At 36.7% G+C, this 72,089-nt stretch overlaps 2 protein-coding genes across 2 annotated transcripts; both read left to right on the top strand.

Annotated features, from left to right (window-relative positions):
* The first annotated feature begins 10,990 nt into the window (after window positions 1–10,990).
* LOC132558150 (A disintegrin and metalloproteinase with thrombospondin motifs 20-like) lies at window positions 10,991–20,011 on the top strand. The gene is made up of 10 exons (XM_060222683.1): window positions 10,991–11,198; window positions 11,969–12,019; window positions 12,468–12,557; window positions 13,781–13,822; window positions 14,887–15,024; window positions 15,443–15,574; window positions 16,901–17,092; window positions 18,156–18,334; window positions 19,219–19,359; window positions 19,892–20,011. Exons 1-10 carry the CDS (start codon window positions 10,991–10,993, stop codon window positions 20,009–20,011), a joined length of 1,293 nt encoding a protein of 430 aa, XP_060078666.1.
* Window positions 20,012–21,745: 1,734 nt separating this feature from the next.
* On the top strand, window positions 21,746–41,942 carry LOC132558140 (A disintegrin and metalloproteinase with thrombospondin motifs adt-1-like). The gene is made up of 10 exons (XM_060222670.1): window positions 21,746–21,961; window positions 23,198–23,257; window positions 23,621–23,627; window positions 23,836–23,961; window positions 24,334–24,462; window positions 25,763–25,891; window positions 35,126–35,254; window positions 38,885–39,066; window positions 40,617–40,757; window positions 41,817–41,942. Exons 1-10 carry the CDS (start codon window positions 21,746–21,748, stop codon window positions 41,940–41,942), a joined length of 1,245 nt encoding a protein of 414 aa, XP_060078653.1.
* Window positions 41,943–72,089: the final 30,147 nt, after the last annotated feature.

A 72,089-nucleotide genomic window follows, 5' to 3' on the forward strand; every position in this document is an offset into this window, starting at 1 on the left:
TTGTGTAATAATGTAATCATTTGTGTAATAATGTAATCATTTGTGTAATAATGTAATCATTTGTGTAATTATGTAAGCATTTGTATAATAATGTAAGCATTTGTGTAATTATGTAATCATTTGTGTAATTATGTAATCATTTGTGTAATAATGTAATCATTTGTGTAATAATGTAATCATTTGTGTAATTATGTAATCATTTGTGTTATTATGTAATCATTTGTGTAATAATGTAATCATTTGTTTAATAATGTAATCATTTGTTAATGTAATAATTTGTGTAGTAATGTAATCATTTGTGTAATAATGTAATCATTTGTGTAATTATGTAATCATTTGTGTAATAATGTAAGCATTTTGTAATAATGTAATCATTTGTGTAATAATGTAATCATTTTGTAATAATGTAATCATTTGCGTAATAATGTTATCATTTGTGTAATTATGTAAGCATTTTGTAATAATGTAATCATTTGTGTAATTATGTAATCATTTGTGTAATAATGTAATCATTTCTGTAATTTGTTATTGTAAATAAAAACAAATAAATGTTATTATTGTAAATACAGACAACCCGAGTTCATGGAGTGACTGTTCATTATTTCAATTTTTTGTTTTATTTAATTTTTACCTTATGTTTTCAACGACTCACACACACAGGGAAATTATTAAAATAAAGAGATGCTGAATTAAACAAGTCTAATAGAAAACGCAAAACAAACGAAAAATGTTCAAAGATCTGAAAAAATAATTAGATTATCAGTTTGAAATGTTACGTTTTACACTACACTATTGTCTATGTGTACATCATAGTTAGAGGTCTTTGTCCGAAATATGTTGCGCTTTGTTTCTACATACTGTAGATACATGGAGATGCATATCAAGCGCGTACGATAAGGACAACGAATGAAACAATTTAGCTAATAAACCAATCAAGTTATCAGTGTATAGTTAATGCAGCGTGTAAGTTTATTATCGTATACATGGAGTTCTTAACGTAGGTGTGTAACCGGAACCGGAACCGGAAGAGCTCATTTTAATCTCGCAAGCGGCAGCGCGAGACTCGAGGGTTTTTATTTTCTTCTGCTGGCTGTGTCTATATTTGTGTTACGTTGATCACACATTACAATTATACAGGTACTGTTATCACAGAAAACGGTTTTGTAGTTTTATATAAACAAGGACAATCAGTATGTAGTTTATGGTTGTAGCCTGGACTTGTTATCATACCAATTGTAGCCTGGACTTGTTATCATACCAATTGTAGCCTGGACTTGTTATCATACCAATTGTAGCCTGGACTTGTTATCATACCAATTGTAGCCTGGACTTGTTATCATACCAATTGTAGCCTGGACTTGTTATCATACCAATTGTAGCCTGGACTTGTTATCATACCAATTGTAGCCTGGACTTGTTATCATACCAATTGTAGCCTGGACTTGTTATCATACCAATTGTAGCCTGGACTTGTTATCATACCAATTGTAGCCTGGACTTGTTATCATACCAATTGTAGCCTGGACTTGTTATCATACCATTTGTAGCCTGGACTTGTTATCATACCAATTGTAGCCTGGACTTGTTATCATACCAATGTTAAGGTTTGCGTGTATAAGTTGAGCTTGATTTCTTGTACGTTGTAAGTACAAGTGCTGTCATCAATAAACATGGAGTATACATGTACTTGTATCTATACATGACCATCATAACACAAAGATCAGATTATTTTCTCTCTCGTTAGTTCTATAATAAGAATATTAATACAAGCGATAAGCAAACCAATCTACATCTAACACCTAAAGGCTGATTTTGTAATTTTTATTTTTCTAAAATTTATTTAATTTTAAGAAAGTAGTCCTTCATCAGTCTCACTTTGGAGCTTTAGATATTGGGTGAGATACCTTTTCCTCAGACGCTTTCAAAACTTTTTTTCAAAATTTAGTTTAATTATTTAATTCTCGATGTTTGCCTGTAAAAGCTTAGATAAAAATAATATTCTGAACGAAGAGACTGATCGAGAAATAGTTCTTTTCTTGTCGATGTTTCTCTTCTGTATACCAACAAATCGATAGTCCCACCGCTCTTCGACCACCATCTTGGACAACACATACCGTAAATTACTTTATTTTAGCGAATATCTGATTTCGCGAAAGGTAAGAAATGATTTCGCGAGTACAACAATAAGTTTTTTTAACTGATGACAACATAGCAAGGATATTAGCAAGGGATTTGAATCGCGAATGTTGCTGCCCGCGAATAAACGCGAAATGTAACCCATCGCGAAAAATGAGTGATTCACAGGACTTTTAGAATTCTTTTACAGCGAAGGAAAACAGAGTTTCAAAGCATGGGTTTCACAAGGTGATAACATAAGGTATTTTGGCGGTGACATTAGTATCTTTCGAGTGTCGAGGGCTGTTTCGCGGCCGACAGTAAGGGCTTTTTTGAAATAAAGATTTGATAACTATAAAGAATATTTCCATTCCCACACCACATATCCACAAAACATCTCTGAACGTAACGATTTAACACTCTGCATATACTTAATAATTTCAAAAGAACGCCTAGTTCATAAGTATATTTTGATTCTTGTCACTTATCGAATAAACTCAAACATGACATCCGGGTTACAGCAGACAGCAACTATAACTCCACCAGCAGGTGCACCGTCTCAAATCGTGCAAACTGTACAGTAGCCCCTGTCAGAGACTTAGACACAGTAGAACCAAATAATGAATTGAGCTGCATCATACAGCTGTTTGCCTTGTAGGATTTGTCAGTGATGCTACATCATACAGCTGTCTCGTCCTTGTAGGACTGGTCAGTGATGCTACATCATACAGCTGTCTCGTGCTTCAGACAATAGCCATTAATGCGAAGGGCCTGAATTTCGGAAACCGAAGAAGTGACTGAAGAAAATAAAAATTCATTGTAAGAAGTGTGAAATGCTGGCTGATGATGTACACTCGCCACTCAGTTCCATACATCTTCTATAGTTAGGGTTGATAACAGAAGAATCTGCTAAAGGAACATTTGATATTGGATCTTTGTTCACTGAAATACCCCAATCCTAACTGAAAGAACATTGTTATTTTGTTATTGTGAGAACTGTCTGTTTCAAGTTCTGGTTAAAGGGAAGCAATCACTCTATCCGATATGGTATACTTCACGAGAAAATGGCGACAAAAGGATCTGCACGCCGACACTATCAGGCAGGGTAGCTAAGTTTACCAGTTGACCGTGGTTTTGTAAAGTCGTAAATCATCTCTGTGGCGGACTACCCTTAGTTGTGCAATCTCGCGTCTGGAAATCGTAGCGGGAAGCACGAAGGTTCCGATCGATGATGCTGAGGTCGAGTATGGTTCCTGGATCGAACTGCATCTCCTGATAAATCCTCTTTTGATAATTATACTACATATACTTCATAGTGAAATAATACTTTAACAAATTATCTTGTTAGAAAAAGTACTATATATCATTGAGATTTAATATAATCATGCACGATGGTTTCATATGAAATTTTTGATGGATGAATTAATTATGGTATGATTCATTGTTATAATTGTAACTGAGAATGTTTGAATTTGTTTCCATGTTTAATTCAGTGAGTCTTTTGTAAACATTGAAATTAAATGATTTAGTACAATACACACAATCATCGAACGCTGTAATAATGCATTTGTCCTTATTCTAAGAAACATTTTAATGTCCCGAATTTTTGTTTTCATGGACAATTTGCCACATTAACTTCTAATATTGATACAGAGAGTTAATGACATGTAATAAACGTTGCGATTGAACAACACATCATAGATCTGTCCTGTCGTCACGTTCTTTTGGTGCAACATCCATAAAGGAAAGGAAGCCAAACTCTTCTTTGATGGGGAGGGGTGGAATATTGAGGGGTGGAATATTGAGGGGTGGAATATTGAGGGGTGGAATATTGAGGGGTGGAATATTGAGGGGTGGAATAGGGGAGGGTGGAATAGGGGCGGGGTGGAATAGGGGAGGGGTGGAATAGGGGCGGGGTGGAAAAGAGGAGGGTGGAATAGGGGCGGGGTGGAATAGGGAGGGATGGAATAGGGAGGGGTGGAATAGAGGAGGGGTGGAATAGGGAGAGATGGAATAGGGAGGGTTTAATAGGCTGGGATGGAATAGGTGAGGGGTGTAATAGGAACTGGTGGAATGGAAGGAGGGAGGGTGGAATGGGGAGAAAGAGGAGGGGTGGAATAGGGAGAGATGGAATAGGGAAGGTTTAATAGGCTGGGATGGAATAGGTGAGGGGTGTAATAGGAACTGGTGGAATAGGAAGGGTGGAATAGGGAGGGATGGAATGGGGAGGGGTTAGGGAGGGATGGAATAGGGAGGCGGGGTGGAATAGGGAGGTATGGAATAGGGAGGGTTTAATAGGCTGGGATGGAATAGGTGAGGGGTGTAATAGGGACTGGTGGAATAGGAAGGGTGGAATAGGGAGGGATGGAATGGGGAGGGGTTTTATAGGCGGCGGATGGAATTAGGAGGCTGGTGGAATAGGGGCGCGTTGGAATTGGGTGGGTTGGAATAGGGAGGGTGGAATAGGGAGGGTGGAATAGGGAGGGATGGAATAGGGAGGGGTGGAATAAGGTGGGATGGAATAGGGAAGGATGGAATAGGGAGGGATGTAATAGGAATGGGTGGAATAGGGAAGGGGATAGGGGATGGAATAGGGGAGGGACGGAATAGGGAGGGGTGGAATAGGGTGGAATGGAATAGGGAGGGATGGAATAGGGAGGGTTGGATAGGGTGGAATGGAATAGGGGAGGGATGGAATATGGAGGGGTGGAATAGGGGCGGGTGGAAAAGGGTGGGATGGAATAGGGAGAGATGGAATAGGGAGAGATGGATTAGGGAGGGGTGGAATAGAGGAGGGGTGGAATAGGGAGGGATGGAATAGGGAGGGTTTAATAGGCTGGCATGGAATAGGTGACGGGTGTAATAGGGACTGGTGGAATAGGAAGGGTGGAATAGGGAGGGATGGAATGGGGAGGGGTTTTATAAGCGGCGGATGGAATAGGAGGCAAGTGGAATAGGGGCGCGATGGAATAGGGAGGGTTGGAATAGGGAGGGTGGAATAGGGAGGGATGGAATAGGGAGGGGTGGAATAAGGTGGGATGGAATAGGGAAGGATGGAATAGGGAGGGATGTAATAGGAATGGGTGGAATAGGGAAGGATGGAATAGGGAAGGATGGAATAGGGGAGGGACGGAAAAGGGAGGGGTGGAATAGGGTGGAATGGAATAGGGGAGGGGCGGAAAAGGGAAGGGTGGAATAGGGTGGAATGGAATAGGGGAGGGATGGAATATGGAGGGGTGGAATAGGGGCGGGTGGAATAGGGGTGGGATGGAATAGGGAGAGATGGAATAGGGAGAGATGGAATAGGGGAGGGGTGGTATAGGAAGGGGTGGTAATAGGGAGGGGCGGAATAGGGAGAGATGGAATAGGGGAGGGGCGGAATATTGAGGGGTGGAACATCCATAAAGGAAAGGAAGCCAAACTCTTCTTTGATGGGGAGGGGTGGAATATTGAGGGGTGAAATATTGAGGGGGTGGAATAGGGGAGGGGTGGAATAGGGCGGGGTGGAATAGGGAGGGATGGAATAGGGAGGGGTGGAATAGAGGAGGGGTAGAATAGGGAGGGATGGAATAGGGAGGGTTCAATAGGCTGGCATGGAATAGGTGACGGGTGTAATAGGGACTGGTGGAATAGGAAGGGTGGAATAGGGAGGGATGGAATGGGGAGGGGTTTTATAAGCGGCGGAGGGAATAGGAGGCTGGTGGAATAGGGGCGCGATGGAATAGGGATGGTTGGAATAGGGAGGGTGGAATGGGGAGGGATGGAATAGGGAGGGGTGGAATAAGGTGGGATGGAATAGGGAAGGATGGAATAGGGAGGGATGTAATAGGAATGGGTGGAATAGGGAAGGATGGAATAGGGAAGGATGGAATAGGGGAGGGACGGAAAAGGGAGGGGTGGAATAGGGTGGAATGGAATAGGGGAGGGGCGGAATAGGGAGGGGTGGAATAGGGTGGAATGGAATAGGGGAGGGATGGAATATGGAGGGGTGGAATAGGGGCGGGTAGATTAGGGGAGGGGTGGAATAGGGGCGGGTGGAATAGGGTGGGATGGAATAGGGAGAGATGGAATAGGGAGAGATGGAATAGGGGAGGGGTGGTATAGGAAGGGGTGGTAATAGGGAGGGGCGGAATAGGGAGAGATGGAATAGGGGAGGGGCGGAATATTGAGTGGTGGAACATCCATAAAGGAAAGGAAGCCAAACTCTTCTTTGATGGGGAGGGGTGGAATATTGAGGGGTAAAATATTGAGGGGGTGGAATAGGGGAGGGGTGGAATAGGGGCGGGGTGGAATAGGGAGGGATGGAATAGGGAGGGGTGGAATAGAGGAGGGGTAGAATAGGGAGGGATGGAATAGGGAGGGTTCAATAGGCTGGCATGGAATAGGTGAGGGTTGTAATAGGAACTGGTGGAATAGGAAGGGTGGAATAGGGAGGGATGGAATGGGGAGGGGTTTAAAAGGCGGCGGATGGAATAGGAGGCTGGTGGAATAGGGGCGCGATGGAATAGGGAGGGTTGGAATAGGGAGGGGTGGAATAGGGAGGGTGGAATAGGGAGGGGTGGAATAGGGAGGGATGGAATAGGGAACGGGGTGGAATAGAGGAGGGGTGGAATAGGGAGGGATGGAATAGGGAGGGTTTAATAGGCTGGGATGGAATAGGTGAGGGGTGTAATAGGGACTGGTGGAATAGGAAGGGTGGAATAGGGAGGGATGGAATGGGGAGGGGTTTTATAGGCGGCGGATGGAATAGGAGGCTGGTGGAATAGGGGCGCGATGGAATAGGGAGGGTTGGAATAGGGAGGGGTGGAATAGGGAGGGTGGAATAGGGAGGGATGGAATAGGGAGGGGTGGAATAAGGTGGGATGGAATAGGGAAGGATGGAATAGGGAGGGATGTAATAGGAATGGGTGGAATAGGGAAGGATGGAATAGGGGAGGGACGGAAAAGGGAGGGGTGGAATAGGGTGGAATGGAATAGGGGAGGGGCGGAAAAGGGAGGGTGGAATAGGGTGGAATGGAATAGGGGAGGGATGGAATATGGAGGGGTGGAATAGGGGCGGGTGGATTAGGGAAGGAGTGGAATAGGGGTGGGTGGAATAGGGTGGGATGGAATAGGGAGAGATGGAATAGGGAGAGATGGAATAGGGGAGGGGTGGTATAGGAAGGGGTGGTAATAGGGAGGGGCGGAATAGGGAGAGATGGAATAGGGGAGGGGCGGAATATTGAGGGGTGGAATAGGGGAGGGGTGGAATAGGGAGAGATGGAATAGGGGAGTGGTGGAATAGGAAGGGATGGAATAGGGAGGGGCGGAATAGGGATGGGATTGCATAGGGAGGAGTCGAATAGGGGCGGGGTGGAATAATTTTCAGTCATCAGTTATCAACAATGGTGATGATTATCTTTTCTCCATGTTCATGAAGCTGGAAATAGCGACGGGCCATGCTAACAACTGAGTTAGCTTTCGTCCCTCTGCCAGAGGTTTTGTTCTCGTCAACCAAATAGAAAAGTTGTTTTCCTATCAAATAAAAAATAATGGGCTGTAGAAAGTAAGAAGACATTTATCATGAACGACAAGTGAAACAAATATCAGACTCTATAACAATCTTTTAAAAATGTATCATACTATTACTGATTGCTTCATAACATATATAATTAATTCATTAAAATTAATATGATGTTAAATTGACCAGTGAGTGTTTTGTAAATTTCTAAGAATTCTAAGAAACATTTATTACGATAATTATTTATAACTGTAAATGTCAATATAGAACTATGTTATATACTCGGCCATGATTTATCTGCTTCAGTCTGTCAAAATCATTATTTTACCGTCTGAGCAGATTCCGAATACACTTATAAAGACAGGACCAACTTCCTGAGCATGATGGGAAACGCAACTTGCTGTGCAAATTCTCAGAAGCAATGGAAGGAGACATACAAGGAAATGAAGACTATGTTATTAGTGTTAAACCTATCATAACATAGCTGACTGATAGACCCCAGGTACTTGCACGTTTCTAAACAAATCTATTCAATCGAATTAACAAATATACATATTGTGTTCCTTAATTAGTCTTTTCCTAATTAATGAACAATGTATTTAGAATAATAAAATAACTTCCAATATGATTAATCTTTTATTTTTCCATCGATGTCAACATCAATTGAGCTACCTCTCGCATGATTAACACAGACCACTAAAATAAAAAGGGAAATATATATCATTTGAAGTTGGTTCCGGTTATTGCGGTCCGGACTTTAGTTTTACCCGTTTTCGTCTGTTAGTTTGTCAGAAAGTTTACACGACTTATGCAATGGCCTACTCTGGTCAAAAGAAAATATAGGTCCTCCAAAGGGTAGGTTTATTCCCCGTCCATGATAATTACTATTGTTGTACACTTATTATATTGTTGTCAATGTCATTCAGTTAGGAAACACGATTTGTATTTGTTTATTATGTCCTACATAGAGTCGTCTGCCTGTTATCAGTGAACCACGTGGTCTGTGCCTCATAGTACTGTTTAGGTTTTGTGTGTGTGTCAGTATCATTTCGTATATTAGCTTACTCATGTCCAAAGTGTATATTGTACTCATTGACCTTACATAAGTAAGGTCTGATAGATTTACGTTATATTCTAGTCAAATTGTGATATGCCAATTCGGCCTAGTGTTTACTTCCGGTCATTTTTGTATGAATGATCAAAGTACTGAAAGCACCGTGAGAAGGATACTGACGATTAGGTATGTTAGGTATAATGGTGTTTATAGTCACATGTGTACATCTGTAGCATACTCTGATAGTGGTTTTGTATTTCTTATGTTGTAGTCTTTTACCTACCTCCGGAGAGTTTGTGTAATAAACTCATTAAACATCACATCCAGCAATTGGTAAACTCTGGCTGAAGACATTGTTAAATTAGTTACCCGTTATATTCCTTTCTCCTGACAACGGGCTGAACTTTCCTTCGCTTTCTGTGCATGGCTGACTGTATAGATATCTCTGTTGTTCTCAGACTTGTTGGCGTGGTTACTGTTCTCCTCAAATATGTCTTTCTTCTAATTATTGTACTTCACGCGAGACATAAATACAAAGGTTCACCACAACATGATACCTTGTTGGATGCTAATAAATTCTGTATGGAGACAGCGGGGCGATATTAAGAAAATGTTTGGAGATAAAACAAAAACAAAAATGAAACCAGACAAATAAAAGTTAATATTATTGTAAGTTACCAAAGTTTATTCGAATGTAATCGATAGAAACCGAGAGATTTCCGTACAAAACATTACCAGAGCAACAAATGGCTGACACTCTCGTAAATAAAGTGAAATCTAACTTCCAGATACTTCGACATATGTAACCTTGCAAAGGGTCAAGTTCATTTCTTTTCTCAAACGTTTTCGGTATTCATTCTAGGAACATATCAGCCAAATACCTCGCTTCTGCACCGTTTGGTTTGTCAGAAGATGTTGTTTAAAGATTTTAACTCATTTGACCCCTGTTTCCTTGAATAAGGGTAAAGATAATATTTTCCGAGAATGTTGTTTGGCTTTCTCCTAGAAACCTAGTAGCTTAACACCATGCCTCTTCACGTTGGATTAGCAAGGAGAAGTTGCTTAAATGTTTTAACAGATTTGACCCCTGTGACTTTGAATAATCATTTCTTTTCGCAAGATTTGTTTGGTGTTCCACCAGCCAAACACCACGTCATTAGATTTGCTGGTTATTGAGAAGAAGTCCATAAAGTCAGTTGACCTAAATTATATTTATGCCATCATAGTGATTAAATTTACCCAATTTGTTAAAAAAAACTAGGGTGGGTATATCTTCTGAACAGAATAATTATAACAATAACAATAAAAACGGATGACATTACTAATGTACAAGTGAATATCACATTCCAATACAAAACAATAGAATAAGATTCAGTAGGGATAAACTATGAATTCCATAAAACATCCCTTCATTGTTGTTACAAGGGTATACAAATGAAAAAAGAATGTGCTTAAATTAGGGTGCAGTGAAAATTAGGACACAGAATGAAATCACCATAACATTAGTTTATTTGTTTTTTTAAGACATCATAGGTGTTATTGTTTCACGTGTGTTGCATATTACAGAAGTAGATTATAAATATCTTTTCATTGTAAAATACATATTTTTGAAAAATAACAGCGGGTGTCTTTTTTATTGTTACATTGTAAACATATTATTACTGAGAAAAAATACATTTGTTTTTTTCAAACTAAAGGCCGGTATTGACACCTCTTACACAGACGTTTGAGTTCATAGAAGTCAATGATGTAACTGTTTATCACGACTTTGCACCAAATTAGCAAGGAAAGCATGGTTAGTCGAACCATCTATCTAATTTCAAAACACATTCAATAATTCATAAACCAAGAAATTTACTTTCTTGTTGTGTAATTTAATGAAATATATATGATTCCTAGTAGGTTCCATTAAAATAAGAACATTAACTAGATGATATTTGTTAGGCTAATAGTAATCATGAAGCTTTGTCTGACCGATTTCAATATGAAGGTTATCAAACAGGTCAAGGCAAGACCAATATCTAGCAGTAGTACAGTATTTCAAGACGATTAACACGTTTCGCTGATTTAACACCAGTGCTATTCAGAGGTAAGTGAATAATACCTTTACGTTAAAATATATTCAGATCCCCATTATTCTTCTCAGTGGTATGTGTAAACCAGATATTTGAAAGAAGTGTCAAATATCAAAAAATCCCTATACCTTTCTTTTGTGTCTTATACCAACCTGATTAAAAATAGTGTTTATGTTTTAAGAACCCTAGAATCTGTAAATTTTTGATTCGCTCGATTTCAAATGTCTTTTCTTCTTTAGGTGAATTATGCTACGACTTCTGTTGTTTATATTGAACGCTAGTCTGATCCCAGTGCTGGCAAAAGAGCAATGCCTTTGTGCTGAATCGGATCTGCTCATACGGACCAGTCCTAGGGCAACAGCCCCGGTTGTTACTCAACTCACAGCAGGCTCTTGTTTGAAACTCTCGCAGTTTAAACGTAGTGGTCAATGGCTACATGTCAGTGGAGATGAGGTATCGGATAGATAAGCGATGCTTATATAGAACACTTTTATTCAATTTTAACTGATGATTGTATAATTTACATACACACGCGATAGAAATTATTTTGAAATGATCATTTATTGTACAAAGGACACACAATTAAACAGCACGTTTTGATACAAGGTATATTTAGATCACATTAATAGATTAGCTGCATCATACAGCTAATGTTAACACTAATTACAGTTGTTGATATTGGGGTTATTGTATTATCTTTTACATTTTCCCAACAAACTTTGATTTTTCTCTGTCGCCTCCTATGTTTCAACATTAATAGCCTTTGGCATCGCTGACGAGAAATTTTAAGGACGATACAGCTGTATGATTTATCTAACCCATTACTTAACGATGGACTTTAGTGACCGATGTTTGTCGTGACACGTATGCCACTTTTAACTCATTGAGGAGGGGCATGGCTCAGAATATGCACAGACCGTTGAAATTATGTTGACATTATTTAGTATTTACCGTTATCGTTTTCTGGGTTAGTCGCCTCCTAGGTTTTAACATTTTAGATTGAAACATTTTATTCACTTGCGAGTCCTTTTTTCAATATTTTATCATAAAATTATCATTATTCGGGGAAACTCCTATCAAACGAACAATTGGTTACAAAATATGTTCAGTTCATAAGGTAAATACTTTGTTAAATGTTTTTATTCCAACTGTGAGATTGCAATCAGTTAAGCATTAATATATATTGTTACTTTTATTATTGGTGTACGAATTGGTTATTGAATTTTCAGTCAGGATACCTCGAATCAGCCGCTTTACAGTCACAGCCATGCCCAGGTATAAAGTAGTACACTGTAGCTAAAATTACAAGACATAAGACACGCAATAGAATTTAATACAACTTTAATACAATTTTTATTTAAAGGTACTAATAACCCTTTAGGGTGTATTCTGAGTAGAACTACTAATTTATCAATTATTTGTTTGAATATTTCACATTGAAAAACCTGACAAAATAATATTGATGTTCTATTGTAAACTGTAATATTTTTTGCGTTTTGTCGAAAGAAAATGAAAACGATTCCACCGTTTTCATAACGTGCCAAAAAACTATAAGAAAATAAGACATGACTCATTTACTTACACGAAGATTTGTTCATAAAAGAAATTACAGGCTTATTTCAAGGTGAGCTTGTTTCCGAATCTTTAAAATATTACATTTAACGATTTTCCTATTTATATTAATGAAATGAAATAATTAATGGAATTCAATTCTATTGAAAAGGTGACACGTTGAAGAGATATCAAAGAGACTGCCCGTCGTATTGTTCTTCTTGTTGTCATGACGATAAGAGACGTTCTTCTCATCATCATAGTAAGTTCAAGATATATTGATGGATCATGTCATTTAAATATATGTCATGAAAGGCATTTTTGTCAATTATATCATATTAACTATGTTTGAACACATAACAGAAATGGATTTTGTTAAATGTTTCTTTAGTTATTACATTTGTTTAGCCAACCGAGACTGTGACAAACATACATGTACTCAATTTGACGTTTATTCTCGTGATGAGGAAATTAAAAAAAATACCCGGTGTATATTGTCAAGTCTTAGCTATCGTTTAACGTAATAATAAGAATTCAATGACATATAAGATCTACAAAGATATCTTTTACATCAATAACCATTTATAAATCCCAGTAATATTGGGAAATACCAACTTTTCGAACATATAATGCTTAACAGCTGTATGATCGTTCCCGGCGAATTGAGATTCCTCAATATTATCTACGAAGGAATGTAAGACTTAAATCAATCTTTATGAAGTAGTCATATCTTAAACTTTCTCTGAACCGACAACACTTTTCCGAATATATATATATTGTCCTATAAGTTCTAAGTATTCTATTGAATGTTAAATAATTAAATAAGTATTTATATAATAATACTAATTTTTATGTTACCATAGTGACTACCCAACAACTGACCCAAGTATATATTGACTAAATTAGATGATCCGATCACCCGAGAACATGCCGAAAGTTAACGAGCCAATCCCAATGTCCTCTGTTGGTAAAGGCAGAAATTTGTTTAATTCATCATGATCTAGAACAAACGACTAGCAAGTTGCTCCAGAAATACATCGACTGCTTTTTAAAGTTGTAAGATACTACCAGAATATTTAAAGGTCAGCTGCTTATGGAATATGGAACAAACAGTCGATACATTTACAGTACCCTAGCTATATATTGTTAAACAAGACACTCGGTAATAACTTGGTTCGAAGCTCAACTGGGCTGCTTTTTAAAATTCAATTCCCTCCTCCCTCCCGAATGTTATGATGTTTTTAATATGAAGCTGATGAATATCAACAATCGTTTTCCAACACACAGGTTTCTTTTTTGTCGTTAAAGTACGACCTATATCTTTTTTTAAATGTCACAAGACCTCTTAGCCAATATCAGGTTCCTTTTAAAATGTAGACACAGCTACAGTTTTAATGACTTATGTTTAAATACGTATAAACTGATTACCAGTCAATTTTGAATACGATAATAATATATTGATTTTTCATCTGATGTCCGGCTTAGACTACTGTTCTTCTTGTGGGAGTCACTGTTGCAATGATGATGGTAAGATCACAACGTTTTGTTTTCATCAATTTTTTTTGTGTTTAATTGATGAATTTGAAAATTTGAATTATAAATTTCATATAAACCATTACTACCTTCACTGCTTTCATATGTCACTTCTAAATTATTAGTAAAATCGAAAATATTGTGTTAATTCCGAAGATACATGATCGATTGGAGCTCTAAAAGGATAGTAAACATCGAAAGTTTAAAATACTATTTATATTACAATATAATTAAGATCAATTTAAAGGGTTACATTAGAACATATCTTTTTACAAAAATGATATAAATTATTATGCGGAGTTATCTTTCTACAAAAAGAACGTAATTTTCGATGTAAGCATTGCACAGGTTGCCCTTTGATTATTGTTATTTGAAAAGGAAAATTATGATCACGCTCCAGAATACTAATTCAATACTAACAATATTGGTCTGTACACGAATTGTTACAGCGATAAGTATCAAAACAACTACACGTTAACTATATACATCTGCCGTTATCTGTGGCGATGAACTTTACCAATTTATTTCGATTGCAAACAACTAGCAAAGACAGGACTATTGGGTGTAGAAGGGCGTCCATGTTTAAATTCTCAACAAAACAGATCCGTCGACTATGTAATGTCTGTTTTCAGTACTGACGAAATCAAACTGAAATTAAACAGTGTATATTGTTTACATATGATTCCACTGTAGTGATTGTTTTCAATTTTGCTGACATGTGAAGGTTATAGTTTTAAATTTAAACTCTTTTAAATGGAATACACCATATTTTACATGCATATTCATAACAAAATGACACTTATGAATTCGTTAATTGATAATCTCTTTTATATTCAATTGGGTTCTAAATATGGTGGGTAGCAACATAATGATATACCACCATAAAAATTGTCATTTCAATACAAATTGGAATCTACTGTTGATTTCTTAGCTTAAATACAAACAATTAAACATTTGTGATGTACTGATCTAAAGGTGATGAGAATGTATCCTGATTTAGGAAGCTCAGTACACATTAAACATTTTCAGTAGAATGTCTATACATTTATTTATGACAGGTCCAGTTTGGTCACGATGGAGTCACTGCAGTGGAACATGTGGGGAAGGAACACGTCACCGGAGTTGTACAGATCGCTGTAGCTCGCTTTCGTCTAATAATCAAACCGAAACGTGTCGTCACGTGTTTTCATGTCCTGGTACGTCCGAACACAACAAAATCTTGTTTATATTCAAATACGAATGTTCATTTTATTGGTCCTAAAACGAGTACTTACCAGCTGCTACATACCGTATACAGAGCCCCGTCTCAAAAAGACCCAAGCTGCTCACGTGGTGACATTTTCCGCCAACAAGAAGATGTAATTAACGTTAAAAATATCATTGTTACGGTTCTTTTCATTCTATTTAGAATATAATGTTCAGTTTCTCCATGAAGACTCGTGCTATTGGACCTACTGTGACATGTGCTAATGACGTCACAACAGAGATAGACGGCATGATCTAAACTATTCATCTATATTTGCTAAATTGATGAATTATGTATTAGAAAGAATTCATACTAATGATGATAATTTCATTGCTTTGTTTACTCAACCGATAACTTCCTTGTTGCAGTCTGGACGGACTATAGTGAGTGTTCAGTCAGCTGTGGCGAGGGAACCCAGACACGGCATTGTGAACATCATTGTTATGGAATATCACATCAGTCCGAGTCAAAAACATGTCACAAACCGACATGTATTGAAGGTAATAATTCGATCTACTTACGGGAGGTTTTTCTAGGTCAATGATTTAAACGAGTCTTTCCTGGTATAGATTTAACTGAGCCTCATTCTCGCCTGCTAAGTCATTTGATTTATGATGCCAGTGTACCATCGTAGTTTGGTAATTTCACATGTTCTACAAAACTATTACAAGCCAATCTGTTAAAGACGATGATTAAATTATCAATTAGTGATCTAGGTTAGAAAGTGAAAAGTTTATATAGGAACAAGCATCGCACCAAGTCATTAACCTTATTGTTCAGAAGACACACAAGTGAATATTACCTGTAAGTACATATTTAGAATCAGATACAGAGGATTAAGAAATATATTTCGAATTAAACATATTCATATATACTCTGTCAATTGTGATATTTAAATTGTATTTCAGCAGACAAATCATATTTAAAAACGTACTTTTGATGTTGTTTGGTCCAAAATGACAATTTTTGAGTCAAACAATATCAAAGGGAAACAAACAAAACACTCCCTACACATCATTGATTCGACATAATTTAAGGTAACTACATACATTACATAGGTAACGATCTACACATCAGTATGTTGGACTGGATACTGGTAGAGAAAATAAAGACGTACTCACTGTCGTTATTTATATAAAATTATAAATGTTTCGTTGAGAACGTCGGTTTACGACTTTCGGTCCTCGATGTATGACGTCATTCTACATTAATTAATTATATCAATCATATCTTCATGAGTTTGGCAACATTTTAGAGAATTCTTCAAACTCGTGCTTTTCATGTAACACTGACCATTGCTATGTTGATACATTACAAACAGGCCAGGACATGACTAGATTTGACGTATATGAACAGAACTTGTCCAGTTATTTATATAACATAATCTGAAACAGTATCATATATATTGGTTTGGGAAAGACAAATCACATTACGCTAGCTTTTTATTTCGCGTGACCAGGACGGAAGTGGATGACGTCATCAATTTTACAATTCATGAACCATCGATGACGGCACGACAATTTCCAATACTGTAAATTCATGTATACGCCAAATCTTGAAGGAGGGTTAAGGAAGGCGAGATAGTTTTCATTATACTATTTTCGAAACAAAATGTCGACCAAAACCAAATGTACATGTCAATGTGTTTAAAATGCAAATCTGACAACATCCCATAATGGGTAGTGGTCTGAAGACCTTTGTGCTCTCTGCACGTCACAACTACATCAGGGTTACATATCTACATCGTATACAGTGATCGCCTACTTTCACTTTACCTGATAGAGGAAAATAATATTAACACTCTGGTAAAATTGTAGCTTCTGCAGTTCCTGTGAATGGACACTGGTCATCTTGGATGAATTTTGGTGTGTGTTCGACCACGTGTGGTTCTGGTATGCAAATTCGCACACGCACCTGTTCGAATCCAGCGCCAGCTAATGGTGGACATCCATGCGAACCAGATGCCAAGGGTGACAACGAGACAAATGTTCAACTTTGTATGTTACAAGAGTGTCTGAGTAAGTGTCTAAATTCTCCTATGAAATGATGATGGTGGCCTTAGAAGTTTTAATACATATACAAGTTTTGGCCTTCCTATTAATAGTATCTGTTGTTTTTAATGCTTCTGCTGTATTGGTAATGGCGATGACAACGACAAATGTCAGAGAAGACAACAATGAAATGTTTACTCCTTCAATCTACAATATGACAGAAGACAGTAATTACTGACGTACAACAATGCCCGTGATTTTTTGTATAGAATGTACATTGATAATTTTAACACCAGAAACAAACAACTTTGAATTAAGAATATTAAAGTCGGTAGATTAACGCATTTATTTGGCATTGCTTATTCTCTAACGTTGGCATGGATTCGACTCATATGACCTGTATTAAATTATCATTCAATTATCAAATCCCTGCCTTTTTATGCTTTCGAGGTTATGTATCAGATTTGCAACCAATATAAGAGAAAAAAATCATCTAAACACACCACTTTAATAGGACAACGACAGCACTGACGTTTTGAGTGTTGCCCTACGTAACCTCAGGTTTAGAACCGCGTGCAAGATACGACGTTCCCTATATGTGGTATTTATGTTTCTCGTATACATGAGAAGAGGGACGACCTGGATTGATGTTGTGTCTTAGGGCAAAATACTTTACCCTAACCTCTTTTAATAACATGTGACGGGCCTGTCGTATTTTGTTCCACAAGGTAGCCACCAGCTCCTACTATAAGGGAGACCACTCCTCATAATGATTCTAAATGTCAATAAATAAACTTTAGATAGATAATGAAACTGAACGCATTGTCTGCACACGATCCAAATACAAAACCTATTGTCATAACCTTATTTGAATATCGAGCACTGTATATACATCCATTATGTATTTGATTTAGATTACATGTCGATTGTGAAAAAGATTTCCATCTTTCCGGACGATTTTTCTTGGTAATTTATCAAATATTTTACATGATATGTCTGTCATTTGTTTTTCTTTTTGTGCATATGGTGTCTTTTAAGGCCGTTTTCAAAGCTATATTAAACATAAACCATGTCATACTTTTGTTTAAAGACGATCTTCAAGGCGATGCTCATCTCTGTGATAAGGTATCAACTGTCCAAGCCTTAGCTGAAATAAGCATTACAAATCCACCCAAGTGCCGTGATGTGTGGGTGTCCGGAAGTGACAGTTTCCTGCAAGAACATTGTAAAGGCATACCAATCCCAAAGCAATGGAAGAAAGGAATATCGGTACGACCACATGTTGAATATGACTTATAATTGGACATACGAGAACCTATGCAAATCAGCAGTGCGATTATATCTTAAAAAAAATACCAACATATAAACATAATGATAATACCCACACAAATCCAAATTAACTAGGGCAAAACATGAACAAAAACAGATTTACACGGATTACCCCTGCAAAAGCAATTTGAAAATAAGACGAGGTATTCCGGAAGAGTGAGCGTCTTCCGCTTCCTCGACGGCACCCGCCATTTAACTCTTAGTCTGCCTAAGTAAGTAATACCACGTTCTCAAATGAGAAAAAGATCAACTGCGACATGTAAACACCATAGGTTGGGGATATAGGTGTGATGCTATCCAGAAATCTTTTTGGTTTAAAATAATTTGTATGATCTCGTCCCATCTTTATTAATAAGTACTGTTTTACCGGAGTTTTTGTTCTGTCTACGAATTCAGTTCCAATTATCTCACACTTTAGAAAGTTTGACTATTTTGAAAGCATTCTACCAGGAAAAGTTGTATTTATTAAATCAGTAAGTGTCAAGAATACAAAAAAAATAGTTATTTCTTTAAGCAGCACATTTTGAATATTTTACCAGCGAATACACAACACAACATAATCTCTACAGAATATTCTGAACATCACCTACTCAGCTGTTATGCATATAACATTACACATGGGATAAGACAACCCCCCCCCTCCCCCCCCCCCCCCGAAAAAAAGCCCCCAAACAACCAAACAAACAAACAAAACAAAAAAATTACCAAATGCCAAGAAAGTCTTAATTTAAACCAAAAGGCAGACAACAGAAAATAGAGATGATACTTCATTACATTACAATTAGGTGTCATTTCAATATAGATATCACTTATGAACGTTACAGGTTGGATTTGACATGAATAGAAATAAGACAATCCAGCCGTACACACCAATCGCAACGTTCTGGAACGACGTTTACCAACAAGATACCTCCCACGAAGGTTTTAGCGGAATATTTATTAGCTATACCGGCTCAGGATTCAAGGTATAGTATTCTATGTTGAAAAAATACATAGAGAAGCTAAGGATGTCGAAATTCCAAAAATCCTAACAGAGAAATCTGACACTGGTTAGCGTGTGAGGTTTCCCTTATTCTTGTATGAGGAGCAACAAATGAAGTCCATATGATCTAATAAAAAAGTTAGCTAATATTCTGTGGCTATAAAACGTTCCTTTTATCATCGTTCATCAGGGAACATCATTTTTATGGTACATTTGTTTTGGCATATAACTCCACACTCAAATTGGCAAAGCATTATCGGTGTGTTTTTACATCGTTTAACGTCCTATCAACAACTTAATGCGGCCTCCCTATATGTGTAAGACGAGTGAATACATTTAGTGCTCATACTTTCAGTTTAGTCCATTTGGCCCCCTTGTGATAGTGTGGAATAGAAGTCGAATTTTAAGTGCCGACTCGTGTAATTTAAAGTGAATCAATCTAGTCATGTACATACTCTTATGCACATATTGACAAATGATTTAAGTTCCTAATAACTTCATATGTTGTTGATCAGATGGCGACCAGAGCTTGTAACGGGGTAGCAGAAGTGATGGATATTCCGAGAAACACATCAATATCAACTAATGCCAGGTTCCCGAATGATCCATTTAATTACTTTACTGTCAGATGGTGATCGGTGTGTGAGCAATTCAATAAAAATGAACGTTATCACATGATTCATTGTTGACTATGTAATTAGTTACGTTGGAGATATTTCAAATGGGAAATGTTACAGAATCATTCTGCATTATTTGTACTTCTGATGCTAAAAACCACCCTCGTTATTCCAGAATATTTCATCCATTTTCGCTCTCATTGAAGTGACTGAAGTGATTTCATTGGTTTAAGGAGAAAAAAGCTGACCAATCACAAAAAAAAACAAAACAAAAACAAAAAAATAACGAATTCTATCTACTTAAACTTTGCACGTCTATTTATCGACAGGATGAATTTGATATAGACACTTTTTCAATTCTACTCAGGATAGTAGGGGAGAAGTCGTGTGCGGATAAGTTAACTGCTCAGTTGTAATTGTATCAGACAAATGGAGTGAGGTATTGCTGTATACATTTTATGATGATGCGAATGACTGTTAACTGTGGATCATGTTAGGAATATTTACCTTTAAGAGGAATATACACATACACTTTTGTACAAATGGTAAAAGAAACAAGCTTTCAACGATGAGATGGCCAAGGTAAGTCACTGCTGTTATCGGCATTGGAGTCGTTCGACCTGGGTTTAGAACAGATATGTGTACATACTTGACGACACCTCACCAAACGTAAGTGGCACTATCACTACATTATCAGGTCATCTTTTATTCATTCCGTGACATATTGTCATAAATTACACGAGCTTGTGTATGTTTGGATTGACATGTTTTTTAACAAGGTTTCAAAGATAACTAATATGTATGTATTTCATGATTTTCCAAACAACTTGTAACTTATTTTAGATCGATATTCACATAGTTTAGTGATCGTTGTTCTAAAATATCTCAAACTGTGACTTAATTATACATTAACTTATAATCATTTTGCAGCAACATCTGACTACAATTAATCGCGAATTTCAGTACATTTGAAGAGAAATATATCAAGATTCCCTTTATTTCTCATTCTTTAAACAATAGAAAACTTAATCATATGTTAAAGATAACCAGATAAGAGGTGGACTGGGATTATTTTAGCATATACGTTTACTCTTGCTTCCTTTTGATATAGTCAAAACTCTTTGTGACAGAAACTCGCTACAGGAAATTGTTTATTTGATTCTGTTCTTTCCTTTAGATATTATAGACTTTTTATTTTCCTTTGTTTGTTTATTCTATCTTATTTATTACATGTTTACCTTGTTATTCAGTGGATAAGTCTATATAATATTTGTAACTTTAGGTTTAGATAACGAGGTTAAATTACACACGCACAGATTACATTGTAACGTACTTGCAGACCTTAGATATATATCTGAATTGACTTTAAAGTCCCTTTTCTACAATGTTTGTCTGAATAATCGAACCTATTACAAAAGGATCTTGTAATCGTTTACAATAGGTAATTTAGATCATATATAGATGTTAGGTGATTTAGGAAACTCACCAAAATGCTCATTTTAGCTTGTCCTAGTTCAAGTACTCTTAAACACGCTTCATTTGTTACATATCAGATGGTACCTCGTGCATGATTCTATAGTTCCTTAAGAAGGTGCCATTTTGTATGTAGTGACTACATGTATGTGAAATTATTCAATGTGTCTGTAAAAGCAACACCTGAATATAATGATACGAACATATTCATTTGTGCAAGATTTTGACTCTTTCAAACAAAAACATAATCATCACTTAATTATTTATGATATAGCTGGAATGTTTCAAGCCCATTATCTGTTGTTGGTGGCGCCCCTTTTCGTCACCGTTGCCGGTGAAGACGAATGTTTATGCGCTGTTTCCGATACCGAGATTCGGATCACTGCCAGCCTCAAAGCTCCAGTCATCGATGTACTCACAGCTGAATCATGTGTTAAACAGTCACAATTAAGGAAGATATATCAATGGGCATATATATTCGATACCGGGATAAAGGTTGGTCAGTAAACGTCAGTTTTGTTCAGTTTGATGTATGATTTTACTTTGTTTTAATTTTCTCTCGTTTCTCATTTCTCTTGCATGCTTTAAAAGAAATCGATCACGATTCCTAGTTATAGGACATGCTTAGGAATTCTTAATGTGCATATCTTGCCCGAGTTTCATAAGATTTGATTATTATGATTATTGAGCGTGGATTATAATTCTATCGACACGTTCTTTGTTTTAGAATAATATTCCAGACAAATGTATATTATAATAGTAAGTACTTTGTTTTTAAAACTCGAGGATTTAATCTGGCAAGTGTTTTTGTATTACAGCATGGATACGTGCGTCTGTCAGAACTAACTATCTGCAATGGTATGCCATATTTCAAATGGAGAAGAAATCTAATTAGTGACAGAATATAAGTTATCAATCTTATGAAAAAAGTATATCGTTAACGATACTAAGACTGCAGCCCAAAACTGATGCGGTAAATTTTCTAGCCCATACATAGGATAATACCAACATATAAACATAACATACGCCAACCCCAAATTTGATAAAATTGAGGCAAAATATGAACAAAAGAAAGTTTTTAATTAAACGGAGACTCATAAAAAGCATAAAGGAAATAAGACCAGGTGTTTCAGAAAAGTGGGCGTCTTTTGGTTCATCTGTGACCCCGCCATGTAAACTTTGGTCAGTCCAACTATGTCATGTAACGTGCACATTGAAAACAAAGTATACAAACGCGGAATTAACAGACAAACCAACAAACACCAGACACGTCCAGCTCCACATCGCACAAAGAAAATTTTCACAATGACTTACTGTGACATCCGTGAAACAGTCCCACAATTTCATCGACCTGCATCTTTTGATTTTAAAACGTAACATTCACGTTATTAACAAAAAGTCATAAATATATAACAAATAGTATTTAAATTCTGAAAGTTTGATAATAACATACAATACCAGTCCATAGAATTATTTGTCAGTGATGAAAAGAAACCGCTCATTAATCAACCAAAGCTATATTTATCTTTCAAATTGCCATGCAAGTAAACAACAAACTTGAATATACCAAGGGAAGTAACTCTATCTCACTGCGCGTTTCTTGGTTGGTACTTGTCAATTATTATCGATATCTCAAAAATCGCTATCCTATATTTAACCGTTAAATAGTTTATTTGCAAGCAATCACTAAGATTAAATGAACAAACTAAAAACTAAAAGATCTTCTTTCAGAATGCCAGGACTGTGAAAGTGGATGCTGCAGTAGGTCCAGAAGGTTTGACAACACAATTGGTAAATCTATCATTACGTCACGTAACCGTCGTTATATATTTGAATTGAGTTTTAATATAGAAATATTATTAAAGTTTCCCATTATTTAGGTAAATTGTGTTGAGGAAGAATTTCGTGCATTATCAATACTCAGGAATGACATATTTGTTTTAATACATGTAATTGTTCAGTGGATGACAAACATAAGCTTAAGGAATATTTCTAATTTTGTAGAGTTGGCTACTCATAAGAAATAGTCGAATACATTAATTTTATTTCAAAGATTCACTGTATCAATTCTCGTTTTGTAGAGTCACTTTAAAGAAATATAATATATATCTAACATTTAACATTTATATGTTCAAGACATTTTTTTCACTTTAGGGTGCAGGTTCATTTGAATAATATTATCACGTATGCTCATTAATATAAAGGATAATGTCATTTACTCTTCAGAACTCTGTAATTTCTCGGTTGCAGCAAATCGACAATGTCAATAGTTATCATAATAATCCCAATCTTACGGTAAAATGATATTTTTGAAGTAACTTTGTAATGTTTAGTATTATAAGCTTACAATTTTATATATCCACACATAGTTTGGGGTGATTGGAGTGACTGCAGCGCCACCTGTGGGATTGGAAAACAGGTGCGACATTGTCATCACTGCAATAACATTCATGGGCATATGGAGACTCGTTCATGCAGCATGCCTCATTGTCCAGGTGAGCGTCATTCTATTATTTAATCAAGATAATCATAATATTTCTGTGGTACTCCAAATGACTTTTCAAGTGTCACTGATGAAACCTATATTGTGTGTAAACGTACATAAGACCGAGAAAACGTGACATAGACACTTGACTTTATTTCACATTACAGTTTTAAATATACACGTGTTAACTGTATCTCTTGGTAGTGATAAAGAAGCCGAGCTAGAAATTGTGAAATTGTCATTTTTAAATTAACCTAAAAGTCAACAATTTTGAAAAATCTAAATATAGAAATTATAACCAAACATATTGATATAGATGTAAATTTGATTCAGCTTGATAAAGTGGTGAATACGTCTGACCATATTCTATATATTGTACCAGTGTGGAGTGAGTGGGGAAGGTGCAGTGTAAGCTGCGGTCATGGTACACAGGGAAGGAATTGTACACAGCACTGTGCAAGTCTACAACACGTGACGGAAATCCGGAAATGTCATCACGGTTCGTGTCCACGTAAGTATAAATATATCTTTACTACAATGTCTGACTGTACCTCATTGTCTTATCTTTCCCCACGCAAATACCTTAAGGTTGTACTTCTTCGATGTTTTGACCGGAAGTAAGACATAATTCTTTATAAAATGAATTCCAATGTAATATCTTGGACGTTGTCTTTTACTATACTTTCTCATCTGTAGTTGTTCTTGTTAGTAGAAAACAGGCGATTTTTAATCATGTTTTGAAGTACTTTCACTCGTGGACTATATATTTTGAGGGTGTAGTTGACGGTGTGATTCGAGTAATAACGTCAACATTCTAACGCTTTCTGGTTGCCAAGAAACGTAAATGTAAGTCTTGAAATCAGAAATAGATGTTAATTAAATTTTGTATGAATTATCACCACAAATGAAAGATTTCAAATTCTTGAATTCCGACTTGGTGACCGCTGTCCCGGATTTTTTGGACCCGTAAAAAAATATTTCAGTTGATTTCCTGATCTTGGACAGTAACTGGCTATTGGGGTGACAATTGCAAAAAAATGAAGCACAGGAACCCCTCTATTTTAATTGCTAAAAGGATCTTTGAAAATCTTTTTATCAAAACTTAAGGTCTTAAAAATGTTTTATACCAGAAGATGGTAAAAACATTTATGTCATTTAAGAACATTCTCGTGTTTAGGTTGCTATGCAAATAAAGATATTTAAATCAAATAAATTTTAACATTTTCACATATTGTTTAAATATCAAAGTATCATACCCTTACTGTGCCATGAAGGACTAAAATGTATTTTTAAAAAATAGTTGTCTCGAAAATAACAAAATATCTGTAAATCTGGGTAAAGTAGAATATGTGGAAATGAAATCCATTTTTACTTATCAGCAGAACACATCATTAACAATTAGGTGTGGATTTTTTTTCATTCGTTTACTTTATTTTCTCTTTCACGGTAAACCATCTTACATCACACTATATGTGTCTATTCTTTGTAGGTGATTATGGTAACGCATCATTAAGATTGTTTTATAAAGATATCAGATATAATAACTTGCTGTTTTAATAGCAACAGAAAAAAAATCATTTTGCCGACTCCAAATTTTAATGAATTATTACTTGCATTTAATCAATATTTGTGTGTCGTTTATTTTCAGTGTCAGGTCCGCTTACTCGTATGGATAAAATGATCTTATAAATTCTTAAGGGCCTCAAAGTGAAATAGCATTTTGACACATGTACATTACCATTGTGTGAAATGATTTGTAAGTGTTGATGTAGAATAAGCGTCTTATTCTTTCGGGGCTGCCAACATGACAGACTGGACAGATTGGGGAGGTTGTAGCGTGACTTGTGGGAGTGGCACTCAATCTCGTCACTGCCGACACAACTGTTTAGATCACCACCAGGCGATAGAAACCCGGCATTGTAACCACGGAGAATGCCCAGGTATATTATTGTTTATTACAGAATGTTGTTGTCTTCACTGACGTCATTCTGTCTCCTCTTTCCTAATAATTTAGCCTTATGCTATAACATTACAGGAAATAACTCTATAAACTTTAAATCTGCGAGGAGCACAGGTGATAACTTGTGCACATTATTTTTCAAAAGTGGTTAAGTGTGAACTTTGAACTTTTGAAGAAACTTTAACCTTGACTACTAGATTAAAGTCGGTTACAACTGGTTTGTATTCAAACGCTGTAATTACTCTCTCTTGTATTCCTTTTTTAATCTATCCACCGTGACCTTATGGGGAATATTTTATCTTCTTTCTGTATTATAAAACTAGCTTTGTCCGTTGTCCGTAAGTGTGTCTGTAAATTTTGTTGCTATAATATTTTATTTGTTTCATTAATTTGTAATTTGCCGTCTTTTTAAGATTTTTTCTCGTCAAATCAGTTTTCTGTTATTGTTTGCCTTTCCAATATCTCTCCAAGCTCTTTTCGCGACCCGACCACCCTATAGTGGTATGGTCACTCTCCACGCTCTTTTCGTTATAGTGGTATGGTCACTCTCCAAGCTCTTTTCATTATAAATATAAACTTTATATATTTTAAAACAATTGCGAAACAAGTTATGTCAACTTATACTAATCACTCTAATCACACGGATGTAAGCGCGCGAGGGGTCTTATTGTGGGAGGAAACCGGAGTACCCGGGGAAAACCCACTTGGTCGGGCAGGTGACCCCTTACCTTTCCACGTCCGTTCCAGAAATCGAACCCCGGTCGGCTATTTGAAAGGCGAGCGCGTTAACACTGCACCACCCGACCACACTATAGTGGTATGGTCACTCTCCAAGCCCTTTTTGTTATAGTGGTATGGTCACTCTCCAAGCCCTTTTCGATATAGTGCTATGGTCACTCTCCAAGCCCTTTTCGTTATAGTGATATAGTCACTCTCCAAGCTCTTTTCGTTATAGTGTAATGGTCACTCCCCAAGCTCTTTTCGTTATAGTGTTATGGTCACTCCCCATGCCCTTTTCGTTTTAGTGCTATGATCACTCTCCAAGCCCTTTTCGTTATAGTGATATAGTCACTCTCCAAGCTCTTTTCGTTATAGTGTAATGGTCACTCCCCAAGCTCTTTTCGTTATAGTGTTATGGTCACTCTCCAAGCCCTTTTCGCTTTAGTGCTATGATCACTCTCCAAGCTCTTTTCGTTATAGTGTAATGGTCACTCCCCAAGCTCTTTTCGTTATAGTGTAATGGTCACTCCCCAAGCTCTTTTCGTTATAGTGTAATGGTCACTCTCCAAGCCCTTTTCGCTTTAGTGATATAGTCACTCTCCAAGCCCTTTTCGTTATAGTGTAATGGTCACTCCCCAAGCTTTTTTCGTTATAGTGATATGGTCACTCTCCAAGCCCTTTTCGTTATAGTTTTATGGTCTCTCTCCAAGCTCTTTTCGTTATAGTGTAATGGTCACTCCCCAAGCCCTTTTCGTTATAGTGCTATGGTCATTCTCCAAGCCCTTTTCGTTATAGTGATATGGTCACTCCCCAAGCCCTTTTCGTTATAGTGATATGGTCACTCCCCAAGCCCTTTTCGTTATAGTGATATAGTCACTCTCCAAGCCCTTTTCGTTATAGTGTAATGGTCACTCCCCAAGCCCTTTTCGTAATAGTGATATGGTCACTCCCCAAGCCCTTTTCGTTATAGTGATATAGTCACTCTCCAAGCCCTTTTCGTTATAATGTAATGGTCACTCTCCGAGCCCTTTTCGTTATAGTTTTATGGTCTCTCTCCAAGCCCTTTTCGTTATAGTGTAATGGTCACTCTCCGAGCCCTTTTCGTTATAGTTTTATGGTCTCTCTCCAAGCCCTTTTCGTTATAGTGGTATGGTCACTCCCCAAGCCCTTTTCGTTATAGTTTTATGGTCTCTCTCCAAGCCCTTTTCGTTATAGTGTAATGGTCACTCTCCGAGCCCTTTTCGTTATAGTTTTATGGTCTCTCTCCAAGCCCTTTTCGTTATAGTTTTATGGTCTCTCTCCAAGCCCTTTTCGTTATAGTTTTATGGTCTCTCTCCAAGCCCTTTTCGTTATAGTGGTATGGTCTCTCTCCAAGCCCTTTTCGTTATAGTGTAATGGTCACTCTCCGAGCCCTTTTCGTTATAGTTTTATGGTCTCTCTCCAAGCCCTTTTCGTTATAGTGGTATGGTCACTCCCCAAGCCCTTTTCGTTATAGTTTTATGGTCTCTCTCCAAGCCCTTTTCGTTATAGTGTAATGGTCACTCTCCGAGCCCTTTTCGTTATAGTGATATGGTCTCTCTCCAAGCCCTTTTCGTTATAGTTTTATGGTCTCTCCCCAAGCCCTTTTCGTTATAGTGATATGGTCACTCCCCAAGCCCTTTTCGTTATAGTTTTATGGTCTCTCTCCAAGCCCTTTTCGTTATAGTTTTATGGCCTCTCTCCAAGCCCTTTTCGTTATAGTGATATAGTCACTCTCCAAGCCCTTTTCGTTATAGTGTAATGGTCACTCTCCAAGCCCTTTTCGTTATAGTGATATGGTCTCTCTCCTCTTTTCGTTATAGTTTTATGGTCTCTCCCCAAGCCTTTTCGTTATAGTGATATTTCTCCAAGCCCTTTTCGTTATAGTTTTATGGTCTCTCTCCAAGCCCTTTTCGTTATAGTTTTATGGTCTCTCTCCAAGCCCTTTTCGTTATAGTGATATAGTCACTCTCCAAGCTCTTTTCGTTATAGTGATATAGTCACTCTCCAAGCTCTTTTCGTTATAGTGATATGGTCACTCCCCAAGCCCTTTTCGTAATAGTGATATAGTCACTCTCCAAGCCCTTTTCGTTATAGTGATATGGTCACTCTCCAAGCCCTTTTCGTTATAGTGATATAGTCACTCTCCAAGCTCTTTTCGTAATAGTGATATAGTCACTCTCCAATCTCTTTTCGTTATAGTGCTATGATCACTCTCCAAGCCCTTTTCGTTATAGTGGTATGGTCACTCTCCAAGCCCTTTTCGTTATAGTGATATGGTCACTCCCCAAGCCCTTTTCGTAATAGTGATATAGTCACTCTCCAAGCTCTTTTCGTTATAGTGCTATGATCACTCTCCAAGCCCTTTTCGTTATAGTGATCTGGTCACTCTCCAAGCCCTTTTCGTAATAGTGATATAGTCACTCTCCAAGCTCTTTTCGTAATAGTGATATAGTCACTCTCCGAGCCCTTTTCGTTAGTTTTATGGTCTCTCTCCAAGCCCTTTTCGTTATAGTGCTATGGTCACTCTCCAAGCCCTTTTCGTTATAGTGCTATGGTCTCTCTCCAAGCCCTTTTCGTTATATTGCTAGGGTCACTCCCCAAGCTCTTTTCGATATAGTGCTATGGTCACTCTCCAAGCTCTTTTCGTTATAGTGTAATGGTCACTCCCCAAGCCCTTTTCGTTATAGTGCTAAGGTCACTCTCCAAGCCCTTTTCGTTATAGTTTTATGGTCTCTCTCCAAGCCCTTTTCGTTATAGATATGTTCACTCCCCAAGCCCTTTTCGTAATAGTCTACTCACTCTCCAAGCTCTTTTCGTTATATATAGTCACTCTGCTATGATCACTCTCCAAGCTCTTTTCGTTATAGTGCTATGATATGGTCACTCCCCAAGCCCTTTTCGTTATAGTCATGGTCTCTCTCCAAGCCCTTTTGTTATCTAGCCCTTTTCGTTATAGTCACTCTCCAAGCTCTTTTCGTTATAGTCCTATGGTCACTCTCCAAGCCCTTTTCGTTATAGTGGTATGGTCTCTAGCCCTTTTCGTTATAGTGCTATGGTCACTCTCCAAGCCCTTTTCGTTATTTTGGTATGGTCACTCTCCAAGCTCTTTTCGTTATAGTGTAATGGTCACTCTCCAAGCTCTTTTCGTTATAGTCCTATGGCTCTCTCCACGCTCTTTTCGTTATAGTATTATGGTCACTCTCCAAGCCCTTTTCGTTATAGTTCTATGGTCACTTTCCAAGGCCTTTTCGTTATAGTTTGATAGTCACTCCCCAAGCCCTTTTCGTTATAGTGCTGTGATCACTCCCCAAGCCCTTTTCGTTATAGTTTTATGGTCTCTCTCCAAGCCCTTTTCGTTATAGTTTTATGGTCACTCTCCAAGCCCTTTTCGTTATAGTGATATAGTCACTCTCCAAGCCCTTTTCGTTATAGTGATATAGTCACTCTCCAAGCTCTTTTCGTTATCCTCCTTTGTCTCTCTCCAAGCCCTTTTCGTTATAGTGGTATGGTCACTCTCCAAGCCCTTTTCGTTATAGTGGTATGGTCTCTCTCCAAGCCCTTTTCGTTATAGTGATATGGTCCAAGCCCTTTTCTCCCCAAGCCCTTTTCGTAATAGTGATATAGTCACTCTCCAATCTCTTTTCGTTATAGTGCTATGATCACTCTCCAAGCCCTTTTCGTTATAGTGGTATGGTCACTCTCCAAGCCCTTTTCGTTATAGTGGTATGGTCTCTCTCCAAGCCCTTTTCGTTATAGTGATATGGTCACTCCCCAAGCCCTTTTCGTTATAGTGCTATGGTCACTCTCCAAGCCCTTTTCGTTATAGTGATCTGGTCACTCTCCAAGCCCTTTTCGTAATAGTGATATAGTCACTCTCCAAGCTCTTTTCGTAATAGTGATATAGTCACTCTCCGAGCCCTTTTCGTTATAGTTTTATGGTCTCTCTCCAAGCCCTTTTCGTTATAGTGCTATGGTCACTCTCCAAGCCCTTTTCGTTATAGTGCTATGGTCTCTCTCCAAGCCCTTTTCGTTATATTGCTAGGGTCACTCCCCAAGCTCTTTTCGATATAGTGCTATGGTCACTCTCCAAGCTCTTTTCGTTATAGTGTAATGGTCACTCCCCAAGCCCTTTTCGTTATAGTGCTAAGGTCACTCTCCAAGCCCTTTTCGTTATAGTTTTATGGTCTCTCTCCAAGCCCTTTTCGTTATAGTGATATGTTCACTCCCCAAGCCCTTTTCGTAATAGTGCTATGATCACTCTCCAAGCTCTTTTCGTTATAATGCTATGATCACTCTCCAAGCCCTTTTCGTTATAGTGATATGGTCACTCCCCAAGCCCTTTTCGTTATAGTGATATAGTCACTCTCCAAGCTCTTTTCGTTATAGTCCTATGGTCACTCTCCAATCTCTTTTCGTTGTAGTGGTATGGTCTCTCCCCAAGCCCTTTTCGTTATAGTGCTATGGTCACTCTCCAAGCCCTTTTCGTTATTTTGGTATGGTCACTCTCCAAGCTCTTTTCGTTATAGTGTAATGGTCACTCTCCAAGCTCTTTTCGTTATAGTCCTATGGCTCTCTCCACGCTCTTTTCGTTATAGTATTATGGTCACTCTCCAAGCCCTTTTCGTTATAGTTCTATGGTCACTTTCCAAGGCCTTTTCGTTATAGTTTGATAGTCACTCCCCAAGCCCTTTTCGTTATAGTGCTGTGATCACTCCCCAAGCCCTTTTCGTTATAGTGGTATGGTCACTCTCCAAGCTCTTTTCGTTATAGTGCTATGGTCACTCTCCAAGCCCTTTTCGTTATAGTTCATTGGTCACTCTCCAAGCCCTTTTCGTTATAATGCTATGGTCACTCTCCAAGCTCTTTTCGTTATAGTGGTATGGTCACTCCCCAAGCCCTTTTCGTTATAGTGATATAGTCACTCCCCAAGCCCTTTTCGTTAGGGTGCTATGGTCACTCTCCAAGCTCTTTTGGTTATAGTGCTATGGTCACTCTCCAAGCCCTTTTCGTAATAGTGCTATGGTTACTCTCCAAGCCCTTTTCGTTTTAGTGCTATGAGCACTCCCAAGCTCTTTTCGCTTTAGTTCTATGGTCACTCCCCAAGGCCTTTTCGTTATAGTGCTATGGTCACTCTCCAAGGTCTTTTCGTTATAGTCATATGGTCACTCCCCAAGCCCTTTTCGTTATATTGCTATGATCAACCTCCAAGCCCTTTTCGTTTTAGTGCTATGAGCACTCCCAAGCTCTTTTCGCTTTAGTTCTATGGTCACTCCCCAAGGCCTTTTCGTTTTAGTGCTATGGTCACTCTCCAAGCCCTTTTTCGTTAGGGTGCTATGGTCACTCTCCAAGCTCTTTTGGTTATAGTGTAATGGTCACTCTCCGAGCCCTTTTCGTTATAGTTTTATGGTCTCTCTCCAAGCCCTTTTCGTTATAGTTTTATGGTCTCTCTCCAAGCCCTTTTCGTTATAGTTTTATGGTCTCTCTCCAAGCCCTTTTCGTTATAGTGGTATGGTCTCTCTCCAAGCCCTTTTCGTTATAGTGTAATGGTCACTCTCCGAGCCCTTTTCGTTATAGTTTTATGGTCTCTCTCCAAGCCCTTTTCGTTATAGTGGTATAGTCACTCCCCAAGCCCTTTTCGTTATAGTTTTATGGTCTCTCTCCAAGCCCTTTTCGTTATAGTGTAATGGTCACTCTCCGAGCCCTTTTCGTTATAGTGATATGGTCTCTCTCCAAGCCCTTTTCGTTATAGTTTTATGGTCTCTCCCCAAGCCCTTTTCGTTATAGTGATATGGTCACTCCCCAAGCCCTTTTCGTTATAGTTTTATGGTCTCTCTCCAAGCCCTTTTCGTTATAGTTTTATGGCCTCTCTCCAAGCCCTTTTCGTTATAGTGATATAGTCACTCTCCAAGCCCTTTTCGTTATAGTGTAATGGTCACTCTCCGAGCCCTTTTCGTTATAGTTTTATGGTCTCTCTCCAAGCCCTTTTCGTTATAGTTTTATGATCTCTCTCCAAGCCCTTTTCGTTATAGTGATATAGTCACTCTCCAAGCTCTTTTCGTTATAGTGATATAGTCACTCTCCAAGCTCTTTTCGTTATAGTGATATGGTCACTCCCCAAGCCCTTTTCGTAATAGTGATATAGTCACTCTCCAAGCCCTTTTCGTTATAGTGATATGGTCACTCTCCAAGCCCTTTTCGTTATAGTGATATAGTCACTCTCCAAGCTCTTTTCGTAATAGTGATATAGTCACTCTCCAATCTCTTTTCGTTATAGTGCTATGATCACTCTCCAAGCCCTTTTCGTTATAGTGGTATGGTCACTCTCCAAGCCCTTTTCGTTATAGTGATATGGTCACTCCCCAAGCCATTTTCGTAATAGTGATATAGTCACTCTCCAAGCTCTTTTCGTTATAGTGCTATGATCACTCTCCAAGCCCTTTTCGTTATAGTGATCTGGTCACTCTCCAAGCCCTTTTCGTAATAGTGATATAGTCACTCTTCAAGCTCTTTTCGTAATAGTGATATAGTCACTCTCCGAGCCCTTTTCGTTATAGTTTTATGGTCTCTCTCCAAGCCCTTTTCGTTATAGTGCTATGGTCACTCTCCAAGCCCTTTTCGTTATAGTGCTATGGTCTCTCTCCAAGCCCTTTTCGTTATATTGCTAGGGTCACTCCCCAAGCTCTTTTCGATATAGTGCTATGGTCACTCTCCAAGCTCTTTTCGTTATAGTTTAATGGTCACTCCCCAAGCCCTTTTCGTTATAGTGCTAAGGTCACTCTCCAAGCCCTTTTCGTTATAGTTTTATGGTCTCTCTCCAAGCCCTTTTCGTTATAGTGATATGTTCACTCCCCAAGCCCTTTTCGTAATAGTGCTATGATCACTCTCCAAGCTCTTTTCGTTATAATGCTATGATCACTCTCCAAGCCCTTTTCGTTATAGTGATATGGTCACTCCCCAAGCCCTTTTCGTTATAGTGATATAGTCACTCTCCAAGCTCTTTTCGTTATAGTCCTATGGTCACTCTCCAATCTCTTTTCGTTGTAGTGGTATGGTCTCTCCCCAAGCCCTTTTCGTTATAGTGCTATGGTCACTCTCCAAGCCCTTTTCGTTATTTTGGTATGGTCACTCTCCAAGCTCTTTTCGTTATAGTGTAATGGTCACTCTCCAAGCTCTTTTCGTTATAGTCCTATGGCTCTCTCCACGCTCTTTTCGTTATAGTATTATGGTCACTCTCCAAGCCCTTTTCGTTATAGTTCTATGGTCACTTTCCAAGGCCTTTTCGTTATAGTTTGATAGTCACTCCCCAAGCCCTTTTCGTTATAGTGCTGTGATCACTCCCCAAGCCCTTTTCGTTATAGTGGTATGGTCACTCTCCAAGCTCTTTTCGTTATAGTGCTATGGTCACTCTCCAAGCCCTTTTCGTTATAGTTCATTGGTCACTCTCCAAGCCCTTTTCGTTATAATGCTATGGTCACTCTCCAAGCTCTTTTCGTTATAGTGGTATGGTCACTCCCCAAGCCCTTTTCGTTATAGTGATATAGTCACTCCCCAAGCCCTTTTCGTTAGGGTGCTATGGTCACTCTCCAAGCTCTTTTGGTTATAGTGCTATGGTCACTCTCCAAGCCCTTTTCGTAATAGTGCTATGGTTACTCTCCAAGCCCTTTTCGTTTTAGTGCTATGAGCACTCCCAAGCTCTTTTCGCTTTAGTTCTATGTCACTCCCCAAGGCCTTTTCGTTATAGTGCTATGGTCACTCTCCAAGGTCTTTTCGTTATAGTCATATGGTCACTCCCCAAGCCCTTTTCGTTATATTGCTATGATCACCCTCCAAGCCCTTTTCGTTTTAGTGCTATGAGCACTCCCAAGCTCTTTTCGCTTTAGTTCTATGGTCACTCCCCAAGGCCTTTTCGTTTTAGTGCTATGGTCACTCTCCAAGCCCTTTTCGTTAGGGTGCTATGGTCACTCTCCAAGCTCTTTTGGTTATAGTGCTATGGTCACTCTCCAAGCCCTTTTCGTAATAGTGCTATGGTTACTCTCCAAGCCCTTTTCGTTTTAGTGCTATGAGCACTCCCAAGCTCTTTTCGCTTTAGTTCTATGGTCACTCCCCAAGGCCTTTTCGTAATAGTGCTATGGTTACTCTCCAAGCCCTTTTCGTTTTTGTGCTATGAGCACTCCCCAAGCCCTTTTCGTTTTAGTGCTATGGTCACTCTCCAAGCCCTTTTCATTAGGGTGCTATGGTCACTCTCCAAGCTCTTTTGGTTATAGTGCTATGGTCACTCTCCAAGCCCTTTTCGTAATAGTGCTATGGTTACTCTCCAAGCCCTTTTCGTTTTAGTGCTATGAGCACTCCCAAGCTCTTTTCGCTTTAGTTCTATGGTCACTCCCCAAGCCCTTTTCGTTATATTGCTATGATCACCCTCCAAGCCCTTTTCGTTATAGTCATATGGTCACTGTCCAAGCTCTTTTTGTTACAGAGCTATGGTCAGAGTGGAGCGATTGCAGCGTATCCTGTGGACCTGGTCATATGAGTCGCCATTGTCAAAATCACTGTAATGGCAGTCACAGCCATGCTGTTAGAACATGCAATTATGGCCCATGTCCAAGTTTGTCACATTTATGTATCGGCTTTATAACGCAACAGTAGTAATTAAATATCATTTCAAACGAGAGGAGAAAGCGACATTAACTTTTTTAAACGTCATTTTATCGATTTTAAACCATATATGAAACAAATTTTAAAAGCTCAGTGGCAGGAGGAATGGAATACATATACCAATAATAAATTGCACTCTGTTAAACCTGTTATCGGTGAATGGTCTCCATGCTATAGAGACAACCACTGAGACGAGGTTGTCCTTGCCCGTCTTCGGATGGGCCATACATATCTTACACATCCGTATATGTGGAAAGGCGCAGATAACCCTCAGTACATAGGATGTGATGAGCCATTCACTGTTAAACATTTTTATTGGACTGCATTGACCTGCCTACTCGAGAATGTTTTTATCGTAATGTTACATATCTAAAGATCCTTTTAGAAACTGTTGACATTTGTAAATTTTTACATTACCTGAAAGATGTTAGTCTATATAATAGATTATGACGTACCGTTTTAATCTTTTGTGTTCACATACCCATTTAAGATTTTTAACATTTGTCTTTTACCTTTTGATTTGTTTAATGTTAATTAATGTTATTTCCTTTTGGATCGGCTGTGTGTTTTACCGATTGATACGAGAGCCGTACAAAGTTAGAGTCAGATACGAGAGTCGTACAAAGTTAGAGTCAGAAACGAGAGTCGTACAAAGTTAGAGTCAGATACGAGAGTTGTACAAATTTAGAGTCAGATACGAGAGCCGTACAAAGTTAGAGTCAGATACGAGAGTCGTACAAAGTTAGTGTCAGATACGAGAGTCGTACAAAGTTAGAGTCAGATACGAGAGCCGTACAAAGTTAGTGTCAGATACGAGAGCCGTACAAAGAGTGTCAGATACGAGAGTCGTACAAAGTTAGAGTCAGATACGAGAGTCGTACAAAGTTAGAGTCAGATACGAGAGTCGTACAAAGTTAGAGTCAGATACGAGAGTCGTACAAAGTTAGAGTCAGATACGAGAGTCGTACAAAGTTAGAGTCAGATACGAGAGTCGTACAAAGTTAGAGTCAGATACGAGAGTCGTACAAAGTTAGAGTCAGATACGAGAGTCGTACAAAGTTAGAGTCAGATACGAGAGTCGTACAAAGTTAGAGTCAGATACGAGAGTCGTACAAAGTTAGAGTCAGATACGAGATTCGTTCAAAGTTAGTGAGATTCTAGTGTACGAGAGTCGTACAAAGTTAGTCAGATACGAGAGTCGTACAAAGTTAGAGTCAGATACGAGAGTCGTACAAAGTTAGAGTCAGATACGAGAGTCGTACAAAGTTAGAGATACGAGAGTCGTACAAAGTTAGTCAGATACGAGAGTCGTACAAAGTTAGAGTCAGATACGAGAGTCGTACAAAGTTAGAGTCAGATACGAGAGTCGTACAAAGTTAGTGTCAGATACGAGAGTCGTACAAAGTTAGAGTCAGATACGAGAGTCGTACAAAGTTAGAGTCAGATACGAGAGTCGTACAAAGTTAGAGTCAGATACGAGAGCCGTACAAAGTTAGAGTCAGATACGAGAGCCGTACAAAGTTAGAGTCAGATACGAGAGTCGTACAAAGTTAGAGTCAGATACGAGAGTCGTACAAAGTTAGAGTCAGATACGAGAGCCGTACAAAGTTAGAGTCAGATACGAGAGTCGTACAAAGTTAGAGTCAGATACGAGAGTCGTACAAAGTTAGAGTCAGAAACGAGAGTCGTACAAAGTTAGAGTCAGATACGAGAGTCGTACAAAGTTAGTGTCAGATACGAGAGTCGTACAAAGTTAGAGTCAGATACGAGAGTCGTACAAAGTTAGAGTCAGATACGAGAGTCGTACAAAGTTAGAGTCAGATACGAGAGTCGTACAAAGTTAGTGTCAGATACGAGAGTCGTACAAAGTTAGAGTCAGATACGAGAGTCGTACAAAGTTAGAGTCAGATACGAGAGTCGTACAAAGTTAGAGTCAGATACGAGAGTCGTACAAAGTTAGAGTCAGATACGAGAGTCGTACAAAGTTAGAGTCAGATACGAGAGTCGTACAAAGTTAGTGTCAGATACGAGAGTCGTACAAAGTTAGAGTCAGATACGAGAGTCGTACAAAGTTAGAGTCAGATACGAGAGTCGTACAAAGTTAGAGTCAGATACGAGAGTCGTACAAAGTTAGAGTCAGATACGAGAGTCGTACAAAGTTAGAGATACGAGAGTCGTACAAAGTTAGAGTCAGATACGAGAGTCGTACAAAGTTAGAGTCAGATACGAGAGCCGTACAAAGTTAGAGTCAGATACGAGAGCCGTACAAAGTTAGAGTCAGATACGAGAGTCGTACAAAGTTAGAGTCAGATACGAGAGTCGTACAAAGTTAGAGTCAGATACGAGAGTCGTACAAAGTTAGAGTCAGATACGAGAGTCGTACAAAGTTAGTGTCAGATACGAGAGTCGTACAAAGTTAGAGTCAGATACGAGAGTCGTACAAATTTAGAGTCAGATACGAGAGTCGTACAAAGTTAGAGTCAGATACGAGAGTCGTACAAAGTTAGAGTCAGAAACGAGAGTCGTACAAAGTTAGAGTCAGATACGAGAGTCGTACAAAGTTAGTGTCAGATACGAGAGTCGTACAAAGTTAGTGTCAGATACGAGAGTCGTACAAAGTTAGAGTCAGATACGAGAGCCGTACAAAGTTAGAGTCAGATACGAGAGTCGTACAAAGTTAGAGTCAGATACGAGAGTCGTACAAAGTTAGAGATACGAGAGTCGTACAAAGTTAGTGTCAGATACGAGAGTCGTACAAAGTTAGTGTCAGATACGAGAGTCGTACAAAGTTAGAGTCAGATACGAGAGTCGTACAAATTTAGAGTCAGATACGAGAGTCGTACAAAGTTAGCGTCAGATACGAGAGTCGTACAAAGTTAGAGTCAGAAACGAGAGTCGTACAAAGTTAGAGTCAGATACGAGAGTCGTACAAAGTTAGTGTCAGATACGAGAGTCGTACAAAGTTAGTGTCAGATACGAGAGTCGTACAAAGTTAGAGTCAGATACGAGAGCCGTACAAAGTTTGAGTCAGATACGAGAGTCGTACAAAGTTAGAGATACGAGAGTCGTACAAAGTTAGAGTCAGATACGAGAGTCGTACAAAGTTAGAGATACGAGAGTCGTACAAAGTTAGAGTCAGATACGAGAGTCGTACAAAGTCAGAGTCAGATACGAGAGTCGTACAAAGTTAGAGTCAGATACGAGAGTCGTACAAAGTTAGAGTCAGATACGAGAGTCGTACAAAGTTAGTGTCAGATACGAGAGTCGTACAAAGTTAGAGATACGAGAGTCGTACAAAGTTAGTGTCAGATACGAGAGTCGTACAAAGTTAGAGTCAGATACGAGAGTCGTACAAAGTTAGTGTCAGATACGAGAGTCGTACAAAGTTAGAGATACGAGAGTCGTACAAAGTTAGTGTCAGATACGAGAGTCGTACAAAGTTAGAGTCAGATACGAGAGTCGTACAAAGTTAGAGTCAGATACGAGAGTCGTACAAATTTAGAGTCATGCATTTAATGGTAAGTATCTGTAAATGCTGAAGAACGTGGAACTTTACATTATACCTCGATTCCCTTAATAGGTTTGATACAGGGAACAGCCCATACGTGTGATAAAATGGCGGTGTTACACGCCCTGGCGGAGATAAATGCGACTTCAGCTGCACATTGCCCAGATAGGTGGACGTCAAAGACCGAGGATTTTCTCATGTCAAATTGCCCAGGAATACCTTCAAATGCTGCCCTATGGTTTAAGGGATTATCGGTAAAGTTTTTATTATTCTTTTTTCCCGAAGGAAGATTCCAGAAGGATCTTTTTTCGTACACTGTAATAAACAATATATTTATCGTGAAATCATCTTAAAACAGCTGGAAAGAAAATGCAGTTGTGAAATCTCCCAAGGCATCGACAAAGCGTACGTACATTGTTCGGGACTTAATCCTGACATCAGCCGAAATATCTGACGTAAAGCAAACATTTGTGATTGTATAGCACAAGTTGTCGGTTGGTCGATCAATATTACAAATTCAAAAATTATACGGAAAATGGTTATCTCTTATAACCATGAAAATCAAGAGAGAATTTTCATGAAAGATAACAGCGAATTATTTGAAAATGTCCTGAACAATTTTCACAATAAAAATTTTTAGGAATGTGAACAGAAAAAAATGGAGTTTTAATAAAAAATTATTACAAATAAAATATGGTCTATAATGAGGTTAAGGAAACCTCGCCTATATCACTTACATCTAAAGAATTTCTTGGCTATGAACATGTAAATTCATATTATAAATTATCAGATATTTAAAAACAAAATATATTCTAGAGCTATGTTTATCACAACTGTATTTATTTCAAGATTGTAGACGTGTCATTTCTGACTCTCAACTATTGTGATCTTAAAAGACGCTTACCCTTCCGAAACTGATGGTTTTATTTTTCTTGTACATTTTCTAGGATCTCCGTGAAGATCGTTTTTGTTATTTTGCGATTATTTTAGAATTTACAAGGCGGGTGTCATCGATGAAGAAAAAAGTCGTTTACACTTCCGGAACACATGGTCTTATTCGTGTAAATCTTTCTTTTGTTTATATTGTACTCGAATTTTATCAATCTTGAGTTTAGATAATGATTATGTTGACATGTTGGTATTTTTTTTATCGAACTTTGTGTTTGAATTCTGTTTACATGTCGATATTTTTTCGCTGTCTTTAACGTTGTTCATTGTAAATAAATGGGTCACAACTGATTGATTTGATATGACTCTTACATGTCCTGGCACATTTAGCATTTAGGCGAAAGTTAAATCAAAAGCTTTAAGTTAGGCAGGGTGAAGAGAGACATTACAAAATAGAGTTGATTATAGATAAGAACAGTTTGAATCCTTAATTAAGTCTCCTCTTTTTAGTAGGTAAATTTATTACACCCTACCTGCATGTCTGTGTGTTCATACCAATCGTTATTTGCAAAGGTTTGCCAAAAGCTAATACTCGAAATAAGAAGAAAAAAACTCACCAATGAATAATTTTCTATTTTGTAACTAGCCTGTAACGTCTTATTTATTAAATAATAAAAACAAATTTTATGAAATCAAAGAGAAAATCCAAATCTCTGATATATGTATATGAAGATGAAATTTCACTAACACATCTATTTCAATTTGTCCTACAGATTGTAAAGCACCATTCACTGCAAACAGAACAAGGACTGAACCAAGCGTTACAAATTACAGACTAGCAATGACTGCATGTGGTAGATATGACGGAAGATATGTTAGACTAAAAATAAACTTATGATGATATTACTTTGTGTAGGTAGCCGTTGAATGTAACACAACCCGACAATTACCGCCCTACACGCCGGTAGGGACATTTTGGAACGACACCTACCAACAAGATAGGCTACACGAGGGTTACAGCGGCATTTTCGTCTCATGTACTCGGGATGGATTTAAGGTAGAGTATCACAAAAAAGATGACGTAACATCCGCTTCGTCTCAAAGAGTCTGTGTCATATTCAACACATCTTGATGGTTTATATAATTTCAAACTTATCGTTTGCTCTTTTTTAAATTTATAATTATGTAGTTATATACATCGGAATAACAAGGTAAACAATATATTCTTTCGAATAAGTCATGACGGAATTAATTCAAATTAGTTTTCGTCCGAACAGTTGTAAGCATGAAAATATGAGTAAAATTATGCAAAAGACACAGAAATTAATAACATATTTTGACAAAAAAAATAGAGTAAAATAGATTAAAGTCGAACAATGAAGATAATATGTTTCGTCCTTCTAAGACTTGTCAGGGCCGAACATTTGAAGTCTAGGAGGCGACTGAGGAAAATCCAAAGTCATTGTAAGAAATATTGACATCTTGGGAAGGTGCACTAGCCCAGTGATGCAATAAATCTCGTATTTTTCATATATCTGATAATTTTAGAAAACATGTCAAGTACCTGCTTATGTATTTATCTTGTTTATAGAATCCTCAACATCTGGGCAACAAAAAATACAATGTACCTTACTCGGGTAATTAGTCCAAGGCTTTTTGTTTGGTATGAGGTTTATCTTCGTAACAATAATTATACACATGTTTACTTGTTTATAACGATTTCATTGGGCCACTCAAGGATATTTCATAGCGATATCGCTTTAGAATGTCATTTCCTTGACGCGACAAAATGAATATTCATCTATCTTATTTTTTCGTATGCAGTTCTGACATATCAGAGCGATACGTCACGCCGTTTGATACAGTTGGATATCATAGGATAGAACTCACAACTTTATCACTTTTAGTAGCTCATCACGTATACGAAGGGCAGATGACACTTTTGTAGTCTCTCTAGGGTTTTCATTTCTTATCCTTAGTTTATTTATTATGAATTTGTTATTTTGTTTTTATGGTCTCTTTTCAATTAATTTTCGAATTATCCTTAATATTTCACTTCATTTTCTGTTGATTGGTTGCCAGGGGCCTGATACCGTCCCTGTTTTTATTTAAATAGATGGTGACACAGGCTTGTTCTGGAGTGCCAACAGTAATAGACATTCCCTACATTACTGGAACACACCTTGCTGACGACTCAAAACATCCTAATCTCCCAAGCCGCTATTTCACTGTAAATTGGTAAATTGTTGAAATCAAGACCACTGACACACTGCAGGGCAATTTAAATACATATCTTATACAGCATTCTCTGAATTGTCATCACACGTTACACTAGCGGCGAATAAAAACTTCACTGTGTACCATAACTGTTATGGAATCTTCATTTTTCTTTTTTTTTTTTTTTATACAATTTTCTATTAAGACATGACCTGCGAAGTTGCAGGTTCAGAGGTATACAACTAGAAAAATATGATATTAACTCCACAATTCATTGAAGCTTAAATAGACACCAGTTTGAATTTTCTGTGCTCAACCATTTTCTCGAAACAACGACAAAATATGTTTTAACGTAAAGGCATTTCAGTGTGACTGCACTATACGGTGCTGTTCAGTGTCTTATTGTATATATATGATTTAGACTTTTAGATATGTTTTTGTGTAATGAATTTCCAATATTATTTAACGACTGATATACATCATAAACTTGCGACCGAGTTTATGAACCCAAAAAATTCCAAATCATGTCATTTATCGGAGAAAATACCTTCTGAATGACCCTAGATCTATTATTTGACTGTAAGATAAGAATATATTAACCCTTATCATTCGTCGCCACAAAGTGAAGATTTCCGTGCTTCAATGCAGACCAAAATAACTATTATAGTGTCATATATATTCTCATTCATTCATATTCACGTATTAATCAGAAATTATTATTGATAACATTAACGAGATGAATTCAGTTTTTGGATTATCATATCCCGAGTTATTGTCGGAATTATTGTCCATTTCCATCTTTGCCTTCCCATTAAACATATCTTGTCTTCAGTTCATTGACTTTGTATCAAACTTTCTTAAAACGACCTGGAAAAACACAAGGAGAAATAGATCAGGTGTTCCGGAAGAGCAAGCGTCTTCTGCTTCATCGACGACACCTGCGATGTAAATCTTGGTCAATCCGATTCGGTAAAATGTCGTATTCACATTAACATTACAAAAAACAGAAAAGTATACACCTTCCTCCGAAAATCAAATATTTTTCTAAAATAGGATGAGACTACTGAAATTGCTTTTGGTTTATAATTTGCCTCTTCTAAAACTGCACGTGAGAATTGTGATGATTGTCATGAAATAAGATCGAGAAACGATCAGTATGAAGTTGCTGGAATCGTAACAGGTTTGTCAATTTGTTCAAGTATATATCAATTCAATGAAAAATAAAAAGAACGACAGACGTTCAGAATACTATCAAACATTTTCCAGATTGTCCTGTGTCTCTTCTTTCATGAATGTGCTAGATGTATCTATTTATAATCTCACAAATAGTAAATATAAAAAATAATAAATTTCCTGTGGTCACCTTAATTTTGCAGTGCGTTACCCAATACCTATACTGGATGGACTATCCTTTATGTAGAAACAAGGAGACGGTACACCTTGCAACAGTTTAAAAGTTCTAACAAACCGGATAACATATCCATCGAGCAAGAAAATGTTTCATAATATCGGATAGGTGAATAAAAAGTTATTTTTAATTTAAACAATTAATTAGTGGTATACCGGCATGTGCGTAACAGGGCCGAAACTGTACCGGTTAGATCTCACGTGTAACAAACGTAATAATTAGGATATACCAGTATATATTACTTTTTGTTCATAAAAAGACAGAAAGTGAGTGAAAGAGAATGATAAAGAGATAATAGAAATAATAAAAATAAGATTCCCTTTCTGACTGTATGAGATTTAAGGCAATCCATCGCCTAACATATATAGTGTATAGTGTGCGTACACTTAGGCTGGTCACGTGACGCACTTCGTAAACAGATCACTATTAAGTCTGTATCTGGTATATATACATGAGGACGACCTATAGATAAATGGCTGAATTAGGAAATGTACTTAGTTATACTCTTATATATCTAAAATACCAATAAACCCTATCACACACTGATCTGTAAGTCATTTCTAAATCTAGATTCCATCAACCATGATAGAATCGCACATCGTACGCAAAAATGTTCGATGGCTTATTTCGTCCAGTTTTTCTATCGTGTGCACATCGAACAGATATCATGATCCACAATCACGCAGCTTTAACGTCGTTATATTGTGTAAGTACTGGATGATGCACAGTGTCATCCTCTTTCGTCAAAAGAGAAACAAACCGGCTTTTGTAGAAGTTTGAATGTTTTAATTTTTTAAATCCAGACCTTATATGAAAACACATCACAGCTGGTCATGTCATGATATATATAAACGTGAGCAGAATGTCCTTGCCCTTCGTGTCACGGCTTCATGATGTTAATATTGTAGTAGATAAGGACAACATAGACCGACGGCTGCGAGTCGGGACTCCACATCGTAAGGTAATTGACAATTGTAAAATGTTTTTAGGTAGAACTTTTGAGTAGTATATCTTTGTATAACTAAATGTTTTCCTTGTTAGATTATAGTCCTTCATCACAATCGATATTTTATAAAATGATAAATTTTGACTATGTTGTTAAGTTGTATACTAAAGCATTACGTGTTATAGTATAATCAAAGCCCTGAAAGGCTGAGGGTTGAAAAACTCTCTTTCGAAACTGAAGATTGTATTTTTAGAAAAAAAAATAGCCGCATGCATGCTTGTCCTTCTGTTCGTAATGCATCCAAGATAGGCCATGGGTTTTTATCCCTCCTCCTATTCTTCCTCCTCCTCACTAATGTATCTTTAATTTCTCAGCGATTAAATTACCGCGTGCATGACGTGAGTAGGTAACAGAGGTAAAATCTATATAACCCATTATGTATGTAAAAGATGGCGGAGTGTGAGGTTGACAAACATGTCCGCTTCCGGTACGAAAACGAATAATATGTCGGAGATACCCTACTAGCTAGAGATATTTCCGGTTGTCCCAAAGGTAAACTAGCAACAAGGAAAACCACAACAAGTAGCCAGAATCATGTCAAATACGGGAGAGACTGCTACATAATTCATTCTTTTATACTCGGAGATTCGACCGAAAACGAAAGTATGTAGTAAGGATAAAACGACACCGAAATGGACTGCGGGGATTCTAACGGACAGTCTGATTGGTGGTACTCCGCTACATAACGCCCAACACAATCGAACTGAACCAAAAGCGACAAAAAAATATTGAAAATAAACTTTCTGAAAAGACAACAAAAGAGTCCTTCATTCTATATGTGAACGATGAAAAAATGTTGAGGCCTGTTTGAAAGTGAACCACAAAAATGACTGTCAGATGCTGACAATATTGGATGATTTGCGTATAGAAATCAAAGAACTTCGAGATAACCTTACAGAATTACAAACCATTTTCTCGGCAGTTGTCACCAGAATGAATAATGTGAAGTTGTACTCTGATGTAGTTACAGGGGGCGTACACAACATTCCTAACGGTACCGTGCTCAGCTGTTATACAGGTCAATGTTCGGCGACCAATGAACCGCGACGATTGAGACAGTGCGCGGAATGTATGGACGCCCATACTGACCACAATCCGAGCAACCAACGTCAATTATCTACACAGAAAAGGCGTTAAAGTTACTGACATACGGGTATTCGCACAACGCTTCGGGTCATATACGGCCAAGGTAAATGTTGAAACTAGAAACGCCGTCATCCTGGACAGTCCGGGATTCTGGCCAGTTAGCGTTGTATGCATGTCTTGGCTTAGCAATAGGGAATAGTGGATAGATCGGTGCGACAAGAAGGAATTACATCAACTTTGTACTTAATATATATAAATAACCTACTTTACCGACTAGAAACATCGGACGCTAGCACGAAGATAGTTTCAATTCAGTGTGCTAACCCATCTCTTGCTGACGATATCGCACTTATAAGTACCAGTCCAAACACCCTTCAGTGTTTATTGAACATAGCCGGAGAATAGTCACAAGATGGAACTTTACATTCAAAATGCTCCAATATTTCATTTAAAACTGTGTAACTAACGTCCTGTGGACATTGAAGGGAGACGTCGTCAAAACTGTGGATTCCGAGGTGCATCTAGGAATTGATGTATCAGTTAACCGGAAGTGTTCTCATGCTGTGGAGGAAGCCTGCAGAAAAAGGAGAAACATGTTGCACGCTATTACTCGTATGGGATCGGACTGTGCCCACACTTAACCACTAACATCCGTAGGAAAGTAATACTACCAGCTGTGTTAAATAGATCGGAGATGTGGAATAACCTAACAGCGAAAGACAAAGAACAATTTGACGTATTCCAGCATTACGCTGTCAAACTGATTCTTAATGTCAGAAAATCTTCGAGGTGAGATATGTGTGAGACTATTCTAGGTATTAATAGAATTAATAGTGAAATTAGAATGAGGAAATTAAACTTTCTACGCTGTCTAATAAGTAGCAGGCGAAATACTATCACAAAGGACATCTTCATTCCAAGACTTTTTAAGAACATGACGAAAGGTCTAAGAAACAGGGTGGATTCGTGCCAGATATAATTGACATTCCTCAAAAGTACAAGTTAACATCATATATAAACCAATATGCAGAGGATGGAAATTTTCCAGGATGACGCGAGTGGAAATATATTGTAAAAGAAGAGATAGATATTCACGAAACACACACTACTGAAAGCCAGAATGATCTGCGATTGTGATTTAAATCGTTTTAATCATGTACATTCGACATATAGCAAACCGTATGTTTTATTAAAGTTAGAAAGCACAGACAAGAAAATAATCTTATATACTTGTAAAATGATAACTTGCCCACCAACAGAACAACGTAAAATATGTATCAAGTGCGGGAAACACCTTCTATGACGTCATTAGGCATTTCGTCAGGGACTGCAAAGTGACATTCATTTGAAGAGACACATTCATGGACAAAGTGTTAAACTACTATGGTATAGTGAACGAAATATGCATTAACTACAACTTGTACGTATATTGTATACTCTCATGTTTGAGGAATAAAGGATAATGATGATGATGATGATGATGATGATGATGATGATGATGATGATGATGATGATGATGATGATGATGATGATGCAACATCAGAACTAACGATTTACCAACATAGCCATTCCAATCCGAATTTCATAACGTTTCCAATCCATGATAATAAATTGAGTTAAAATAATCTCAAGTCCGTTTTTACTTGGTGTTTTACTTTTTTCTGCGGATTGATTTCTGTGAACGAGTAGCGACCCCTCTACTGAAGGCGATCGCTATCGTCGTTATCCGACCAAAAAGTCGGCCATTTTTAATTTTGTCATATATGTTTTTTTAAATAGTTATTTTTCTCAAATTACCTATACAAGCTTCACCTGGTCACTGGTGTGTGGTTTTGATATTTTTGTCTGACTAGAAAAACAAAATGATTGAAATCCGGTCATTTTGCATTTTGACTATGGAAATTGTTAATTCTCGAGATTGATATTTCTCAGATTCTCATATGTAGGTATTTGTTCAGTTCCTAATCGTGCCCTGTAAATGTCGGGTAAATACGGAGAAAACAAAATGGCAGAGTGGCGGCCATCTTGAACAAGTAAAGATTGATGTCACTATTTCTGTAAAAGTATTGGCCTGACCGTTCTCAATTTTTTAGATAGGTTTCCTTTTCTCCCAGGTTGTGCCCAATGGTTTCTGAACAGATTAGAAAACCTTATATATGGAAATGAACAACTGCGATCGCTATTCCTTGAGAAATAGTGAATGAATCTTTCTCAAATTTTGTATTTCATACTAAAGCTCCCTCTGGTCCCTAGTTGTTTTCGTGGACTGACCATCAAAACACAATGGCTGACATTTTAAGTTTGACAATATTAGTTCTTGAAAAGTTCTGAATGGATCTTTCGCAAGTTGCAAACGTAGGTCCCACATTTTCCCTCGTTGATCGTTGTCCTGTTGATATAAGGACAGGTCAGAATAACAAACTAGTCGACAGGACACCATCTTATATGTAATTCAACAATAATTAAGGGCAAAATAAAAGTAGAAGTAAAGACCAAACAATATTGGGAGACAAGGAATTCTTTTTAGGTATGTCATGTACGTCCGTATTCAGCAATTAACAATAAAATACTGTAGGAAGAGTTACAAACTATTTCTGTTTAAAGGGTCGGTAAGGTATTTCAAAAGAATGTGATATAATGTTTCATGGTTTTTCATATCACATTCCTTCTTTATACACAGGATGTATTCCGCCATATTTCTGGTCTGTTACCTGACCTTTGACCTCACCTTTGCTAATGATTTGTGCTGGTGCTCTGACGGAGACAAGATTATATTATCAAGACCAAATCAGGCATCCTTCGCCGTCGGTGAACTGAAGTCCGGTTCCTGTCTCAACAGTTCTGAGTTTGTACAACATGGGCAATGGATTGTTATAAAATCAGCTGAAAAGGTTCGTAGTCTTAATATATTGAATTAAGGACGATTTCATAAGGTATATCACAAGACAGCACTACCTCTGTAAAATAAATACTAAGGTGGACTTGGAGTCGCGTTTATTGTGTAGTTTTATCTTCTTTTTTATCCATTTATCAAACATTATCCAACTTCTTTACTTTCTTTTATATGAACTTAATGTTTGAATATATGTAACAACGGAGGTCAATACGTCTGCATTTCCTGTAAATTAACAAAATCTTTAACTAACACAGAGTTTTTCGTCCCATTGAGATGTTGATTGTTACGTCATTAGTTTGCTTGTAAATTTCTACAAGTTTTCAACGTTTCTCTCGAAACGTTGAGGTAACAAATGGATGCATACCAACACGTGCAGACACCTCTGTATTACGGAATGATGGAATCAATGAAGACAATCTTATACGCACATGTATATTTGTATACATTTGTGTTTTCATTATTGCCCAATATTGAATGCCAGCAAATGTTATGTTTATTATCGTTTCGCTAATGATGAGGAAATCAAATTGTATTACTTTATCACTTTGCCAACAATATGTTATAGGTATATATCTCAGTGTGAAAAAAGGTAGAATCAAAACATCAATAAAGATATGCATGTATCCTCATTCTTTTCATTTTAATTGTTTCCAGCCTGGATTCGTTCATCATGCTCGAAACATTCAAATGAAGAATTGCACAGGTGAGATTTAACTTCCATGTTCACTTAATAAATAATAATATCAATTTGTTCCTTTTTGGTAACCTACATATTTCTGATAGTTTTTAAAATGCTTTAATAACATAGCAATACAATGGTAAGGCTATCAAAAAATTTCAGACACAAAACGATTGCATTAAGACTTTCAAAACACTGCACATAATGGTACGAGGCCTGATTGATAAGTTGTGAGCCTTGTATTTAAGAAGTTAAGCTGGATGTCCTTTTCACCTCATAATTTCCTGCATAATTTAAGGATGTGTACCCTGAGACTGGTGCCATTTAGTCAATTATGTCGAAGAGGTAGCAGCACTAAATCAAACAGACTTTTGTATAATAGACAAAATATCTGAAAAAATGGTGATCAGATATTTGCATAAGAAAGGTTTAGCATATCAAAACAGATTTGGTAGCAGCACTAAGAAATATTGCTTCTTCATGTGCTGCAGTGGGAAGGTGGGTGGCAGGCAGAGCCTTGGGGATGACGCCCGGCTTGGAAGGCATGTAACTGTTAAAACAACAAAAATGGTCAATAAAATCCATCATTCTGTTATGGCTGACAGACGAGTTTCAACGTGATATATAGGCAATGCAATTGGGATTTCACAGGAAGAGTCTTGCGCAAGATCTTGCAATGAGAACACTCACAGCCTATTCGTTACCAAGACTTCTGACAGCTGATCAGAAGCACACTAGGCGGACTTTGTCACGTGCTAGTCTGAACCGTTAAAGATGCAGATTCTGCTAATTATCTGCAGAGGTTTGTGGCTTTAGGTGAAACATGAGTCCATCCTTTTACCCCAGATGCCTAACAACAGTCTGAACAATGGAAGCACCCTGATTCACCCCCTCCAAAAAAGGCAAAGACTTTTTGAGAGAAGATAAAGACAATTCCATCAGCCTCGGTTTTCTGGGAAGCTGATGGATTTCTGATGGTAGATTATCTGCAAAGGGGACAAACAACAATGAAACATATTATAGATCAAATCAAAGGCATTTAAGAGAAAATATCAAATTAAAGCGCCGCGGAAAATTCAGTAAAGGTGTGTTGTTCCACCAGGACAATGCCCTTGTTCACAAGTCTGTCATTTAATAGAGCATCCGCCTTATCCGCCTAACCCCACTCCATATGACTTTCCTCAATTTCCGAATTTGAAAATGGCCATTTCCTTTATCCATCGGTCAAATGATGACGTCATAAATGCATTGGACTTACTGAACAGTCAGGAAAAGGACTTCTTTAAAAGTGGCATTGAAACACTTAAATGTAAAGATACTAAAGGGGATTATGTTAAAATATAAATAAATGCCACAATTCAAGCCTTTAAATATGACGCTCACAGCTTATGAATCAGCGTATGGCATTTTCAAAATGATATTTACCAGTCATCAACAAATTTATGGAATGTTTTATCAGTTCTATTAGACAGATCTGTTATTTCGTATATCAATTAAAATTTTTATTGAAAGTAAATGAACGATATATCCTCTATTGGACAACAGAAGGGCTTTCAAAAAGGTCCGGCCATCACCATCATTTAGGTAACGTAACATTTATTTTTGTAATCTCTATTTGTTGTATGTGTTTGATGTTTAGAGAATGCACCAGTTTCAAGTATTTCTTTGCAAATGTGTTTATTTCCGCTGTCATCAATTTGCCGATGTGTCTTTTCACAGTAATTAATATTGGTAATGAGTCTTTCTCTTCATTTCCTTATTTATGTAATGTCACTTTCTCTAGTCATGTTTTGTTAATTTATTTATTCCACTGATGCATTTAATTTCAGTTTTTTAAATAGGTAATGTGTCTGTTTCCACAGTTTTTTTTATATATAGGTAATGCTATTTTTTCCACATTTATTTATTTAGCCAACGCGTTTGTCCCCAATATCACTCATTTATCTAATACATCTGTCTCATAACAACTATTTTGCTAATGTGTTTATCATCATATTTATTGACTAGGTATCGTACCAGTTACAACATCTTTCTATATATGTTGCTCGTTACATTTAGTCCACTGATCATATTTATCTTTTTTGTCGATTTTTTCGGTCCTAGTTTCAATCGTCATTTATTATCCATTTGGTCAGTTCGTTTGTGACGTCATATCCATGTATGTGTCGTATCTTAATCTTTGTTACAAACCAACGTCTCTGGTCGTACTTATTTTGTTATTTTGTACATTGCCATAAAGTAATGCATGTTGCTAGTCCCCTACATGTGAAACTATGGGGTCTACAGGTTTTGTATACATCCCTCCTTTTCCTTGTCCTTCCGTCCAATCTCGATTCTGATGCTTTCGTTTTTTCTGGTTTTCAGCTGCTAATTGGATAGTATCATGACAGTAACTTATTGTCGCTATGTTATTTACATTTTTGTTGAATGAACTTTGACGACAGGACCCGAAAGAAAAAGCAAAATTAACATAAAATTTCAAATTAGAGCCAACTAATGACTACAATAGCATTATACAACTGTTTCATACTTTGAGTCCTTTATTACTATTAAAGGTGATTTGTAATTACATATAGAGTACCTGAAATTGTAGAAACATGTCACAAGTCAAGTCAAAGAGTTGCTTTATAATCCTCTTGCTGTTTGAGTGATGGCCTTCCTATTTTTCCATTGTAGTCACTCATTGTTGACATGTCCAACCATCCTCATAAGATATGACAGTGTAAAGATCGCTGAGGATCACTTTTTAAATAGTGTTGTGATGGTAGTAATGATTGCTTATATTGTCAGATTGTAACGAGTGTGACAGCCAATTTCAGGAAGGGCATACTGATAATTCAGGTATTTTTTTTAATCTAAATGCATTTACCAAGCCTGGGAGCTAGGATGTATGCAATGTTTGATATCAGCTTTCAAATTTATGTTTGTTGAATATTAATTACAGAGAAGGAAGCGACACTTATGATAATAATTGTAATTTGAAAAATAATGCTTTACTTGGAAAGCCTTGCTAAAGCACCAGAAGTAAATGTCCAATTTGGATTCGGACGGTTATCAAACAAGTGTGTTCCGCTTTATCGACGATACTTTTAATTTAAATCCTGTTCAGTCTAAGTAATTAATGTCACGTTCTCATGTGAGAAACGAGGTATAGTAATTTCTGATCGCACAAGTGTTTTTTGCCAATATGATCAACATGGTCATTAACCTACTAAGAAACACATATGTTTAGATATACAGTCCTGTGTAACGTGGGGAAAATGTTATAATATGCAATGTAGCATGAAAGGTCGAAGACGATATTCAAAAGGAAACATGATATAGAATATTCAAACACACAAACACATTAACACATAAAATGTCATTAGGGCCATCAACTGGTAAAACACTGCGATCCAAAAAGGAAGTAACATCAAACAAACTAAAAGGTAAAAGACAAATTCTAAAAATCATAAATGGTTATATTATCACAAAATATTAAAAAGGTAAGTCATAGTCTATTGCATAGACCAATATTTTTCAGATGATCTAGAATTCTATAAATCTCAACAGTTTCAAAAAAGGTCTTTAGACTTGTAACGTTACGATACAAAGTTTCTCGAGGTGACAGAAGATTAATGCAGTCCAATAAAAACTATTTAACGTTAATGACTTATCACATCCTATGCAACGATGATTATCTTCGCATTTCAACAAGGACAACTTCGTCACGGTGGTTGTCTCTATAGCATTGAGAACATTCACCGACGATAGGTTTAACGGAGTGCAATTTAGAATTGCTATATTGCTTCCATTCCTCCTGCAACTGAGCTGTTAAAAATATTTAATAGATGGTTTAAAATCAGTGAAATGAGGTTAAAAAAGAACACGTCATAGCGGTAAAGCTTCCTTTGCGGCACAATCTGCTTTTTCATTGCCTGGTATTCCCATATGTCCAGGGACCCAGCAAAATGCAATACGAAAGTTAAAGGCAAGTTCATGGTGTAAAATTAATGTATTACTAATGAAAATATTTATTATCTTTCTATTGCTAAGACTTTGTAGTGCTGAAAGAGAGTCTAAATGACAGCTCTCATTACGTTTTTGGTTAGAATATATTCAAAGGCTAGGTAGATAGCTTGCGCTTCCATTGAGAATATTGGGGCGTTGTTCGGTAGCCGGCATCCATAGACTTCATCTTGTGTAACCATGGTGGCGGCAACCTTATCATTATCTTTTGAACCATGAGTATGTAAATGTAGAAATGTTTTATATTTTAACTGCAAATGGAATGATATTGGGTTTGTGTTGAAACACGTTTTTATATTTTGGATCAAATATAAGTGAAAAATCAGGATTTGACTTTAGCTGAATGGTGTATTGCAAAGCCAATTGATTTCGATGGCTATATAGTGATGGTTTGTTAGCCTCTACATAGAGGCTTGCTGTTGGTGTGGTCTTAAAAGCTCCGAGGGCCAGCCTGAGACCTTGGTGATGAACAAAGTCTAATAATTTGAGATATGAAGGTCTAGCAGATCCATACACAATGAAACCGTAGTCTAAAATTGATCTTATAAGAGCTCTATAAAATCTCAGCAAAACTTTTCTATCAGCTTCCCAAACAGTGTGGGACACCACCTTTAGAATATTCAGTGCCTTAAGGGATTTGGCTTTGAGGTATATTGTATGTGGAAGGAATGAGAATTTCCTGTCGAATATTACACCTAAGCACTTGGTTTGCTCAACAACCGGAATGAGTACACCAAAGAGAGACAGATTTGGATCGTCGTGTTGTTTTCCCATTTGACAAAAATGCATACAAACTGGGTTTTTTTTAAGAATATTTAAATCAATTTTCATCTCTGCTCAAAATTATAGTCGATTCAAATATTGTTGTCGTTGTCTTTCGTTGTTATTCATATGCTTAGATCGATAGCATATAATGAATTCATCGCCATAAAGAGCGTCCTCCATCAAAGGGGATAACGTTTTGACAATACTAGTGATCTTAAGTTGAAAAAGTGTAACCGAGAGAATGTTGCCTTGTGGTACACTCATTTCCTGCTGACGGACATCGGAAAGGGTCGTTCCATTCCGGACTTAAAATACTCTGATAGAAAATTTGAAATAAGATAAGAAAATAGGAACACCTATAGCATGCAGATCTTTCATTATGCCTTATTTCCACGTTGTGTCGTAAGCCTTTTCCAAATCGAAGAAAACAACAATCAAGTGCTCCTTCTGAAGAAAAGTCGTACGCACAAACGTTTCATGTCTACCCAAATAATCGTTGGTACCTCGCTTAGAACTAAAACCGCTTTGAAAGGGTGAAATGATTTCATTGAATTTCAGATACCAAATTAATCTAGCATTTATCCGCTCGAGAGTTTTACAAACGCAACAACGAGTGATATTGGGCGGTAACTGGAGGGATCTGTCGTATCTTTACCCTGTTCGGGAATCACAGTTGCCTTTTTCCATGAATTTGGGACATTACCCGATCTGAAAATATCATATGAACTAGCAAGACGTTTTTCTAATGATGACTTTGGTAGATGTTTTCGGAACTGATAGTAAATATCATCAGGTCCTGTTATGATTGTTTTAACGATTCCATCTAACATCTAACACTTATAGCGACTTGGACAGCTTATAGTCAATGTTCTGTGACGTGTGGGGAAGGGATCCAGATGAGGCAGTGTACAAACAATTGTCCTCATGACGATACGGATTATAGAGTGTGCAAGGACCAAGATTGTGCAGGTAAACTCGACGTTACTGATGAGGTATATAAAGACTTATTTTTTGTATATATAGTATCGTCATGTCCAGGTAAAATATCATATATTGCAAAGATCTTAATGAATTATCATACTTCTAACGAAAGTTTGCCATCATGATAATGTCCGAATAACATTACTTTTGTCAGAGTTATTATCAATGTGCAATGTCTCCTTATAACAATATCCTGATTGAGCCTCATTAATTCCTCAAGTAAACCGACCTTGATTACAACGTTTATGTATAATGTGGTAACAAAGACACAAGAGTGAAATAAACCTATCCACATAAAGTTTGCAGTAGATCGACAGTCAAATAACTAATAAATCTGAATAATTAAGTTGTGATCTAATCCTACGACTTGTAATTCATGGCAAGGGCCTAAGTCACTGAAACCTTCAGTGAAAGCTGAAGGAAAATTCAAAAATTGAAAATGGATATCGAAAACTCTTATTTGGAATTACACTCACACCAGAAATTCAATCTTTTAAATTATCAATATTGAATATTGAACATCAGGTACCTGAACATATTCTGAAAACTTGAAGTTACACGGAACTTTTGGGAGAACATGTCTACCAGAAGATCCTACCATTCGCAATCTCGGAGATAATGTTAAATACACAGATTTGAAAACCATCTTTCTATCCGTGTCTTAGGAGTCGAGCAATATAACTATTTTGGTCTGTCTACAAAGTAATTGGTAGTTAAAGGTAATTTAATGTCTACATACACTGCTCCTTATGACAATGTCTATAGAAATCTTGTTCTGTTTTATAGCGATTCTTACGTCTACATCGGTAGATATAACTTAAAGTATCAAGATATTTTGCCCTTAGTGAGGGACATCATTGACTATCATATTTGCGAATAAATAATATACGTATGCATTATTTTTACTTTATTAATAGCGGAATGGTCAAGTTATGGCGCGTGCAGTGTCACGTGTGGCGAAGGTATTCAAACTCGGCATTGTATAGCCAATTGTCCTTTTGGAAATAACCAGCAGACGCAAGTGTGCCATCGCCAGGCATGCACAGGTATGAATTAAAGTATTACTAGGCCAATACCAATTTCATTAAAATGTAAATAAAATGGAAGTCAAGCACAATAATTAATCAAGCATATCCATCAAGCAGTTATCGAATCTCCAGTGTATAGATAAAATGACTCCAATTTGATAGGAATGTTCTATTTATTGGGGGCGCAGCAATTTAATTCATTACCCCATGAAATCGAAAAGGCAAGATTCAATTATGAAATGTAATTATATATTAGTGTCACCATAAAACACGTGTACAACTGAACAAAGGACAAACAAGATAAAAGAATTCTCCACAAAAGAAAATATTTATTGTATATAAAGTGTTTGGTCTATCGTTTCTGTGGTCAAGCTGTGCTTAGCAGATAAAACCTAAAGACAGGAAATAAAGTAAACATAACAGTATGTCAACTGAATCCTATCAAAACACGAATTTAAATATAGGAAAAGGTCAAAAGAAAAGTTTAGACGGAGATCCCTAAGAAGTACTAAGAGATTCGACGACAACCGCGGTATTAATTTGGTTCGGAAGACAAATCTAAGGAGATTTCGGCGATGTACTAGGATTTTCGAAGACGACCGCCATTTAAATTCTAATACAAAAAATCAACACTGAGAAACATACCAGCCCGTACATAACCATGTTTTTTAATCTTTGTTAAAATATCTCTAATCGTGAAAAATAAAGATTACATACAAATACTTTGTTGAAAACATTCTCTGGAATAAATACGACCTAACCCTTGAATAACTACCATCTAACCCTTGAATAACTACCACCTAACGACTTGTAATTCATGGCAAGGGCCTAAGTCATTGAAACCTTCAGTGAAAGCTGAAGGAAAATTCAAAAATTGAAAATGGATATCGAAAACTCTTATTTCGAATTACATTCACACCAGAAATTCAATCTTTTTAATTATCAATATTGAATATTGAACACCAGGTACCTGAACATATTCTGAAAACTTGAAGTTACACGGAACTTTTGGGAGAACATGTCTACCAGAAGATCCTACCATTCGCAATCTCGGAGATAATATTAAATACACAGATTTGAAAACCATCTTTCTATCCGTGTCTTAGGAATCGAGCAATATAACTATTTTGGTCTGTTTACAAAGTAACTGGTAGTTAAAGGTAATTTAATGTCTACATACACTGCTCCTTATGAAAGTAATCTTGTTCTGTTTTATAGCGATTCTTACGTCTACATCGGTAGATATAACTTAAAGTATCAAGATATTTTGCCCTTAGTGAGGGACATCATTGACTATCATATTTGCGAATAAATAATATACGTATGCATTATTTTTACTTTATTAACAGCGGAATGGTCAAGTTATGGCGCGTGCAGTGTCACGTGTGGCGAAGGTATTCAAACTCGGCATTGTATAGCCAATTGTCCTTTTGGAAATAACCAGCAGACGCAAGTGTGCCATCGCCAGGCATGCACAGGTATGAATTAAAGTATTACTAGGCCAATACCAATTTCATTAAAATGTAAATAAAATGGAAGTCAAGCACAATAATTAATCAAGCATATCCATCAAGCAGTTATCGAATCTCCAGTGTATAGATAAAATGACTCCAATTTTATAGGAATGTTCTATTTATTGGGGGCGCAGCAATTTAATTCATTACCCCATGAAATCGAAAAGGCAAGATTCAATTATGAAATGTAATTATATATTAATATCACCATAAAACACGTGTCTGGTACAACTGAACAAAGGACAAACAAGATAAAAGAATTCTCCACAAAAGAAAATATTTTTTGTATATAAAGTGTTTGGTCTATCGTTTCTATGGTCAAGCTGTGCTTAGCTGATAAAACCTAAGGACAGGAAATAAAGTAAACATAACAGTATGTCAACTGAATCCTATCAAAACACGAATTTAAATATAGGAAACGGTCAAAAGAAAAGTTTAGACGGAGATCCCTAAGAAGTACTAAGAGATTCGACGACAACCGCGGTATTAATTTGGTTCGGAAGACAAATCTAAGGAGATTTCGGCGATGTACTAGGATTTTCGAAGACGACCGCCATTTAAATTCTAATACAAAAAATCAACACTGAGAAACATACCAGCCCGTACATTACCATGTTTTTTAATCTTTGTTAAAATATCTCTAATCGTGAAAAATAAAGATTACATACGAATACTTTGTTGAAAACATTCTCTGGAATAACTACGACCTAACCCTTGAATAACTACGACCTAACCCTTGAATAACTACCACCTAACCCTTGAATAACTACCACCTAACCCTTGAATAACTACCACCTAACCCTTGAATAACTACCACCTAACCCCTGAATAACTACCACCTAACCCCTGAATAACTACCACCTAACCCTTGAATAACTACCACCTAACCACTGAATAACTACCACCTAACCCTTGAATAACTACCACCTAACCCTTGAATAACTACCACCTAACCCTTGAATAACTACCACTTAACCCTTGAATAACTACGACCTAACCCTTGAATAACTACCACCTAACCCTTGAATAACTACCACCTAACCCCTGAATAACTACCACCTAATCCCTGAATAACTACCACCTAACCCTTGAATAACTACCACCTAACCCTTGAATAACTATCACCTAACCTGGTTTCGTTATTGTATTGCATTTGTGTTGGTTTTTTTGTTTATCAAACTGAAACCGAAATACTAAATTCATGAAAGCTATAAAGCTGTATTTTTCACTTTTTTTTGTCGTTGTGACGACGGTTAAATGACATAAAGACGTTTGTTTGCATATGTTTATGTTTCTCAACTACTTCATGTTAACGTTTGTGGTCAGCGACCTGAATATGATCTTTTAATGTTTTGATTTCTTCGAGCACATCCGGGTCTTATAATAAAATGATATGTATTTTTTATGCTACCGCATATCCTGAGGAATCACATTCGCTTAGAATAAATGAATCAGATTACTTATTGCGTTGATGTTGATCACTCGCTCCTGTTCCCTCGACGCGTTTCGCATAATAGACTTATACATATATACATTTATTCATAATAACATGTAAAAGAACAAAAATAGAGATTTGGAACCAATCCATTCTTGCTATACGCCTTCCAAATGGTACAAACAAAGTCTTCATTACATCAACATATGTGCCTCGAATGTAGCAAATGCAAGCATATTTGGGCACAACGTTCCATATGCTTTGTCCAGTTTATGCTTAGGATAATTTTTGATGTTCTCCAACGGCCAACATACCAGCGATATCCTGCAGGTAGCAGGCAGTAGTCGCATCGGAGTACTATTACAATCTTCAGAAAGATACTTATATGAATCAATCATAGAGCAGACGCACCCTTATTACAAAGTCAAGAAAACTGCATCTTTATCGCGATATTAAGTTAATTCCTCTTTCGTATTCAATGTATTCTAGATGATATTGTCCAGCCTTATTGGCCCTATCGACAGGCTGGGTTTCATTAAGTCATAATGCCTGTGTATACTTGCAATGTCAATTCTTGAACATTATATTATTATCCTTTCAGGTGTTCACGTCTGTGACAAATTTGGCACAATCCAGGCCTTAGCTGAGATGAACATCACTTCAAAAGTTCATTGCAATGACCGATGGAGCTCTGACACGAGTAACTTCCTTCATACACACTGTGAAAACATTCCTACTGACACTGGAGCTTGGCATATAGGAAAATCAGTGAGCATAATGTAACGGATCTCTTTCAGGAACAGGAATTTTTGTCCATGCACCTGATTAAATAAAAATGTATGGTATTTGTAGCACCTCAAGTAACTACTCGGGAAATAGAATGAAAAGATTCAAAAGGTCCATAGGGCCTGTGCCCCGACCCATTTTGTGTCGTAGCCATAGGAGTATAACAGGGTTCAGTTTCTGTTTGTCTGAAAAAGTATTAAAACCACATCGTACATATTAAAATGATATACTGTTTAATTATCACAGATCAGTTTGACAATATGGTGGTACATATGTTTCAAAATAACAAAAAAACAATTTCTAAATTGAACAAAGTATGATTTTTCCAAGAACGTACGCACGTACTTTCAGTTTGAGTGCACAAAAAATCTACAAGTATTATTTGGCCTTTTATGTCAAAAACATACTCTTTTAACTTTAATCAGTTCGTCCGGGTCAGTATTTCCTAAAAATAAACTTTAACAGTGATGTACATTGTCATAGGATGTCAGTTTTGGCTGCGTAGATTCGTCTGCAACTTTTCATGTTAGAATAAATACAAATGTTGTTAATCAATAAAAAATAACAATCTCGAACTTGAAAGAATGACATTTTGAAACATTTGTCTGGTTGGTAATGCCAATAGAATAGAAGTTCTTTAACACACAACCGGTAGAAGATTAGAGTGTGATGATGGCTACACGGTCACCTTACAATTCTTATAACACAACCAGTAGAATATTAGAGTGTGACATTTCAATGACTACACGGTCACCTTACAGTTCTTATATCACAACCAATAGAAGATTAGAGTGTGATGCTTCGATGATAACACGGTCACCCTCAACTTATAACACAACCAGTAGAATATTGGAGTGTGACGTTTTGATTACTACATGGTCACCTTCATCTTATAACACAACAAGTAGAAGATTAGTGTGTTACGTTTCAATTACTACACAGTGACCTTCATCTTATAACACATCCAGTAGCAGATCAGAGTGTCACCGTCACCTTATAACACAACCAGTACAAGATAAGAGTGTTATATGTCGATGACTACACAGTCACTTCATCAGACCAATGACCAGTGTGGAGCGTACTAGTCAATAGTCTGATGAAGGTGACTGTGTATTTAGTCATCTAATCTTTTAATGATTGTATTAACCTCTATTCTATCACGAATATGTTTTTTTTTCAACAGTTTCTCAGATATGGAAAGTTTATAGAAAGACAAAACACTTTTTTGGTACACCGACGATTTTCAATGAATTATTTGGCTCATTTTCTGTTAGTGAAAATTTTTGAAAAAATGACTACAGGCAAAATGGTCAGTTCAAGACTCGAGCAAATTTACTATTTACAAGAAATTGCAAGGTCAGGGGATGTAAACACTGTTTAAGAGACATCTAAACGGTCCTTGTAATATGTTATCTCTAAATAAAACATTTTTTATTTAAAGCTATCTACTTTCGATTATCAAAAATGATAATTTTTAGATAAAAGGGTGAATTGGTCATGACAATATCTGATACGTCTTTTGAGGATGTTTTAATGTACAGACTTCATAAAATGTTATTTTCGAATTTGCTCTCCTATGTAGTATAGAATCGAGGCAGCATGAACACACATACAAGAAGTGCTCTTGCCTGCAGGACAGATACCATGATGATTTCACAGGATCATCAGTATCATTCACGTCAAACTGTATCCATACATTATGTTTTGTTTGAATATTGTGACGTGAATGAATCTGTCCATGAACAAGATCATCTGAACGCTAGTACATCAAGACTTCATAGTCATCACATTCCGTTTGGTGCTCAAAAATGTAACCTAGTGACAGCTTGATCTGATATGTTCCGAATGCAATGTTCTTCAGGTATTTCTAATTTAATCTGAGGAAGTGGCATGTTTGATTCTTCAAGATTCATCCGCTCTGATTTCGCTGTGCGAGACATGTATGGATCTTCCGCAACCCTCTTTGCAAGGAGATTGTCTTCTTTCGCACGTTTACGCATGGTTTGTGCCAATTTGTGTCTGCTAGCATGTTTGCATCCTACCTTAAGTCTGCCAGGATATCAAATGTCCTTTAAACCTCTGTCAACTAAGACATTGCCACTGTCTTGAATCCAACCCAGAAGAACATCAAATTGCTCAATGCTGCTCTTCATTATTGTTGCATCATTGATTCTTTCATAGTAAGGGTCAATAGTGTCCAAAACATGTCCACCAGGCAATTCAATGGACATGAATTTCAAGTAGTTGCATCATTTTCTCTCCTCCATAGGAAGCCCATTGGTCATTTCTCTTGATGGTATGAATATTGCCTACTTGTGTCTAGTTTGGTGTGTTGGCAAAATTCCTGAAAGAGATCATTTGTGCATAGTTTAAACACCATTTGATTTACGTGCGTTTTTGATTTAGTCCTGGTAACAAGGAACATGTGATAACGGGTGTCATGGGTGAAATTTCATCAATAAATTTATGTTTGAGACCTTGTGACTGACATTACTCTCCCCGAAAATTAGGTTTACGAAAAGATGATTTCTGTACATATGGTTTGTCTATGTCACTCAGTTATGTAGGTGGATGTGGTATTGTCTAACGTCCCAGGTGTGGTATTATATAACGTCTTGCCAACACCTGTTGTAATTTCAGGACTGCTTACCTAGGTATGTGGGATGAATGAGAATCTTAATGATATATACGTGTAAGCCTCGACTTGAAATACATAATATGTCATTTTTATGAAAAGTTTCCATTGATTTGTATCAATATGATAAGTTCATTTTTCTTCAAAGAGTAAAAAATTGTGTCAATATGTGTTATCGAGAATATATACGTCATATGTTCATAATGCCTGTGTGAATATGAGTTAATCAGGCTGGACTCCAGAAAGATATAAAGAAACAAATCATGGAGTGGATTTCTTGATTTTAATTTCAATAACTTTCGAAAACGTTATTTTCAGGTGATGGACGCTTGTCATGGATCGCATTCAATTCGTCAATTTACACCGATCGCCACGTTTCAGAATCATACGTACAGTCAAACCAGCCATGCACACGACGGCGTTAGTGGAATTTTTCTTGAATGTACATCGCATGGATTCAAGGTAACATATATCACTCTTAATAGATATGGAAAATGTAACAATACGGAAACTTAAACCCTATGAAGTACAGGGTAACAGTTTAACTTTACCATATTGAACAAATGCGTAATAGTGACATTCAGCCTTAACCTTATTAAAAGAGGTAACTGTTGGCTTTATCCTAATAATCAAAAACTGGGTAAGGGTAATAGTTAATATTAACCTTATATTTAACCACATTAGTACTGTGATAGGGTAACAGTTGAACTTAATCCTTAATATATAAAACTGGGTTAGATTAACAGTAAACTTAACCATATTAAAAACTGGGTAAGGGTAACAGTTAACTTAAACCATAACTATTTAAAACTTGGCTAAGAGGAAAACGTTACCGTTTACGCTAACTATCAAACACTGAAGACACTTGTCTTGTTAGAGACAATTTTCCTAAACAGATGAAATATATATTTGTTCAATTATTTTTTAACTTCTGTTTGTGAATAAAGTTTTATGGATGACCGTATTTTTAAAAATGTAAAATATTGATCCCGAGTTAATTGCTGTTTAGTGGAAACTCAAAATTGTCATTTATGAAGATACAAAAGGCAATGGAAAATAAATTCTAAAGATATATCTGTCTGACTTGTATCAGCAAACCAACAGCTGGAAAATGATAAAGAATGTGATCAACTTTGTTTAGTCTATATTTGAAAACTTTCACTGGTAACTCGTTAACTTTAATTAGCCAATTAACAACTCCGGGCTGTACTTCAATTGTAATTACAACTTTAATCTGGTTAATTTCAGATGGCAACTAAAGCCTGTGAAGGAGCTGCCGAAGTGATGCATATTCCCTATGACAGAAGCGACATCTTAAGTAGTGATGCTATCATTTCTAACAATCCAATAATGTATCATATCATTGAATGGTAAACACGCAACTTCGAGAAAAAAATGTTCTTCTTTCAAATAAAAATTGTTGAGTTATTGAAGAATTCAGAGAATTAAAGTTGTATTTTACAGTTGGAGCTTTAGATGATTGATTGGTCATAGCTTTTATATGTATGTCATTTATTTTATTCGTGTCTTGTGTTGAGGACTCATCATGGGCACGACTAGAATGTAGGTTATCACTTTATTGTGCAGCATTTTCATATAACATATCGTCGATTAAACGAGTTTTTAGTGTAACAAACATTGTTGAATTATCTCTTCTCTCAAGTAACAAACTTACATTTGTTATTGACGTAACATAAATAAAGTAAATTTCAAATATGAAAATAATTATCTGTTTAGAACATATCATAAATTTCAGAAAATAGAGAATGAAGTGCCCTTAAAGTAAGCAAATTTTAATAATTATCGAAATTTTTAATAGCAGGTTTTTTTTTATTTGAATTTAGAACTTCTTCACATATAAGCTCAACTATAGATAGAGGATATGTAAAAGTATCTTCAGTAACAACAATATTTATATTCATATATGTATCAATATTTCAACAAAACTGAACTCAAATTGACTAAAATTAGGACCAAATAAGAACAGAAGATCGATTTATAGTGAGACTCCTTAAAACGTACAAGGCAAAGAAGACCAGGTGTTCCGTAAGAGGAAGAGTTTTCAGTTCTATCGACGAAACCTGCATTTAACATTTGTGACCCAAGTAAATAACGCCACCTTCTGAAATGAGAAAAATGGAAACAACAGGCAAACGTTATATAGCTCACAGAAAAAGAAGAATACTTAATGAGATGACTCTGACGATCGTTAATCCTACGGATAATTTTCAACATCCTTCATCTTTTGAAATCCTAGGTTACGAGTTTGTCCGTCAGTTAACGACTTGAAAATCAGGATAATGGAAGCAGGCCCTGAAATATCGCATTAACTTCGACATGTAAACACCATCGGTTGAGAGTGTAGGCATGCTACTATACAGAAATGGGAAATTCATAAAAGGGGAATAGAAATCATCACGCTTATCATACAGCTGGACGGAATGTGTCTTTGTAGGAAAAGGTTGTCGGCTGAAATAGAAGTGTCTGTCATATCTTTGATTTCCAATCGGGGGGGGGGGGGGGGGGTATATATGATGTACGTGGTAAATATATCTGAAAGTGAATCTATATGAAAACAAATATGTTTCACAAAATTGTCTATTTATATCATTTTCACAATCACAATAACAAAAATACTGACATCACCATGATATATAAACGGACAAAAATGGCTGGCTAAGCTTTCTGTAAAACACTACTCACCCGTTATGTAGTAATCAGTACAAAATATGCAAACACAACAATCATTAAGAGTCGAACTTATTCTTCATGGCCATTATATCGGTCGACCAACGTGTCTTCATTACAGCTTAACGCTAGTAAGTCAGAGATCTGGGGCTCCAATCCTATTGGAGGTATTCATACATAGGTTTGTTACATATGATTTATGTTCTAAGGAATCCATAAATGCTAAGGTTATGAAAAAAGTTATTTTTTAATTCACTGATGATGAGGAAATAACGTTCGAGACGAACGAGGGAAATGGCAGGTAATAGGAAAGCAATATCGAAATGTAAATTGGGATGTGTAGTAGACTTAGAATATCTTCCGAACAACATGTTATACATGTTTATATACTGATCTCTAATACTGTTCGAATAACTTAGCATGCGGGTAACGAATACTGCATACAGCAACTTAATCGGTATTTTTACTGCGTACATAACACAACTTAGTCAGTGTTTTACTGCGTACATAACAAAACTTAGTCTGTGTTTTACTGCATACAGCAACTTAATCGGTATTTTTACTGCGTACATAACACAACTTAGTCAGTGTTTTACTGGGTACATAACAAAACTTAGTCTGTGTTTTACTGCATACAGCAACTTAATCGGTATTTTTACTGCGTACATAACACAACTTAGTCAGTGTTTTACTGGGTACATAACAAAACTTAGTCTGTGTTTTACTGCATACAGCAACTTAATCGGTATTTTTACTGCGTACATAACACAACTTAGTCAGTGTTTTACTGCGTACATAACATAACTTAGTCTGTGTTTTACTGCGTACATAACACAACTTAGTCTGTGTTTTACTGGGTACATAACACAACTTAGCAACTTCTGTGTTTTACTGCGTACATAACACAACTTAGTCTGTGTTTTACTGGGTTTTACTGGGTACATAACACAACTTAGTCTGTGTTTTACTGGGTACATAACACAACTTAGTCTGTGTTTTACTGGATACATAACACAACTTAGTCTGTGTTTTACTGGGTGCATAACATAACTTAGTCTGTGTTTTACTGGGTACATAACACAACTTAGTCTGTGATTTACTGGGTACATAACACAACTTAGTCTGTGTTTTACTGCGTACATAACACAACTTAGTCTGTGTTTTACTGGGTACATAACACAACTTAGTCTGTGTTTTACTGCTTACATAACACAACTTAGTCTGTGTTTTACTGCGTACATAACATAACTTAGTCTGTGTTTTACTGCGTACATAACACAACTTAGTCTGTGTTTTACTGCGTACATAACACAACTTAGTCTGTGTTTTACTGCGTACATAACACAACTTAGTCTGTGTTTTACTGGATACATAACACAACTTAGTCTGTGTTTTACTGGGTGCATAACATAACTTAGTCTGTGTTTTACTGGGTACATAACACAACTTAGTCTGTGATTTACTGGGTACATAACACAACTTAATCTGTGTTTTACTGGGTACATAACACAACTTAGTCTGTGTTTTACTGCGTACATAACACAACTTAGTCTGTGTTTTACTGGGTACATAACACAACTTAGTCTGTGTTTTACTGGGTACATAACACAACTTAGTCTGTGTTTTACTGGGTACATAACACAACTTAGTCTGTGTTTTACTGGGTACATAACACAACTTAGTCTGTGTTTTACTGGATACATAACACAACTTAGTCTGTGTTTTACTGGGTACATAACACAACTTAGTCTGTGTTTTACTGGGTACATAACACAACTTAGTCTGCGTTTTACTGGGTACATAACACAACTTAGTCTGCGTTTTACTGCGTACATAACACAGCTTAGTCTTTGTTTTACTGGGTACATAACACAGCTTAGTCTGTGTTTTACTGGGTACATAACACAACTTAGTCTGTGTTTTACTGCGTACATAACACAACTTAGTCTGTGTTTTACTGGGTACATAACACAACTTAGTCTGTGTTTTACTGCGTACATAACACAATCAGGATCAAATAAAATCAAGGCTGTGATCCCTGCTGCAGAACACACTGCCTTGACACGTAGACATCTCACTTACTCTAATTTGACGCAACGCGAGTCTTCAAAACGAAAAGAAAGGTGACATCTGCATTTTCATTTTTCTTGACTACTGCCGTTTATGTCCTACAAGTCTTCACAATCAATACAATTTCTTTTGTTCGTGTTTATTTTAAGTTCGTTCAATTCATATTTGTTTTGAATCACCAGTTTTGCCAAAGTTATTTCTTGAAATTAATACAATTTTAGGTTTCAAAAACTAGGCTCTTATCTGAGTGACAGGTCTTGATGAGTTATGTTCAATGAACACACCAGTCACATTTTGCTCCTGGAGTTTTGGTGTACTTCATGAGTTAGAGGATGAGAATTTTGATGAAACTTATACCATAATGTGAGGAATTAAGTGAGGAACATTTTTGTGAGAAGAATTTTAGATAAAAACTTTTAAAAAGATATATGTTTCTTGCCTGGTGGATTTTTCCACGGAGGTCTACACTGTATACACTGTAGATTGAATATCATTCATTTGTGGCCAGGAACCTTACCTGTACAAGTGTTGTACTCTGCGTGTTATGAGAATACCCAGTGACAATGAGTTCTACACAAACTAGAGCTAGTAATATAGCAAGCGAGAAGGACAAACAACAGATGAGACTCGTATGGACCCAAACACAGATATTCTAAAGGAAATCAGTGATCTTAAGAGAGAAATCCCAGACTTAAAAATTAGCTGTCAACAGAACGTTATTAGTGTGAAGGACATACGGGATGTGGTTGATAAAGCTCTTCAGATGACCCGGCAAAAGACTGTGAAAACTATAAAAGAGGCGATGAAAAATGAAGAAGTATCAGAAGTGAAACAGTATGTTGACCATCAAACAGCTGTGATCTTTGAACGTCTTGCCTGTGTGGACTTAGATGTTGTAAATCTCAAAGACGAGATAGAGAAAAAAGATGATACTATTGCTGAGATGACAAAGAATCATTGTGATCCAGCAACGGAGAATTAACAAGGCGTTGGACAACGTCAAACCGAAATGAACTGCATTCCAGGAAAAACGACATCCGTATCCGAGGAATACCATAACGAAAGGGAAAACATTTGAGAGAGGAACTTCCAAGAAAGGATTATGGAGGTAACCGGTGTGAGTTTGGAAGGATACTATGACAGTGTGGCAGTACACCGCATTCCTAGTGGCTCTCGCTCACCAAGTCCCGTAATAGTACTTTTTTCAATAGTGATATTAAAGTACTTGTGGCACAAAATAGGCAGCTATTGAGGAAAGCAGGACTTTATGTCACATATGACATTACAAGTGAAAATTTCCTGTTGATGGACAAAAATAAAGCCAGTGACGATATCGAGTACAGTTGTAATTACAACTGTAATGTGTAAGGACTTTGTAAAGAAACTAAACAACGCGTGTTAAGTTAAGTCTATCTGATGTCATAGACTCAGTCATCTCTGAACACATCCAGATTGTAAAGGTGAATAATCCTAATTACATTGGACAAAACATTACACGGGAATAAGTAAAGATCTATATTTGGTGTATAAGTAAATTGGACTGACCTCTTGAACTTTCGCTGATGTCCCTATACTGTGCACAGACTCTGCATGTACATTAGGAAAAGGAAACCATTATATATATACTTTGGTGAAGAAACAGTTTTATACATACATATTTGATGACAATTTACATTTGTTCTTTGTGTAAAAGATTTTTAGCTCAAAACACAATGCCACTACTTGATTGTGTTTCACCTTTACATTATACTTTTGTAGATATACATACACCTGGCAAAATTATCACATTTGATCATGTGTGTATTTGGTAGATGCAGGAAGTTGCATGTTTTCACCAGGTTTGTATATTGTTCATTGCTCTCTATTTTACAGTTAATAGTATTTTCCCAATTAGTATCTGAATAATATGAGTTTCACATGATAACTGACAATGTTGATTTTCATATATCTTATACAAACATAACCATATTTAGCTAATAGGGAAACACATCTGAAAGAATACAATTACCTTTGCGTGACCGGAGTTACTCCCTCTACCCATCCTTATACTACTGTGATATCTATGCATATGATTTATACAGTATATGGTATATACAGTGCATATGACAAATGATTTCATATAGGTTCATATGAGTTACTCCCCCTTACCATACTTATATTATGAGGTTGTCCTACCATATCGTGATTTACTTGCTTCATGTCCTGTCTTCGTCACGAATTTGATAAGTTATGCCTTTATCTGTTGATGATATATGATTAAATAGCTATCATTTATCTCATTTACATAAAAGCTTTTGGTATTTTCTCTGTAAGTTAAAATAAATAATAACATCAAGTATGTCTAATTGAAAATCAATGTTGCCCTTCATAAGTGTATGAAACATTGTTTCAAATAAATCAAATGACATGTCCTTTTGAGAAGTATTCATCACACATTCTTTGAAAATGGCAACCTAAAAAGTCCTTATTTATCACACTATAATTGTGGTCCTATGATTTCTCTAGATGTACACGTACACAATACTGGTATAAATATCACCAATGTTCATATATGTATATGCTGGATGTAATGCGGTAACACGTATGTCAGTCAATTACAAGAGATCATCTCATCACACAAGTACTGCTGTCCTCATTTCAATTAATGTGTAGATTTCGAATATAAAGAAGAGTTCTGTAATTTATTATGATCTAAATCATTATGAGGAATTTTAATTCTTACGAATGTACTTTTTGGTTGCAGAAATATACATTCGCCCTTGAAAAAGGAAAGTATAGTCCGTGAACCTTTGACAGTCAAACTGGATAAGAAAGTTTACTATGTAGAATTAGTTCCCTTTATTGGGCTAATTTGATCACTGTGATACTAAGCTCCTTGTCTTTTGTTATTCATTTTGATATCCTGGGTTTAGTGACTGTGTACAAACATTTACATACACAATAATTTGATGCTCATGGATATGAACTGTAGAGCATTAATTTGGAAATTCTCACTTTTTTCATCTACTTGGTTAGTAATCAAATCCAAAGAATACCAACATATATCTATGTAACCCTTTATGAAGATACCGTTATAAGAAGAAAAAGAAAATCAGGAAAAAATCCACGAATTAGTTGTAATTACACTGCAAGTTTGTATATATATATATTATATCTTCATTTCTGCTAATTCCTAAAATGAAGTTTTGGGATAACGTGTAAATTGGCCTGTAACTAACTAAGTAATGTATTTCACGAAGATATGATACTCAAATAATGACATTTTACATAGGTAATACTATGTCAAATTCCCTTCGTTTAGTTACTTTGCCCTTAACATATCGGTACATAGTGTAGCTAGCAATGGCACCAGTTTTGTGTGATTACTTTATATCAACATGTGGTGATAACATGGTTCAGTTGCATTTATACCAATGAATGATACTTTTTGTATACTTTCAAAAAAAATAACTTTTTTTTTGTTAGTTCTGAATATCTAAGAATTGTACAATGTATGTACTTACATGAATACTGGGTGATGAATCTTGAATGATGAAACATATTTGTGAATTCATACTTCAAGTACTGATAAGTTAACGGGTGGAAAAACACTGAGTTTTTTTAATGACGATTAATTGCATATAGTTGTTAAATCAGTCTTCTCTAAGTCATGTGGAAGACCAAAACAAATGGAGCATCTTATATGCAGAACTGGTATGCCAGTTCAAGTGTTACTTCTTTCAAGCAAAATGCTAAGAGTTTTTATTCTTCATCAACTGCCTATTCAGCTCTTTATCTGTCAGTTTCTTTTCTTTTTCCCTCTATTCTATCATTCCTGTTAATTTCTGTTCATGAGATGTGGAACACCTTTCTGAATGAATAATATTATTGTACTCTCAGCAAAATGTCTGGGATATTAGGGTTATGAATGTTTTTTCAGCTCGTATAAATTAAATGCCAGAGGGGTCGCAATATTATTCAACAATAATTTTGAATTTAAATCTAAGAAACTTAAAAAAGATCAAACTGGTAAATTTTTAGCTGTAGAGATTGAAATTGATTCTGTAAGTTTGACTGCATCGTTCTGAAGAAGAAAATTTCAAGAAAGTTCAAAATTGAAAAAAAATTAAAAATTTGTTAAATTTTGAAAACTTCACCCAACAGCGAGCTTTTTTATTTGACATATTCTCTGATAACATGTCATGACAAAAATTTAGATAAGGAAATTCTCTAAAAATAATATAATTGCACAAATTCTGTATAATCAACGATTTTGTAGAACCTTTATGTCGGATCATTCTATCGCAAAGCTAATGTTGAAATTTTGTGATATTACGACAAAGACCGAACTGTTTTGCGGCAATGTTTACTTCCGTCGAATGGTAAGTTTATGCAAACATGTATGCTTTTTCTTTTGCCTTCAGGACTGGGGAACCTCCCGATGCCATCTGTCAAAAACACGTGTGTGAGTCGACGGAAGTAAACATTGCCGCAAAACAGTTCGGTCTTTGTCGTAATATCACAAGATGACTAAGTTGTAATAAAGAGATAACAAAGTCGTAATTATGAGATAGTTAAGTCGTAAATACGAGATAACTAAGTCGTAATTACGAGATAGCTATGTCGTAATAACGAGATGTTTAGTCGTAATTACGAGATGCTAAGTTGTAATTACGAGATACCTAAGTCGTAATTACGACTTAAAAAAAAAATAACTCTTGAAAAAAGTGGCACTAACCGGCTTCCGTAGAAAAGAAACTTCATACACATCTAGGTCTTACTTTTAGTGATGATGCAAAGTGGAATCAACACATATCTAATATCTATGAAAAAGCATATAAAAGAGTAAATATCTTAAGGTTAATGAAAAACAAAATTGATAGAAAATATCTTACTACCTTGTATACTTCGTACATTAGGCCAATTATTGAATGCGCAAATGTTGTTTGGGATAACTGCACACTGGCTCAAAAACAATTATTGGAATCCATACAACTTGAGACTGCTAGATTAATTACAGGTTTACGTAGAGGGACATCGCATGATAAATTATATAGGGAACTAGGATGGGAAACTTTGAGTAGCAGAAGATATAAACATAAATTTATCTTAATGTATAAGATAATTAATAATGAAACTCCAGATTGCTAAAGTGAAATAATTCAACTATATATACATGATGAAACCCAAGACAGATATCCCTTGCGT

This window comes from Ylistrum balloti, unplaced genomic scaffold (genome assembly GCF_031769215.1).
Source record: "Ylistrum balloti isolate Yb309-2 unplaced genomic scaffold, AGI_CSIRO_Ybal_v1 Utg370760, whole genome shotgun sequence".
Classification (NCBI taxonomy): Eukaryota; Metazoa; Mollusca; class Bivalvia; order Pectinida; family Pectinidae; genus Ylistrum; species Ylistrum balloti.

What these genes read in the sequence shown, in the direction of transcription:
- LOC132558140 (XM_060222670.1), top strand. Translation starts at nt 21,746, where the DNA reads ATGTTTCAAGCCCATTATCTGTTGTTGGTGGCGCCCCTTTTCGTCACC. An exon ending in TATTCGATACCGGGATAAAG is followed by an intron (nt 21,962 to 23,197) that starts GTTGGTCAGTAA and finishes ATCTTCTTTCAG; the next exon opens with AATGCCAGGACTGTGAAAGT. An exon ending in TATGGTTTAAGGGATTATCG is followed by an intron (nt 39,067 to 40,616) that starts GTAAAGTTTTTA and finishes TACTTTGTGTAG; the next exon opens with GTAGCCGTTGAATGTAACAC.
- LOC132558150 (XM_060222683.1), top strand. Translation starts at nt 10,991, where the DNA reads ATGCTACGACTTCTGTTGTTTATATTGAACGCTAGTCTGATCCCAGTG. An exon ending in AATGGAAGAAAGGAATATCG is followed by an intron (nt 18,335 to 19,218) that starts GTACGACCACAT and finishes TGAACGTTACAG; the next exon opens with GTTGGATTTGACATGAATAG. An exon ending in ATACCGGCTCAGGATTCAAG is followed by an intron (nt 19,360 to 19,891) that starts GTATAGTATTCT and finishes GTTGTTGATCAG; the next exon opens with ATGGCGACCAGAGCTTGTAA.